The 71,525-nt window shown below is 35.6% G+C and overlaps 5 protein-coding genes across 14 annotated transcripts; 4 read left to right on the top strand and 1 right to left on the bottom strand.

Moving 5' to 3' along the window:
* Nucleotides 1–41,222: 41,222 nt before the first annotated feature.
* On the top strand, nucleotides 41,223–44,780 carry LOC148550710 (serine/threonine-protein phosphatase 7 long form homolog). The gene is made up of 5 exons (XM_088494138.1): nucleotides 41,223–41,398; nucleotides 42,429–43,144; nucleotides 43,229–43,319; nucleotides 43,439–44,462; nucleotides 44,623–44,780. The coding sequence occupies exons 1-5, from the start codon at nucleotides 41,321–41,323 to the stop codon at nucleotides 44,778–44,780; spliced, it is 2,067 nt and encodes a 688-aa protein (XP_088350264.1). The 5' UTR covers nucleotides 41,223–41,320.
* An 847-nt stretch (nucleotides 44,781–45,627) lies between these two features.
* LOC107647238 (uncharacterized) lies at nucleotides 45,628–49,031 on the bottom strand. The gene is made up of 5 exons (XM_088494588.1): nucleotides 48,758–49,031; nucleotides 48,293–48,507; nucleotides 47,914–48,196; nucleotides 46,540–47,532; nucleotides 45,628–46,451 (listed from the first exon to the last, which is right to left on the bottom strand). The coding sequence occupies exons 1-5, from the start codon at nucleotides 49,029–49,031 to the stop codon at nucleotides 45,628–45,630; spliced, it is 2,589 nt and encodes an 862-aa protein (XP_088350714.1).
* A 1,513-nt stretch (nucleotides 49,032–50,544) lies between these two features.
* LOC107609221 (zinc finger protein CONSTANS-LIKE 9) lies at nucleotides 50,545–56,045 on the top strand. 8 transcript variants are annotated; one of them, XM_016311094.3, is made up of 6 exons: nucleotides 50,545–50,715; nucleotides 51,761–52,489; nucleotides 53,114–53,350; nucleotides 54,148–54,458; nucleotides 55,077–55,208; nucleotides 55,365–56,045. In XM_016311094.3, exons 2-5 carry the CDS (start codon nucleotides 51,920–51,922, stop codon nucleotides 55,204–55,206), a joined length of 1,248 nt encoding a protein of 415 aa, XP_016166580.1. In that variant the 5' UTR covers nucleotides 50,545–50,715; nucleotides 51,761–51,919; the 3' UTR covers nucleotides 55,207–55,208; nucleotides 55,365–56,045. The 8 variants fall into 8 exon arrangements, with proteins under 8 accessions (XP_016166580.1, XP_088349376.1, XP_088349377.1 ...); XM_016311095.3 differs by having other exon boundaries at nucleotides 50,547–50,715; nucleotides 51,758–52,489; XM_016311096.3 differs by having other exon boundaries at nucleotides 50,664–50,891; nucleotides 51,758–52,489.
* A 2,896-nt stretch (nucleotides 56,046–58,941) lies between these two features.
* LOC107609861 (uncharacterized) lies at nucleotides 58,942–63,846 on the top strand. 3 transcript variants are annotated; one of them, XR_002351304.2, is made up of 6 exons: nucleotides 58,942–59,108; nucleotides 59,697–60,375; nucleotides 60,573–61,824; nucleotides 61,901–62,706; nucleotides 62,994–63,274; nucleotides 63,542–63,846. XR_002351304.2 is itself a non-coding variant. In XM_016311911.3 (5 exons), exons 2-4 carry the CDS (start codon nucleotides 59,815–59,817, stop codon nucleotides 62,704–62,706), a joined length of 2,619 nt encoding a protein of 872 aa, XP_016167397.1. In that variant the 5' UTR covers nucleotides 58,942–59,108; nucleotides 59,697–59,814; the 3' UTR covers nucleotides 63,542–63,846. The 3 variants fall into 3 exon arrangements, 1 of the variants encoding a protein (XP_016167397.1); XR_015892306.1 differs by having other exon boundaries at nucleotides 61,901–63,274; XM_016311911.3 differs by lacking the exon at nucleotides 62,994–63,274.
* A 4,878-nt stretch (nucleotides 63,847–68,724) lies between these two features.
* XERICO (RING/U-box superfamily protein) lies at nucleotides 68,725–70,527 on the top strand. Its single transcript, XM_088494027.1, has 2 exons — nucleotides 68,725–68,825; nucleotides 69,540–70,527. The coding sequence occupies exon 2, from the start codon at nucleotides 69,682–69,684 to the stop codon at nucleotides 70,171–70,173; it is 492 nt and encodes a 163-aa protein (XP_088350153.1). The 5' UTR covers nucleotides 68,725–68,825; nucleotides 69,540–69,681; the 3' UTR covers nucleotides 70,174–70,527.
* The last annotated feature ends 998 nt before the right edge of the window (nucleotides 70,528–71,525 follow it).

Below are 71,525 nucleotides of genomic sequence, written 5' to 3'. Positions count from 1 at the left end.
CGTCATCACCAATCAATATAGAAGATCTCGTCCGAGATCGACTTACAGTTTCAGGTAACCCTAGGAACAGTGCCCACGTAAACAATCCTCCAGTGATATTAAATCGAAGGGAAGACCCTAATAGGATATCACACGAAGCCAGAGTTAATCATGCTGCTTAGGCTTATGGGCAAAATATTACTCAGGCTACCGAACAAATATGAAATAAAGCTGGTCTTAACATAGGAATAACTAATCAGCCCTACTTTATATCTCCTTTTTCTGATTATGTTTTAAAAGCTGAATTACCAAGGGGTAGAAAAGCTCCTAGATCTCTTACAAAGTTTTCAGGAGAAAGTAAAGAATCGACCGTCGAGCATATTGCTCGCTATACTGTCGAGATAGGGGAGTTAGCCAGTAATGAGTATTTGAAAATGAGATACTTCCCTTCATCTTTAACCAAAAATATTTTTACTTGGTTTTCAAATTTACAACCTAATTTGATACATAGTTGGGTATAATTAGAAAAAGGATTTCATAATCAATTCTTTAGAGGGAAAATAAAAGTTACCTTATTTGATCTATTCACTGTCAAGAGAGAAAAGTCAGATTAGATTGACGATTATTTAATACATTTCAAGAAAATGAGGAACAAATGTTTCACTCCGATTTCTGAACTATAAGTAGTCAAAATGGCTATTAATGGTCTTGGTTTTTCTATTCCAAAGAAATTGGTTAATTAGTAGTTTCTCGATTTAGCTCAATTAGCTGGCAAGGTTCAGCAAATCGAGAAGTTAAACATAGAAAAGATGAATTTGAGTTGAACAGGAAAAATCCTTTTTCAATAAAAAAAGTTACTTTTGTAGAATGTCTGACGGAAGAAGAATCAAGTAATGAAACTGCGTTTGCAGTTGAATTAAAGAGGGAACTCCTTATGTGTATCGATCTCTTAATCCAGCAAAAAAATAAATCTCTTTTATAAGGAGAAAGAAGTTATTCTTTTGACCTGACGAAGGCAGAACAGATATTCGACATGTTACTAAAGTTAAACAACTTGTTCTTCCCGAAGGCAAACGAATGCCTTCTGTGTCTGAGCTAAAAAATTTTTTTGTAAATTTCATCAAACTCTTGGACATTACACTAATAATTGTGTATATTTCAGGGATTTAATTCAAAATGCAATTGAGGATGGTTGACTCAAATTCGGTGAGAAACCAGAATAAAGGTGGATTCTGATCTATTCCAATCAAATACCCTCAAACTTTGCTGAAATTAAAGAAATGGTCGTTCTAATTAATATGGATGCTGTTGACATAGTTGACGAAAAGAGTCATTTTGAGATTGACATGTTTGAAGATAAAAGGCCAATCTATCCCAAAGTTGAGGAGGATTTGCTCGATTTCTTGCTAACACAAAGAGAGGAAGAAGGAAATGTGACAGTCTGACCACGATTCAGTGCTCTTTTTTATGCCTCCACAGAAAAAGCGTTCAACTCATATAAAAAAAAGTAAAGAAACAGTGTGTCAAGAAGAGCAAAAGCAAGCTCGACTGAAGTAGAAAACAGTCAAAACGAGAAACATAGAATTGGCTACTATTTCAATGAATCAGTAGATGTGCACAGTAGTCACAATCGATGGTAAACCTCAAGGTATTTCGATACATACCAGGCTGCCACTTTCTAATGTGACTAATAATAGGTGGGTGCAAAATAACACCCCTAACTATCCGAGAAATTATAACTTCCACAGGTCAAGAGCTAAACACGGCCATTGGGTAGGAAGTTATAAAAGGGGAGGTGCACCCAGAAGAAGATCGATCAGGAGAGGCAATCGAGGTCACTCTCGATGCAATACAAACAGAGCCCCCTTCATTCCAAGGTTTTTAGTAAGAACAAAGGAGGTACAGATCAAACAAGAGCCATACTCGGAATTAAATATGGGAAAAGAATCGACAAACATACATAGAGAGGTAAAGACTTTATCGCTTGTGTCATGAGAAAAAGACGTGATTGGTAACTCGAAACATAAAGAAGTGGAAATGGGTCAGCAGGAAAAGGCACATGTCGAAACAATTGCTAAGGTTGAAGATAAGGAAGCTGCAATCGACGCATTCGAGTCAGGATTTGATGATGATATAGATGTGATGTTGAGGGAGACTGGCTTTGGTTATGTTGCAACGGTTTTAGTATTGCCATTTGACTTCTAGGGAGGGCCTGACGATCCTTGGGGTTGTCTGGAAGGAGATTTTGATGATATCATTCCAGGAGACGACACTATAAGAAAAATGCTGAGAACTGTCGGATTTATCTTCAGATTTAGTAGCGATGATTACAGTCAAATTCAGCCTCAGATTTAGCGACGGGTTTGATGAGAAATTCGTCATGTCAAATGTTTACTGGCGGATAAACGCTTCCGACCATAAATTCACCGGTAACTGTTGGCAGAAAACTACAACAAATTGGCGTCAAACTTTAGCGATGGATAGATCCGACGGTAGAGATGTTTAATAAAATGTTGCGTTTTGGTAATTCACACCGCGTTGCCATCGGAAATATCCGTCAGTAAATCCGATGGTAACCATGCCCTAAATTGCAACCGCGAACCCCTTCCCCTTCATTTCGAATCCAGTCTCTTTCTCTAACTTCTCACCTTCGTCTCTCTCTTTCCTCTCACCCTCCCACTCTCTCTCTAACCTTCTCATCTCTCCTCTCTATCAACCTTTTCTGCTACCGACACTGCCGCTGCTGAAGACGCTGCCACCATTGCTGAAATGCCCCTACCGCTGCTGCAACGCCCCTGCCTCCACTGCACCTCCACCCTTCTTCAAGATTTTTTGTTTGAACTCTGGTTATTTGAAATTCTATTATATCAAGTTAATTAATTAGTTAGTAGAGGTTAGTTTGTTTAATTTTCTGTTTTAGTGGATTTAGGTGGTTAGGATAGGTTAGAATATGTTAGATTAGACTCTAAGATTGCTGAAAAATGTTGGATTATTGAGCTGTTTGCTGATTCCTGCTGCTGAAATTGTTAGAAAAATGCTTGATTGTATTAATAGTGATTGAGTTGTTTGTATGTTACCTTAATAATGATTGAAAAAATTAACTGGTTGAGAAGGGTTCATGGATATTTGGTTTGAATGGAACCCTTAGATGGTGGAGAAATCCAAATGTTAGGGGAGACACTGTAGAAATGTTTATAAAATTTTCAGTGAAATCGAAAAAAATAAAATTATGTTTTCAAAATTGTTATAATTAATTGTTGGGTTGCTGTATTTTTGTGTAATTATTAATTTAAATAATTATTTTGATCTTAGTTTATATTTTTAATTTTGTTAAATTAGTGTTGTGATAAATATTTATGGGATTTACAAGAGAACTATATATGTATATATTTATTTTGGTTCTTATGAAAGAAAATTTTTTCCTTTGCAATTAGTGTTTTAGTACTCTATAGGCACTTGTTAGTTTGCTAAACTAACAAAAATACTTATTCATTCTAATTTAATTGTTTTAAAACTAAAATACTATGTAATTTCCCCTTTTTTAATTTACTAAACTAAAACACTTTTAGATTATTTGTTATTTCTTGAGTTTCTTCTTATGTTATTATTTATTAGTGTTTATTACGTTATTAATATGTTACTAACATATTCGCTGTACAGACATGACGACAGGTAGCAGAGGTAGGTCAACTGGGTCACGTGGTTGTGGTAAAGGGCGGGCTTCCACCGAATCCCCCAGGGCTGCCCAGCCATTGCCGTCTATCCCGGCTACCCCGCGACCCCTGTGACGTCACACGCGGGTCCATTAGACTAGCAATTCATCATGGTCCCAAAGCCAAACTGGGTGCCTCATTCTGATACGCCCACTGCAGATGTAGCGACGACGTTGACAGAAATCACAGAGGGTGATTCCTCCAATGCCCCCTAGCGGAAGCCCCTTCACCACCGTCCGTCATCCGACTGAAGATTTGGCCCGATGGCATGCAGTCGTGAGTTTAATTTTTTAATATTAAGTTTGTTTATCTTAAGTCTGTTTATGTTAAGTTTGTTTATCTTATGTGTTTGTTAATATGAGGTTCTTTCTCTGACAGGTTTGCACCAAATCCTAATGCTTGCACACAAGACATATCCGGGGTCATTAAGTCCATGTACGATTACCTGTGGCCGACCTACATGAAGATCCCGACTAATGTGAGAGAGGCTTGGTTTCAAACGTGGGCGGTAAGAACCCAATTTTGTTGAACTAATTAACTGCATATGAAATGTATTTTATTCCGGCTAACTAATTTTGGTGAATCGCTTTATGTAGTTGAAATTTATATGGGATGCAGAACACAATGTCATGATCAGGAAGATCTATTACCACCGTACAGCCAAACGACTTCAGCAGATGATGAGCGACGTTCATCGGGGAAAAGCCCACCTGACATCGTGGATCTGTTCAAACATCAAGTGTGAATTGGAGGTCTATTTTAAAGATAATGATCAGTTCAAGTGTCACCGTCTGACGAATGTCAGTAATAGGGCTTCGCCCAAGTCATCGAGGTATACAGGTGGGTCGGCGACCTTCATGAAGACGAAGACTAGACTAGTAAGAATTTTTGGCATTGTTTAATGTTTTAGTACTTGAATTAGTTTTTTAGTTTCCTTTTCTATTATCAAGTTAATTAATTAGTCAGTAGAATAAATGTTAGTTTAATTTTCTGTTTTAGTGGATTTAGGTGGTTAGGATAGGTTAGAATCGATTAGATTAGGCTCTGAGATTACGGAAAAATGTTGGATGGAACCCTTCAAGGGTGGCTAAATACAAATTTTATAGGAGAGTCTATTGAAACTTTCATAAGATTTTCAGTGAAATTGAAAAACTTAAAATTATGTTTTCAAAATTAGAATTAAGATTTTCTATATTTTGGTTCATACTTATATTTTTCTGTCATTGTTTAATTTATTCGTTTATTTTATTTCTTGGTTTTAATATTAATTTATAGTCTAAGTCGTTGGATCGTGAGGCGACGCTGACAGAAACTTTCAAGTATACCCATACTTTGAAGGCAAACAATGAGAGATTTGCTGACGAGCGGTCTGCGGCCTATTATGTGAGTTTAAATTAATCCTAAGTTTCAATTTTATTTAGTTTAAAGTCAATTATTTAACTATTATGCTAATCACAACTAACATATGTGACGCAAGAGAAGTAGACACAGAGGTTGGAGGCCGCGACCCAACAATCTCAGCCGCCTAGTGGGGCTGTGGTGTGGGAAATCGTGATTCACACTTTTTACAACTCCGTACAACTAACCAGCAAGTGCACTGGGTCGTCCAAGTAATACCTTACGTGAGTAAGGGTCGATCCCACGGAGATTGTCGGCTTGAAGCAAGCTATGGTCATCTTGTAAATCTCAGTCAGGCGGATTCAAATGGTTATGAAGTTTTGATAATTAAAAGATAAATAAAACATAAAATAAAGATAGAGATACTTATGTAATTCATTGGTGAGAATTTTAGATAAGCGTTTGGAGAAGCTTTGTTGATTCTGAACTTCTGCTTTTCTATTTCCTTCTTCCAACCATGCGTGCTCCCTTCCATGGCAAGCTGTATGATCCTCTCGGATGAAAAATACCAGGTCCAATCTCTGTACGACTAATCAACTGTCAAATTTCTCGTCTCGAATGAAAAATACCATGTACAGCTACCGCACGGCTAATCATATGTCGGTTCCTGCTAGCGTCGGAATAGGACCCTTATCCTTTTGCACACTGTCACTACGCCCAACATTCGCAGGTTTGAAGCTCTTCACAGCCATCCCTTCCCAGATCCTACTCGAAATACCACAGACAAGGTTTAGACTTTCCGGATCTCAGGAATGCTGCCAAGAGAATATACTCCAGCTGTCGTCCAATGACTACGTTGAACATCATGTAGACCGCTTGTGGTTGTCAGGCACGCAGATCTTGGCTAAGCGAGTAACGAAGATAGTGGGTGATTGTCACGGGTCACCCCTTCATTCTGACTTAACTGAATTAAGTACAAGAGTATATCTTGGAGAAGAAGTAGGCGTGAATTGAGAGAAAAACAATAGTACTTGCATTAATTCATGAAGAACAGCTGAGCTCCACACCTTAATCTATGGGGTGTAGAAACTCCATCGTAGAAAATACATAAGTGAAAGAAGGTCTAGGCATGGCTGTGAGGCCAGCCTCCCAAAAAGATTCCAAGGATCACATGTTACATATGATAAAAGATCGCCACGAATACAATAGTAAAAGTGCTATTTATACTAAACTAGTTACTAGGGTTTACAGAAATTCAGTAACTAAGTGCAGATAGTGCAAAAATCCACTTCTGGGGCCCACTTGGTGTGTGCTTGGGTTGAGCATTGAAGCTTTCACGTGCATAGGCTGTTCTTGGAGTTAAATGCCAACTTGGGTGCCAGTTTGGGCATTTTACGCCAGTTTTGGTGCTATTTCTGGCGTTTTACGCCAGAAATCTTTGGTGCACGTTTGAACGCCAGTTTAGACCATCCAATCTCAGAAAAAGTATAGAATATTATATATTGCTGGAAAGCCAGGATGTCCACTTTTCAACGCAATTGAGATTGTGCCAATTGGGCTTCTGTAGCTCCAGAAAATTCACTTCGAGTGCAGGAGGGTCAGAATCCAACAGCATCTGCAGTCCTTTTTCAGCCTCTGAATCAGATTTTTGCTTAGGTCCCTCAATTTCAACCAGAAAATACCTAAAATCATAGAAAAACACACAAACTCATAGTAAAGTCTAGAAATATGATTTTTGAATAAAAACTAATAAAAATATAATAAAAAGTAGCTAAAATATACTAAAAACTATGTAAAAATAATGCCAAAAATGGTATAAATTATCCGCTCATCACAATACCAAACATAAATTGTTGCTTGTCCCCAAGCAACTAAAAAACAAAATAGGATAAAAATAATAGAGAATACAATAAATCCCAAAATTATCAATGAAGATTAGTCTCAATCAGATGAGCGGAACTTGTGCCTTTTTGCTTCTGAACAGTTTTGCCATCTCACTTTATCCTTTAAAGTTCAGAATGATTGGCATCCATAGGAACTCAGAATTCAGATAGTGTTATTGATACTCCTAGTTCAGTATGTTGATTCTTGAACACAGCTACTTTATGAGTCTTGGCCGTGACCCTAAGCATTTTGTTTTCCAGTATTACCACCGGATACATAAATGCCACAGACACATAACTGGGTGAACCTTTTCAGATTGTGACTCAGCTTTGCTAGAGTCCCCAATTAGAGGTGCCCAGAGCTCTTAAGCACACTCTTTTTGCTTTGGACCACGACTTTAACTGCTCAGTCTCAAGCTTTTCACTTGACACCTTCACGCCACAAGCACATGGTTAGAGACAGCTTGATTTAGCCGCTTAGGCCAGGATTTTATTCCTTTGGGCCCTCCTATCCATTAATGCTCAAAGCCTTGGACCTTTTTACCCTTGCCTTTTGATTTAAAGGGTTATTGGCTTTTTCTGCTTGCTTTTTTTTTCTTTCTCTTCTTTTTTTTTCTTTTTTTTTTCTTTTTTGCAAGCTTTGCTTTTCACTGCTTTTTCTTGCTTCAAGAATCAATTTTATGATTTTTCAGATTATCAATAACATTTCTCTTTTTTCATTATTCTTTCAAAAGCCAACAATTTTAACATTCATAAACTTCACTATCAAAAATATGCACTGTTCAAGCATTCATTCAGAAAACAAAAAGTATTGCCACCACATCAAAATAATTAAGCTAATTTCAAGATAAATTTCGAAATCTATGTACTTCTTTTTCTTTTTCAGAAAACATTTTTCATTTTAAGAAAGGTGAAGGATTCATAGGACATTCATAGCTTTAAGACATAGACACTAAACACTAATGATCATGTAATAAAGACACAAACATGGATAAAACAATAAGCATAAAAATCGAAAAATAGAAAAATAAGAACAAGGTTATTAAAGAACGGGTCCACCTTAGTGATGGCGACTAGTTCTTCCTCTTGAAGATCCTATGGAGTGCCTTAGCTCCTCTATGTGTCTTCCTTGCCTTTGTTGCTCCTCTCTCATGGCCTTTTGGTCCTCTCTAATTTCATGGAGGATGATGGAGTGCTCTTGGTGCTCCACTCTTAGTTGCTCTATGTTAGAACTCAATTCTCCTAGAGAAGTGTTGAGTTGCTCCCAATAGTTGTGTAGAGGAAAGTGCATCCCTTGAGGCATCTCAGGAATTTCATGATGAAGAATTTCCTCATGCTCTTGTTGAGGTCCATGAGTGGCTCTCTTGTTTGCTCCATCCTCTTCTTAGTGATGGGCTTGTCTTCTTCAATGAGGGTGTCTTCCTCTATGACAACTCCAGCTGAATTGCATAGGTGACAGATAAGATGAGGGAAGGTTAACCTTGCCAAAGTGGAAGGCTTGTCAGCCACTTTGTATAGTTCTAGAGATATGATCTCATGAACTTCTACTTCCTCTCCAATCATGATACTATGGATCATGATAACCCGGTCCACAGTTACTTCGGACCAGTTACTAGTAGGAATGATAGAGCGTTGGATGAACTCCAACCATCCCCTAGCCACGGGTTTGAGGTCAGGCCTTCTCAATTGAACCGGCTTGCCTCTTGAGTCTCTCTTCCATTGAGCTCCTTCCACACAGATGTCAATGAGGACTTGGTCCAACCTTTGATCAGAGTTGACTCTTCTAGTGAAAGGATGAGGATTTCCTCTCATGATTGGCAAGTTGAATGCCAACCTTACAGTTTCTGGACTGAAATCCAAGTATTTCCCCCAAACCATTGTAAGCCAATTCTTTGGGTTCAGGTTCACACTTTGATCATGGTTCTTAGTGATCCATGCATTAGTATAGAACTCTTGAACCATTAAGATCCTGACTTGTTGGATGGGGTTGGTGAGAGTTTCCCAACTTCTTCTTCGAATCTCACGTTGGATCTCCGGATATTCACTCTTTTTGAGCATGAAGGGGACCTCGGGGATCACCTTTTTCTTGGCCACAACTTCATAGAAGTGGTCTTGATGGACCTTTGAGATGAATCTCTCCATCTCCCATGACTCGGAGGTAGAAGCAATTGCCTTTCCTTTCCTCTTTCTAGAGGTTTCTCCAGCCTTAGGTGCCATTAGTGGTTATGGAAAAACAAAAAGCAGAGCTTTTTCCACACCAAACTTAAAATATTTTCTCGTTCTCGAGCAAAAGAAGAAAGAAATAAGGAGAAGAAGAAGAAATGGAGGAGATGGAGGGGAAGAGTGGATTCAGCCAAGGGGGTTTAAGTGTGTAAGATGTGTGAAACTGAAGGTGGTAAGGAGGGGTATTTATAGGGTAAGAGAGAGAGAATTCAGTTATGAAGGGGTGGGTTTGGGAGGGAAATAGTTTGAATTTGAATGGTGAGGTAGGTGGGATTTTATGATGGATGGATGTGAGTGGTGAAGAGAGTATGGAGAAGAGGGTAGGATTTGATTGGTGAATGGTGTTTGGGGAAGAGGTATTGATTGGATTGGTCAAGGGTATTTGGGGAAGAGTGTTATAGAAAGGTGTGAAGAGGAGAGAAGAAAGGTGGGGTAGGTGGAGATCCTGTAGGGTCCACAGATCCTGAGGTGTCAAGGAATTCTGCTCCCTGCACCATTCTGGCATTAAACGCATGTCTACTGCCCCTTTCTGGCGTTTAACGCCAGCCATACACCCTTTTCTGGCGTTTAACGCCCAGAATGCTGCCAGAATAGACGTTAAACGCCCATTCTGCTATCCTTACTGGCGTTTAAATCTAGTAAGCATGTCCTCCAGGGTGTGCTATTTTTTATGCTGTTTTTGATTCCACTTTAATTCTGTAGTTATTTTTATGACTTCACATGATCATCAACCTAAAGGAAACATAAAATAACAATGGAAAACGAATAAATATAATATTAAATAACATTGGGTTGCCTCCCAATAAGTGCTTCTTTAGTGTCAATAGCTTGACAGTGAGCTCTTAGAGAGCCTCACAGAGATTTAGAGCTTAATGGTGGCCTCCCAACACCAAACTTAGAAGTTGAGTGTGGGGGCTCTGTTTGACTCTGTATTGAGAGAAGCTTTTCAAGCTTCCTCTCCATGGTTACAGAAGAAGATCCTTGAGCCTTAAACACAAGGTAGTCCTCATTCAATTGAAGGACTAACTCTCCTTTGTCCACATCAATTACAGCTTTTGCTGTGGCTAGGAAGGGTCTTCCAAGGATGATGGATTCATCTTCATCCTTCCCAGTGTCTAGGATTATGAAGTCAGCAGGGATGTAAAGGCCTTCAACCTTCACTAAGACATCCTCTACAAGTCCATAAGCCTGTTTCCTTGATTTGTCTGCCAATTCTAGTGAGAATCTTGCAGCTTGTACCTCAAAGATCCCTAGTTTTTTCATTATAGAGAGTGGCATGAGGTTTATTCCTGACCCCAGGTCACACAGAGCCTTCTCAAAGGTCATGGTGCCTATGGTACAAGGTATTAAGAACTTTCCAGGATCTGGTTTCTTCTGAGGTAATTTCTGTTGAGCCCAAGCATTCAGTTCATTGATGAGCAATGGAGGTTCATCCTCCCAAGTCTTATTACCAAATAGCTTGGCATTCAGCTTCATGATTTCTCCAAGATACTGAGCAACTTGCTCTTCAACAATATCTTCATCCTCTTCAGAGGAAGAATACTTATTAGAGCTCATGAATGACAACAGTAAGTTCAGTGGAATCTCTATAGTCTCTGTATGAGCCTCAGATTCCTTTGGTTCCTCATTAGGGAACTCCTTAGTGGTCAGTGGACGTCCGTTGAGGTCTCTCTTACTGGAAATCACTGCCTTTCCCTCCTCTATAGGTTCGGCCATGTTGGACGTGTTGATGGCCTTGCACTCTCTTTTTGGATTCTCTTCTGTATTGCTTGGGAGAGTACTTGGAGGGAGTTCAGTAACTCTTTTACCCAACTGACCCACTTGTGCCTCTAAATTTCTAATGGAGGATCTTGTTTCAGTCATGAAACTGTGAGTGGTCTTACTTAGATCAGAGATTATTGTTGCTAAATCAGAGAGGCTCTACTTAAAATTCTCTGTCTATTGCTGAGAAGATGATGGAAAAGGTTTGCTATTTCCAAACCTATTTCTTCCACCATTATTATTTTTATTGAAGCCTTGTTGAGGCTTCTGTTGATCCTTCCATGAGAGATTAGGATGATTCCTCCATGAAGGATTGTAAGTGTTTCCATAGGATTCTCCCATGTAATTCACTTCTTCCATTCCAGGATTCTCTGGGTCATAAGCTTCCCCTTCAGAGGAGGCTTCTTTAGTACTGCCGGATGCAGCTTGCATTCCAGTTAGACTCTGAGAAATCATATTGACTTGCTGAGTCAATATTTTATTCTGAGCCAATATGGCATTCAGAGTATCAATCTCAAGAACTCTTTTCTTCTGAGTCACCCCATTATTCACAGGATTTCTTTCAGAAGTGTACATGAACTGGTTATTTGTAACTATTTCAATGAGTTCCTGGGCTTTTTCAGGCGTCTTCTTCAGATGAAGAGATCCACCAGCAGAGTGGTCCAATGACATCTTGGACAATTCAGACAGACCATCATAGAATATACATAAGATGCTCCATTCTGAAAGCATGTCAGAAAGACACTTTCTGATCAGTTGCTTGTATCTTTCCCAATGGAAGTCCATTAAACTTGTAATTCTGCTATATTAGAGAAACTAATTGAGACTTAAGCTCAAAGTTGTTTGCTCCAATTGCAGGAATTGAGATGCTTCTTCCATAGAAGTCAGAAGATGGTGCAGTAAAGTCACGAAGCATCTTCCTTGCATCTCTACCATTGTTATTGGGTTTGGCCATGTCTTCTTCTTTTTCAAAAATTTCTGTAAGGTCTTCTCCAGAGAGTTGTGCTTTAGCTTCTCTTAGCTTCCTCTTCAGAGTCCTTTCAGGTTCAGGATCAGCTTCAACAAGAATATCTTTATCCTTGTTCTTGCTTATGTGAAAAAGAAGAGAACAGAAAAGAAGAGGAATCCTCTATGTCACAGTATAGAGATTCCTTCATGTGAGTAAAAGAATAGAAGAATGAGGTAGAGATAAAATAAGAAGAATTCGAACACAGAGACAGGGAGAGGGTTCGAATTTTAAGAAGAAGAGAAGTGTTAGTAATTAAATAAAATAAATAGAAAGAGATGAGAGGGAGAAGAAATTCAAATATTAGTTTAAAAGAAAAGGAAAATATTTTTCTTTTTATTTTAATTAAAAGTCAGAATTCGAATTTATTAAAAGAAATAAGATAAATTAGAATTTAAAATAATTAGTTAATTAAAAAGAAATTTTGAAAAAGATGTTAATTATTTTCGAAAATTAGAGAGAGAAATAGTTAGGTTGTTTTGAAAAAGATAAGAAATAGTAAACTTTTAAAATTAAAAAGTCAAGTAGTTAATTGAAAAAGATTTGAAAATAAATTTTGAAAAGATAAGAGTGAGAAAAAGATTTTGAAATTAAGTTTTGAAAAAGATATGATTTGAAATTTATTTTGAAAAAGATTGAAAAGAAAATTAAAAAGACTTGATTTTTGAAATTAAAGTTGATGACTTGACTAACAAGAAACTAAAAGATATGATTCTATAATTTAAAGATTGAACCTTTCTTAATAGACAAGCAACAACTTGAAATTTTTTACTCAAAACATTAATTGTTAGTAATAAATTCGAAAATATGAAATAAAAATAAGAAAAAGATTTTGAAAATCAATTTTAAAGTTTTTGAAAATATTAAGAAAAAATGAAAAAGATTTGATTTTGAAAAAGATTTGGAAAGATAGGATTTTTAAATTAAAATTTTGACTTAACTTATAAGAAACAACTAAATTTTAAAATTTTTGACCAAGTCAACTCAAAACTTTCAAAATTTATGAGACAAATAAGGGAAAGATAATTTTTTTATTTTTGAATTTTTTTTAATGAGGAGAGAGAAAAACAACAAAATAACACAAAACATAAAAATGTAAGATCAAAACAAAGAATGCATGCAAGAACACTTTGAATGTCAAGATGAACACCAAGAACATAGTTTTGAAATTTTTTTTAAGAAAAGAAAGACATGCAAGACACAAAACTTTGAAATTTTTAATGCTTAGACACTATGAATTTGAAAATGCATATGAAAAATAAGAATAGATACAAAACAAGAAAATTTAAAGATCAAACAAGGAAAATCATCAAGAACAACTTGAAGATCAATGAAGAACACAATGCAGATATTTTTTAAAATTTAAGAAAGATTAAAACATGCAATTGACACCAAACTTAAAATTTGACACTAGACTTAAATAAGAAACACAAAATTTTTGGTTTTTATGGTTTTATTAATTTTTTTTGTATTTTTCGAAAATTATGTTTGGAAAAAGAAATAAAGAAATTCAAAATTTTTAATCAGAATTCCAGGATTCATGTAAAGTTAGTCTAAAGCTCCAGTCCAAAAGAATTAGACATGGCCAATGGCCAGCCAAGCTTTAGCATAGAATTATAAATGAGAATCCCAAAGCTGATGCAATGTTATTCTAAAGCTTGGGTCCAACAGAGTTAGACATGGCCAGATGGCCAGCCAAGCTTTAGCATAACAAATACATACAACAATCCAATGAACATGATAAGTTAAAGCTCCGGTCCAAAAGATTAGACAAGGCTTAATAGCCAGCCAAGCTTTAACATACCATCATGAAGCTCGAAGGTGGAATTCATTCTTAAAAATTTTGATAAATTTTTCGAAAACTAAATATATTTTTTTATTTTTTTTCGAAAATAAAAAATATAAAAAGCTTAAACATAAAATAACATTACCCAATCTAAGCAACAAGATGAACCATCAGTTGTTCAAACTTGAACAATCCCCAGCAACGGCGCCAAAAACTTGGTGTGGGAAATCGTGATTCACACTTTTCACAACTCGGCACAACTAACCAGCAAGTGCACTGGGTCGTCCAAGTAATACCTTACGTGAGTAAGGGTCGATCCCACGGAGATTTTCAGCTTGAAGCAAGCTTTGGTCATCTTGTAAATCTCAGTCAGGCAGATTCAAATGGTTATGAGGTTTTGATAATTAAAAGATAAATAAAACATAAAATAAAGATAGAGATACTTATGTAATTCATTGGTGGGAATTTCAGATAAGCGTTTGGAGATGCTTTGTTGCTTCTGAACTTCTGCTTTCCTATTGCCTTCTTCCAACCATGCGTGCTCCCTTCCATGGCAAGCTGTATGATCCTCTCGGATGAAAAATACCAGGTACGATCTCTGTACGGCTAATCAACTATCGAATTTCTCGTCTCGGATGAAAAATACCATGTACAGCTACCGCACGGCTAATCATCTGTCGGTTCCCGCTAGCGTCGGAATAGGACCCTTATCCTTTTGCCACTGTTACTGTGCCCAACATTTGCAGGTTTGAAGCTCTTCACAGTCATCCATTCCCAGATCCTACTCGGAATACCACAGACAAGGTTTAGACTTTTCGGATCTCAGGAATGCTGCCAATGGTTCTAGCCTATACCACGAAGATACTAATCTCACGGACTCGGTCTGTGTATTAGATACCCAAGAGAATATACTTCGGCTGTCGTTCAATGACTACGTTGAACATCATGTAGACCGCTTGTGGTTGTCAGGCACGCGGATCTTGGCTAAGCGAGTAACGAAGATAGTGGGTGATTGTCACGGGTCACCCCTTCATTCTAACTTAACTGAGTTAAGTACAAGAGTATATCTTGGAGAAGAAGTAGGCGTGAATTGAGAGAAAAACAATAGTACTTGCATTAATACATGAAGAACAGCAGAGCTTCACACCTTAATCTATGGGGTGTAGAAACTCCACCGTAGAAAATACATAAGTGAAAGAAGGTCTTGGCTTGGCGATGAGGCCAGCCTCCCAAAGAGGTTCCAAGGATCACACGTTACATATGATCAAAAGATCGCCACGAATACAATAGTAAAAGTGCTATTTATACTAAACTAGTTACTAGGGTTTACAGAAATTAAGTAACTAAGTGCAGATAGTGCAGAAATCCACTTTTGGGGCCCACTTGGTGTGTGCTTGGGCTGAGCATTGAAGCTTTTACGTGCATAGGCTGTTCTTGGAGTTAAACGCCAACTTGGGTGCCAGTTTGGGCATTTTACGCCAGTTTTGGTGCCATTTCTGGCATTTTACGCTAGAAAACTCTGGTGGACGTTTGAACGCCAGTTTGGGCCATCAAATCTCGAGCAAAGTATGGACTATTATATATTTCTAGAAATCCCAGGATGTCTACTTTCCAACGCTTTTAAGAGCGTGCTAATTGGGCTTCTGTAGCTCAAGAAAATCTACTTCGAGTGCAGAAAGGTCAGAATCCAACAACATCTACAGTTCTTTTTCAACCTCTGAATCAGAGTTTTGCTCAGGTCCCTCAATTTCAGCCAGAAAATACCTGAAATCACAAAAAAATACACAAACTCGTAGTAAAGTCCAGAAATGTGATTTTTGAATAAAAACTAATAAAAATATAATAAAAAGTAGCTAAAATATACTAAAAACTATGTAAAAACAATGCCAAAAATGGTATAAATTATCTGCTCATCAGGCCGACGAAGCTGGCTCCTAGATTTCAAGAATGGATCCCGATAGTATTGGCGCGAGACCACCTCTGAACCGCACAAAAATCGCCATTTTGGGTTGGGGTCGTTCTTCGCCAGTGGCCTCTACTCTTTTGCATTGGCGGCTTCCTCTGCCTCTATCTCTGCCACCAACCCTGCTGATCCCCAAGAAGTTGTCGACTTGAGGAAGGAGATGCAGAAGCTAACACAGGAGCTTCACCAACAGGCGAAGTAGTCTGAGCAGAGGTATCGAGAGATTCATGCATGCGTTGTCGTGAGCTCGAACTTGACGGAGAAGCTGGAACAATTCGATCGGTTGCGACAGCAGATAGAGGAGTACAACCAGCAGATACGCGCTGGAGGCAGCGGCGCTGTTGGTTCCAACGGGACTGCTAGTTCCAGCGGCGACGCTCCTGGTAGGGCACCAATGGCAGCACCTCCTCCGGCGCCTTAGCAGGGGGACCACAACGCCGCTGCTGTTGACGATGACGAAGCTTACATGGATCTGTAGGGTTTAAGGTTTTTCACATATTTGTTTGTCTACTTTATTGTATTCTACATTTGTGACATTTTATTTCATTCAGACCATTTATTTTTTGTATAAAATAATTTCTTAATTTCTGGAAACATTAAATTTCTACTAACAATTTTGTTAACAAGAGTCTACTAATTGTGGCTTAACTGTGCCAAAAAAATTTTAAAAATAAAATTAACATTACCTAGGATTTACCATCGGATTGGCGCTTAAACACGTGAAACGGCACCAAAATTAGCGTCAGATGTATCTGACAGTAACCATCAACACAATCTCGCAATATCCATTGAAAAGACTGACAAAAAATCCGCCCGTAATTAGCGTCGGACAAAATAAATCCGCTGTTACGCAATTTTTTGTGACATTTATACCGTCAACCCAAGGACGACTGATGAGCGGATAATTTATACCCTTTTTGGTATTGTTTTTACATAGTTTTTAGTATGTTTTAGTTACTTTTTATCATATTTTTATTATTTTTCATTCAAAAATCATATTTCTAGACTTTACTATGAGTTTGTGTATTTTTCTATGATTTCAGGTATTTTCTGGTTGAAATTGAGGGACCTGAGCAAAAATCTGATTCAGAGGCTGAAAAAGGACTGCAGATGCTATTGGATTCTGACCCTCTTGCACTCGAAGTGGATTTTATGGAGCTACAAAATCCCAATTGGCACGATCTCAATTGCGTTAAAAAGTAGACATTTTGGGCTTTCCAGCAATATATAATAGTTTATACTTTGCCCGAGATTTGATGGCCCAAATTGGCGTTCAAATGTCCACCAAAGATTTCTAGCGTAAAACTCCAGAACTGGCACCAAAACTGGCGTAAAAACGCCCAAACTGGCACCCAAGCTGGCGTTTAACTCCAAGAACAGCCTATGCACGTGAAAGCTTTAATGCTCAGCCCAAGCACACACCAAGTGGGCCCCGAAAGTGGATTTCTGCACTATCTGCACTTAGCTACTCATTCTCTGTAAACCCTAGTAACTAGTTTAGTATAAAAACTACTTTTGGCGATCTTTGATCAGATGTAACGTGTGATCCTTGGAACCTCTTTGGGAGGCTGGTCTCACGGCCATGCCGAGACCTTCTTTCACTTATGTATTTTCTACGGTGGAGTTTCTACACCCCATAGATTAAGGTGTGGAGCTCTGTTGTTCTTCATGAATTAATGCAAGTACTATTGTTTTTCTTTCAATTCACACCTACTTCTTCTCCAAGATATACTCTTGTACTTAATTCAGTTAAGTCAGAATGAAGGGGTGACCCGTGACAATCACTCACTATCTTCGTTACTCGCTTAGCCAAGATCCGCGTGCATGACAACCACAAGCGGTCTACATGATGTTCAACGTAGTCATTGGACGACAGCCGAAGTATATTTTCTTGGGTATCTAATACACTGACCGAGTCCGTGAGATTAGTATCTTTGTGGTATAGGCTAGAACCATTGACAGCATTCCTGAGATCCGGAAAGTCTAAACCTTGTCTGTGGTATTCCGAGTAGGATCTGGGAAGGGATGACTATGAAGAGCTTCAAACCTACGAATGTTGGGCACGGTGACAGTGTGCAAAAGGATAAGGGTCCTATTCCGACGCTAGCAGGAACCGACAGATGATTAGCCGTGCGGTAGCTGTACATGGTATTTTTCATCCGAGACGAGAAATTCGACAGTTGATTAGCCATACAGAGATCGTACCTGGTATTTTTCATCCGAGAGGATCATACAACTTGCCATGGAAGGGAGCACGCATGGTTGGAAGAAGGCAATAGGAAAGCAGAAGTTCAGAACCAACAAAGCATCTCCAAACGCTTATCTGAAATTCCCACCAATGAATTACATAAGTATCTCTATCTTTATTTTATGTTTTATTTATCTTTTAATTATCAAAACTTCATAACCATTTGAATCCGCCTGACTGAGATTAACAAGATGACCATAGCTTGCTTCAAGCCAACAATCTCCGTGGGATTGACCCTTACTCACGTAAGGTATTACTTGGACGACCCAGTGCACTTGCTGGTTAGTTGTGCGGAGTTGTGAAAAGTGTGAATCACGATTTTCCACACCAAGTTTTTGGCGCCGTTGCTGGGGATTGTTCAAGTTTGAACAACTGATGGTTCATCTTGTTGCTTAGATTGGGTAATTTTATTTTATGTTTAAGATTTTTATATATTTTATTTTTGAAAAAAAATCAAAAATAAAATATATTTAGTTTTCGAAAAATTTATCAAAATTTTTAAGAATGAATTCCACCTTCGAGCTTCATGATGGTATGTTAAAGCTTGGCTGGCTATTAAGCCATGTCTAATCTTTTGGACCGGAGCTTTAACTTATCATGTTCATTGGATTGTTGTATGTATTTGTTATGTTAAAGCTTGGCTGGCCATCTGGCCATGTCTAACTCTGTTGAACCGAAGCTTTAGAATAACATTGCATCAGCTTTGGGATTCTCATTTATAATTCTATGCTAAACCTTGGCTAGCCATTAGCCATGTCTAATTCTTTTGGACTAGAGCTTTAGACTAACATTACATGAATCCTGGAATTCTGATTAAAAATTTTGAATTTCTTTATTTTCTTTTTCCAAACATAATTTTTGAAAAATACAAGAAAATTTAATAAAACCATAAAAACCAAAAATTTTGTGTTTCTTATTTGAGTCTAGTGTCAAATTTTAAGTTTGGTGTCAATTGCATGTTTTAATCTTTCTTAAATTTTCGAAAATATATGCATTGTGTTCTTCATTGATCTTCAAGTTGTTCTTGATTATTTTCCTTATTTGATCTTTAAATTTTCTTGTTTTGTGTCTTTTCTTATTTTTCATATGCATTTTCAAATTCATAGTGTCTAAGCTTTAAAAATTTCTAAGTTTGGTGTCTTGCATGTCTTTCTTTTCTTAAAAAAAAATTTCAAAACTATGTTCTTGATGTTCATCTTGACATTCAAAGTGTTCTTGCATGCATTCTTTGTTTTGATCTTACATTTTTATGTTTTGTGTCATTTTGTTATTTTTCTCTCTTCTCATTAAAAAAATTCAAAAATAAAAAAATATTTTTCCCTTATTTGTCTCATAAATTTCGAAAGTTTTGAGTTGACTTGGTCAAAAATTTTAAAATTTAGTTGTTTCTTATAAGTCAAGTCAAAATTTTAATTTAAAAATCCTATCTTTCCAAATCTTTTTCAAAATCAAATCTTTTTCATTTTTTCTTAATATTTTCGAAAACTTTAAAATTGATTTTCAAAATCTTTTTCTTATTTTTATTTCATATTTTCGAATTCATTACTAACAATTAATGTTTTGAGTCAAAAATTTCAAGTTGTTGCTTGCCTATTAAGAAAGGTTCAATCTTTAAATTATAGAATCATATCTTTTAGTTTCTTGTTAGTCAAGCCATCAACTTTAATTTCAAAAATCAAATCTTTTTTAATTTCCTTTTCAATCTTTTTCAAAATAAATTTCAAATCATATCTTTTTCAAAACTTAAGTTCAAAATCTTTTTCTCATTCTTATCTTTACAAAATTTATTTTCAAATCTTTTTCAAAACAACCTAACTATTTCTCTCTCTAATTTTCGAAAATAATTAACATCTTTTTCAAAATTCCTTTTTAATTAACTAATTGTTTTAAATTCTAATTTATCTTGTTTCTTTTAATAAATTCGAATTCTAACTTTATTGCACCATCTTCTGACTTCTATAGAAGAAGCATCTCAATTCTTACAATTGGAGCAAACAACTTTGAGCTTAAGCCTCAATTAGTTTCTCTAATGCAGCAGAATTGCAAGTTTCATGGACTTCCATTAGAAGATCCTCATCAGTTCTTAGCTGAATTTTTGCAAATCTGTGACACTGTTAAGACCAATGGGGTTAATCCCGAAGTCTACAGACTTATGCTTTTCCCCTTTGTTGTAAGAGACAGAGCTAGGACATGGTTAGACTCACAACCTAAAGAAAGCCTGAACTCTTGGGAAAAGTTGGTCAATGCTTTCTTGGCCAAATTCTTTCCACCTCAAAAGTTTAGTAAGCTTAGAGTGGAAGTACAAACCTTCAGACAAAAGGAAGGTGAATCCCTCTATGAAGCTTGGAAAAGATACAAGCAACTGAGCAGAAGGTGTCCTTCTGACATGCTTTCAGAATAGAGCATCTTATGTATATTCTATGATGGTCTGTCTGAATTGTCCAAGATGTCATTGGACCACTCTGCTGATTAATTTCTTCATCTGAAGAAGACGCCAGAAGAAGCCCAGGAACTCATTGAAATGGTTACAAATAACCAGTTCATGTACACTTCTGAAAGAAATCCTGTGAATAATGGGATGACTCAGAAGAAAGGAGTTCTAGAGGTTGATACTCTGAATGCCATATTGGCTCAGAATAAAATATTGACTCAGAAAGTCAATATGCTTTCTCAGAGTCTAACTGGAATGCAAGCTGCATCCAGCAGTACTAAAGAAGCCTCCTCTGAAGGGGAAGCTTATGACCCTGAGAATCCTAGAATGGAAGAAGTGAATTACATGGGAGAATCCTATGGAAACACTTACAATCCTTCATGGAGGAATCATCCTAATGTCTCATGGAAGGATCAACAGAAGCCTCAACAAGGCTTCAATAATAATAATGGTGGAAGAAATACGTTTGGCAATAGCAAACCTTTTCCATCATCTTCTCAGCAACAGACAGAGAATTCTAAGCAGAGCCTCTCTGACTTAGCAACCATAATCTCTGATCTAAGTAAGACCACTCACAGTTTCATAACTGAAACAAGGTCCTCCATTAGAAATTTAGAGGCACAACTGAGTCAGCTGAGTAAAAGAGTTACTGAACTCCTTCTAAGTACTCTCCCAAGCAATACAAAAGAGAATCCAAAAAGATAGTACAAGGCCATCAACACGTCCAACATGGCTGAACCTATAGAAGAGAGAAAGGCAGTAATTTCCAGTGAGGAAGACCTCAATGGACGTCTACTGACCACTAAGGAGTTCCCTAATGAAGAACCAAATGAATCTGAGACTCATACAGAGACTATAGAGATTCCACTGAACTTACTATTATCATTCATGAGCTCTAATGAGTATTCTTCCTCTGAAGAGGATGAAGATATTGTTGAAGAGTAAGTTGCTCAATATCTTGGAGCAATCATGAAGCTGAATACCAAGCTATTTGGTAATGAGACTTGGGAGGATGAACCTCCATTGCTCATCAATGAACTGAATGCTTGGGCTCAACAGAAATTACCTCAGAAGAAACCGAATCCCAGAAAGTTCTTAATACTTTGTACCATAGGTACCATGACCTTTGAGAAGGCTCTGTGTGACCTGGGGTCAGGAATAAACCTCATGCCACTCTCTGTAATGGAGAAACTAGGGATCTTTGAGGTACAAGCTACAAGATTCTCACTAGAATTGGCAGACAAATCAAGAAAACAGGCTTATAGACTTGTAGAGGATGTCTTAGTGAAAGTTGAAGGCCTTTACATCCCTGCTGACTTCATAATCCTAGACACTGGGAAGGATGAAGATGAATCCATCATCCTTGGAAGACCCTTCCTAGCCACAGTAAAAGTTGTGATTGATGTGGACAAAGGAGAGTTAGTCCTTCAATTGAATGAGGACTACCTTGTGTTTAAGGCTCAAGGATCTTCTTCTGTAACCATGGAGAGGAAGCATGAAAAGCTTCTCTCAATACAGAGTCAAACAGAGCCCCCACACTCAACTTCTAAGTTTGGTGTTGGGAGGCCACCATTAAGCTCTAAATCTCTGTGAGGCTCTCTAAGAGCTCATTGTCAAGCTATTAACACTAAAGAAGCGCTTATTGGGAGGCAACCCAATGTTATTTAACATTATATTTATTTGTTTTCCATTATTATTTTATGTTTCCTTTAGGTTGATGATCATGTGAAGTCATAAAAACAACTACAGAATTAAAGCGGAATAAAAAATAGCATAAAAAATAATACACCCTGGAGGACAGGCTTACTGGCGTTTAAACGCTAGTAAGGATAGCAAAATGGGCGTTTAATGCCCAGTCTGGCAGCATTCTGGGCGTTAAACGCCAGAATGGGCATCATTCTGGGCGTTTAACACCAGAAAAGGGTGTCTGGCATCTGGCTGGCGTTAAATGCCATAATAGGCAGACAGATTGGCGTTTAACGCCAGAAAAGGGTGTCTGGCTGGCGTTAAATGCCAGAAAGGGGCAGTAGACTGGCATTTAATGCCAGGAAAGGTAGCAGAGCTGGCGTTAAACACCAGAGTTGTCACACAGTGGGCGTTTAAATGCCAGAATGGTGTAGGGAGCAGAATTCATTGACACCTCAGGATCTGTGGACTCCACAGGATCTCCACCTACCCCACCTTTCTTCTCTCCTCTTCACACCTTTCCATAACACTCTTCCCCAAATACCCTTGACCAATCCAATCAATACCTCTTCCCCAAACACCATTCACCTATCAAATCCTACACTCTTCTCCATACTCTCTTCACCACTCACATCCATCCATCATAAAATCCCACCTACCACACCATTCAAATTCAAACCATTTCCCTCCCAAACCCACCTTTTCTTAACCGAATTCTCTCTCTCTCTTACCCTATAAATACCCCCTCCTTACCACCTTTAATTCCACACATCTTACACACTTAAAATCCTTTGGCCGAATCCACTCATCCCCTCCATCTCCTCCATTTCTTCTTCTTCTCCTCATTTCTTTCTTCTTTTGCTTGAGGACGAGCAAACATTTTAAGTTTGGTGTGGAAAAAGCTCTGCTTTTTATTTTTCCATAACCTCTAATGGCACCTAAGGCCGGAGAAACCTCTAGAAAGAGGAAAGAGAAGGCAATTGCTTCCACATCCGAGTCATGGAAGATGGAGAGATTCATCTCAAAGGTCCATCAAGACCACTTCTATGAAGTTGTGGCCAAGAAAAAAGTGATCCCCGAGGTCCCTTTTATGCTTAAAAAGAGTGAATATCCAGAGATCCGACGTGGGATTCAAAAAAGAGGTTGGGAAACTCTCACCAACCCCATCCAACAAGTCGGGATCTTAATGGTTCAAGAGTTCTATGCTAATGCATAGATCACTAAGAACCATGATCAAAGTGTGAACCCAAACCCAAAGAATTGGCTCACAATGGTTCGGGAGAAATACTTGGATTTCAGTCCGAAAACTGTAAGGTTGGCATTCAACTTGCCAATCATGAGAGGAGATCCTCATCCTTTCACTAGAAGAGTCAACTTTGATCAAAGATTGGACCAAGTCCTCATAGACATCTATGTGGAAGAAGCTCAATAGAAGAGAGACTCAAGAGGCAAGCCGGTTCAATTGAGAAGGCCTGACCTCAAACCCGTGGCTAGGGGATGGTTGGAGTTCATCCAACGCTCTATCATTCCTACTAGGAACTGGTCTGAAGTTACTGTGGACCAGGCTATCATGATCCATAGTATCATTATTGGAGAGGAAGTAGAAGTTCATGAGATCATATCTCTAGAACTATACAAAGTAGCTGACAAGCCTTCCACTTTGGCAAGGTTAGCCTTCCCTCATCTCATCTGTCACCTATGCAATTCAGCTGGAGTTGTCATAGAAGAAGACACCCTCATTGAAGAAGACAAGCCCATCACTAAAAAGAGGATGGAGCAAACAAGAGAGCCCACTCATAGACCTCAACAAGAGCATGAGGAAATTCCTCATCATGAAATTCCTGAGATGCCTCAAGGGATGCACTTTTCTCTACACAACTATTGGGAGCAACTCAACACTTCTTTAGAAGATTTGAGTTCTAACATGGAGCAACTAAGAGTGGAGCACCAAGAGCACTCCATCATCCTCCATGAAATTAGAGAGGACCAAAAGGCCATGAGACAGGAGCAACAAAGGCAAGAAAGAGACATAGAGGAGCTAAAGCACTCGATAGGATCTTCAAGAGGAAGAACTAGCCACCGTCACTAAGGTGGACCCGTTCTTTAATTTTTTTGTTCTTATTTTTCTGTTTTTTTATTTTTATGCTTATTGTTTTATCCATGTGTGTGTCTTTATTACATGATCATTAGTATTTAGTGTCTATGTCTTAAAGCTATGAATGTCCTATGAATCCTTCACCTTTCTTAAAATGAAAAATGTTTTCAAAAAAAGAAAAAGAAGTACATGAATTTCAAAATTTATCTTGAAATTAGCTTAATTATTTTGATGTGGTGGCAATACTTTTTGTTTTCTAAATGAATGATTGAACAGTGCATATTTTTATAGTGAAGTTTATGAATGTTAAAATTGTTGGCTCTTGAAAGAATAATAAAAAAAGAGAAATGTTATTGATAATCTGAAAAATCATAAAATTGATTCTTGAAGCAAGAAAAAGCAGTGAAAAGCAAAGCTTGCGAAAAAAAAGAAAAAAAAGCAAGCAGAAAAAGTCAATGACCCTTTAAACCAAAAGGCAAGGGTAAAAAGGATCCAAGGCTTTGAGCATTAATGGATAGGAGGGCCCAAAGGAATAAAATCCTGGCCTAAGCGGCTAAATCAAGCTGTCCCTAACCATGTGCTTGTGGCGTGAAGGTGTCAAGTGAAAATCTTGAGACTGAGCAGTTAAAGTTGTGGTCCAAAGCAAAAAGAGTGTGCTTAAGAGCTCTGGGCACCTCTAACTGGGGACTCTAGCAAAGCTGAGTCACAATCCGAAAAGGTTCACCCAGTTATGTGTTTGTGGCATTTATGTATTCGGTGGTAATACTGGAAAACAAAATGCTTAGGGTCACGGCCAAGACTCATAAAGTAGTTGTGTTCAAGAATCAACATACTGAATTAGGAGAATCAATAACACTATCTGAATTCTGAGTTCCTATGGATGCCAATCATTCTGAACTTCAAAGGATAAAGTGAGATGCCAAAATTGTTCAGAAGCAAAAAGCCACAAGTCCCGCTCATCTGATTGAGACTAATCTTCATTGATAATTTTGGGATTTATTGTATTCTCTCTTCTTTTTATCCTATTTTGTTTTTAGTTGCTTGGGGACAAGCAACAATCTAAGTTTGGTGTTGTGATGAGCAAATAATTTATACCCTTTTTGGCATTGTTTTTACATAGTTTTTAGTATGTTTTAGTTACTTTTTATTATATTTTTATTAGTTTTCATTCAAAAATCATATTTCTGGACTTTACTATGAGTTTTGGTGTTTTTCTGTGATTTCAGGTATTTTCTGGCTGAAATTGAGGGACCTGAGCAAAAATCTGATTCAGAGGCTGAAAAAGGACTGCAGATGCTATTGGATTCTGACCCTCCTGCACGCGAAGTGGATTTTCTGGAGCTACAGAAGCCTAATTGCGCGCTCTTAATTGCGTTGGAAAGTAGACATCTTGGGCTTTCCAGCAATATATAATAGTCCATACTTTGCCCGAGATTTGATGGCCCAAACTGGCGTTCAAATGTCCACCAAAGATTTCTGGCGTAAAACGCCAAAACTGGCCCCAAAACTGGCGTAAAACACCCAAACTGGCACCCAAGCTGGCATTTAACTTCAAGAACAGCCTATGCACGTGAAAGTTTCAATGCTCAGCCGAAGCACACACCAAGGGGGCCCCGGAAGTGGATTTCTGCACTATCTGCACTTAGTTACTCATTCTCTGTAAACCCTAGTAACTAGTTTAGCATAAAAACTACTTTTGGCGATATTTAATCAGATGTAACGTGTGATCCTTGGAACCTCTTTGGGAGGCTGGCCTCACGGCCATGCCGAGACCTTCTTTCACTTATGTATTTTCTACGGTGGAGTTTCTACACCCCATAGATTAAGGTGTGGAGTTCTGCTGTTCTTCATGAGTTAATGCAAGTACTGTTGTTTTTCTTTCAATTCACGCCTACTTCTTCTCCAAGATATACTCTTGTACTTAATTCAGTTAAGTCAGAATGAAGGGGTGACCCGTGACAATCACCCACTATCTTCGTTACTCGCTTTGCCAAGAGTATATTCTCTTGGGTATTCAACGTAGTCATTGGACGACAGCCGAAGTATATTCTCTTGGGTATCTAATACACGGACCGAGTCCGTGAGATTAGTATCTTCGTGGTATAGGCTAGAACCATTGGTAGCATTCCTGAGATCCGGAAAGTCTAAATCTTGTCTGTGGTATTCCGAGTAGGATCTGGGACGGGATGACTGTGAAGAGCTTCAAACCTGTGAATGTTGGGCGCAGTGACAGTGTGCAAAAGGATAAGGGTCCTATTCTGACGCTAGTGGGAACCGACAGATGATTAGCCGTGCGGTAGCTGTACATGGTATTTTTCATCCGAAACAAGAAATTCGACAGTTGATTAGCCGTACAGAGATCGTACCTGGTATTTTTCATCCGAGAGGATCATACAGCTTGCCATGGAAGGGAGCACACATGGTTGGAAGAAGGCAATAGGAAAGTAGAAGTTCAGAAGCAACAAAGCATCTCCAAACGCTTATCTGAAATTCCCACCAATAAATTACATAAGTATCTCTATCTTTATTTTATGTTTTATTTATCTTTTAATTATCAAAACCTCATAACCATTTAAATCTGCCTGACTGAGATTTACAAGATGACCATAGCTTGCTTCAAGCCGACAATCTTTGTGGGATCGACCTTTACTCACGTAAGGTATTACTTGACGACCCAATGCACTTGCTGGTTAGTTGTGTGGAGTTGTGAAAAGTGTGAATCACGATTTCCTACACCAACGATGAAAATCTATTTAGCAACGAATTTATTTGATTAATCCGATGGTAATCAATATTTTTTATGTTGTGCGAATGCAGATTCGTCAAAAATGGCATAGTCAAAGAAGGGTTGTTTGAAAAGCCTGATGAAATCACTAAGGGGCATCTTTGACACCCTCACATCAAGACAAAAGTAGAAGGTTTGTTAATTAATCGAATTCTGGTCGATGGAAGAGCAGCGATCAACCTTTTGCTAGAAAGTATGCTACCTTTATCCCAAAGGACAGTCGAAGATCTGAATAAAACCAAACTGACTAAAATTGGATTCAACAGAAAGTCGACCACTGCTCTGGGAATGATCCCTTTGAGGGTCAAGGTTGGAAGTGTCGAAAGACCTACAGTATTCATTGTAGTACCCACTAAAGCCACTTTCAACATGTTGTTGGGAAGAGGATGGATTCATGTAGTCGGGGCTATTCCTTCGATCCTGCATCAGAAGTTGGTGTTTTGGGACGAAAACGGGAGAATTAAGGAAATTGAAACTAATGATAGCCCATACTATGTCGAGCAGATGAATGTCAGCTTCAAAGAATATCATGCTGGTGTCCGTCCACTAGACATCGATATGAGCACCTTTGACCCATCACTCATCAAAGATTGCTATGTGGGGACTCATGGGATGAGATTAGTCCCTAAGGCCAAGGAGGGCTTGGCCAATAAGAAAACTTCCTAATAGAAGTATTGAGCCATTGGGTTCGACTCTCAGCCTATATGGCTGAGAGGAAAGAGTGAACAGGGGAATGTGCACTAGATTGTATATATGATCTTGATCCCTTGAGATTTGAGAAGTCTAATTTATTTTTTGAAGATTTGTATAATAAAAAAAGTCAAAGTTCAAGATCCATTAGAAAAATTCGAGATTAGCGGACTAGGAAGAATAACTTATATTAGTCGATGGTTGGAATCCCATTCAAAGCAAAACTCATAGAGGTGTTGAAGAAGTATCATGATTGTTTTGCTTGGGATTACGATGAGATGCCCGGTCTAGGCAAGGCATTAGTCAAGCATAAAATACCATTATATCCTAATGCTTAACCCATTAAACAAGCCCCTTGACGTTTTGCACAAGAAGTAATGATTAAGATCAAGGAAGAAGTCGAACGAATGCTTTAAGCCGAGTTCATAAGAATAGCCAGGTATGTTGATTGGATTTCTAATATTGTACCTGTAATTAAGAAAATGGCAAACTTAGAGTTTGCATTGATTTCAGCGATTTGAATAAAGCGATTCTTAAGGATGAGTACCACATGCCAATAGCAAAGATGTTGATCGACTTTGCATCAGAAAGAGAACTTATAAGCTTCATGTGCAGACAGATGTGTCAAAAATAACCTTTCGATGTCCGGGAGCAATCGGAACTCATGAATGGTTAGTAATGTCCTTTAAATTGAAGAATACTGGTGCCACATACCAAAGGGACATGAATTCCATTTTTCACGATTTTATTGGTAATTTTATGAAAAATTATATTGATGATGTGGTTGTGAAATCGGAGTTGGTTAATTCTCACTTAAAAAACCTAGAAACTGCCTTTCGTCGAATAAAGAAACATCAACTTAAATGAATCCACTGAAATGTACTTTTGATATATCTACAGAAAGCTTTCTTGGATTCATTGTGCAAAAGAAAGGGATAGCAATCGATAGTAACAAGTGCAAAGCCATTCTTGATGCTTCCCCACCTAAGAATAAAAAAGATTTGCAATCATTCTTAGATAAGGTTAACTTTCTTCGACGATTTATTTCGAATTTATCTAGCAAAATTAAACATTTACTCGTTTGTTAAAATTGAAACATGGAGAAAAGTTTGAATGGAATGAAGAACATCAAATGACTTTTGACCAGATAAAGAAATACTTGATTTCACCGCCAATCCTAGCACCAATTCGACGAGGGAAATGAATATTACCTTACTCGAACCTTGACTGATGTAGAAATTTGATATAGTCCTGTTGAGAAGCTTTGTTTGACCTTGTATTTATCTTGTACAAAACTTAGAAGTTATTTAATTGGTAGAGATGTTTATGTCGCGTCGAAATTTGATATTATTAAATACATGCTCTCTTATCCAATTCTAAGGGGTAGAATCGAAAAATGGATGCTAAGACTGATTGAATTCTCACTGTTACATGTTCCTGTTAAAGTAGTCAAGGGACAAGTGATAGCCAATTTTTTGGCTAATCATCCAGGTGTTGAGATTGATGTCAAGAGCATCAAGCATTTAATTGGATATTTAGAGCTTAACCCTTGGAAGTTGTTTTTTAACGGCTCAAGGCATCAACACAGAGTAGGGGTCGAAGTCGTTATCATCACTCCTACCGGTGTCTCAACTAAATTTTTATGTTTCGACTTGAATCTGACCTGTAAAACAATGAAGCTGAATACGAAACTTTAATTATTAGTTTAAAATTGTTGATAGAAAGAAGGGCTCAAACAGTTGAAATAATGGGAGTTTCGCAATTAGTAATTCAACAATTAGCTGAAAATTATAGAGTTATTAATAAAAATCTAGCCAAATATTTTATTTTTGTAGTTCGACTCTTGGCTGAATTTGATTCTGTCTCAATAATACATGTTTTTAGGGAGTCAAATCAAGAAGCTAATGAGTTGGCACAAATGGCGTCAGGCATAGAATCTCCCAAAATTTGCTGAAAGAATTTACTGAAACCAAAATAAATTTAACCCCTTAAGACATAAAGGGAGTTTGTTGTGTTTGTCCCATCGACACGAACGATTGGAGACATGAGCTTATTGAATTCTTGAAAAATCCTAATCAAAGAGTGGATCGAAAATTGAAATTTTTAGCATTGAGCTTTGTATTAATTTGTAAAGATTTATTCAAGAAAGTGTTGATGAAACTTTACTTCAATGCCTGGGAGCTCAAAAAGCTTATTTAGCCATGGCTGAAGTCCATGAGGATATTTGTGGGACTCACCAGGCAGGTCAAAAATTGAGCTATTACATCAGCAATCATTATATTGGCGAATAATGATTTAAAATTGCATCGAGTTCTTTCCAAATTGTGATTGATGTCAAAGGCATGCTCCTATTCAGCATGTACCTGCATCGAACTTACATGCTATTATTAAACCTTGGCCATTTTGAGGATGGGCATTAGATTTGATAGGATTAATACATCCTCCGTCGACCAAGGGGCACAAATTCACTTTAGTTGTTGTCGACTATTTCACTAAATGGGTGGAAGCTGTGCCATGAAGGAGGTTACACAATCTAAAATAATTGATTTTATTGAAGAGTTGATCATTCATAAATTTGGTATTTCGCAAACCTTGACTACAGACCAAGGGACTATGTTTATTGGTCGACAAATGAAATGATATGCTGAATCACGAAGTATTAAAATCAAATATTTGACTCCTTATTATGCCCAAGCTAATGGTCAAGTCGAGGCAGTCAACAAAATCTATAATAAATTTAATTAAGAAACACATAGGGAAGCAGCCTCGGAATTGGCACAATACATTGAGCCAGGTGTTATGTGTTTATAGATGTTCTCCAAGAGAATCAATTAAATCAACGCCTTACAAGTTAGTCTATAGGCATAAGGTTGTACTACCATTGGAAATAAATTTGCAAACTATAAGGGTAGCAAAACAAAATGACTTGCCAGTCGAACAATATTGGTCAAGTATGATCGATAAACTAAACAAATTGGACCAAGTTCGACTAATAGCACTGGATAAAATGATCAAACAAAAATAAATGATAGCTAAGTCATATAATCAAAGGGTAAAGAGCAAAAAATTTACAATTGATGACTTAGTCTTGAAATTGGTACTTTTAACTGAGTAGGTAAAAGGAAAATGGTCACTTTTATGGGAAGGACCTTTCAAAATAGAAAAAGTGTTTGATGGCAATGCGTACGAAATACGAGATATAACCAGTAATTGAAGCATACATATAAATGGGAAATATCTCAAAAAATACCATGGTAATCACTAATACAAAAGGCAGTCGAAAGTCACATCTTAAGTTCAAAATATAGAACATAAATAAATTAGAACAATGTCTGAAACATCAGTTTCAAATCCTCTTGATGCTGACCCAAGTTTGTGGTTTCCTGAGCTGTTGTATCCCTGGCACTGGTAGCTCGAGTGACTACTTTAACATAGCTTGTCAACCATTAACAATAGTAGTATGAACTTGCTCGATCTTTTGAAGTCGGAGGGAAAGAGTAGCATTAGTTGCTAAAACCTTGTTTTTACTAGATTTCAAGTCAGCCAACTCTTTTTCTAAAGTTGTAATCTTTAACGCCAATTGTTGCTCTCTTGTTCGGCCTTCTGACAAAACTTCAAAAACCTAGGACCTATCCTTCTCACATTTCTTCAATTGTATGTCATGTTTAGCTAAGGCCTCAATTGACTGATTCATCTCATCATCATCATCTTGAATTTTTGATAGATGAACATAAACATCTTTGATAAAGGAACTTAGAGCTGAATGAGTGTCAGAAGGAATATGGGGACTAAGGTAAGCAAGAGCATTAATAAGTCGAACCTTTAAATTGGCATCATTATTAATATCCTCTAGAGGGTGATTCAGACTATCAAGGATGATATTGACTTGTTCAATGATCTAAGGGTTGGAGCCTGTAGGAGCAGGAAAAGTGACTTCCTTTGTGATTTCCTTTTCCTGAAGCAGTTTCTCAGGGATCGATTCTTTAACATGTGGAATAGCAGTACTTAGTTCTGGACCTGAAGATACCATTTTAGTCCCCTCAGAAGAATATGCCTGTCGAGCCTCTGATAAGATGTTCTCCAAATCAAAGTCAACGTCGTCGAAATTTAAATCCCCAGCTTCTGGAGGAGGAACAATAAAGGGTGCCTCTAAACCCTGATCAACAGATTTTTGTATCGATGGTTGAATACGAGAAACCACAGTTGTCGCAGCAGTCGATCCTGACCCATTGGTAGAACCAGACTCTTGGGGAGTTTCGACACCACTTAGAATAGGGTTATAACTTACCTGAAAAGAAAGAGAAGTCAAATATCAAAAAAGGAGTAATTCGACGAATTTGATTAATAAAGAACCTACCAAAGGAGAAGTCGTCGAAGTATGTGAAGTAGCAGTCGAGGGTGGATTCTAAGCAAGAGTCGTAATAGGGACCGATGGAGGCTAAAGAATTTCTGTTTTGGCACGAACAAGTTGATTGACTTCTGGGTCAGAAGGGTTGTCAACATCAGAAATTTGAGAAGTCCCTTTCTGGGATTGCTTCCACTGAGATTGCCTCGACTGCAAAATGACTATTATATGAAATACAAGTACATGATAAAGGAAGTTCTAAGATCCATGACTAAAGCATGTACCTTGGAGGAAGTGATAGGTCGACTCTTCTTTGGTGGCTCAATGTTTAGTAAGATGTCAATGGGCCACGTTTTTTGGAAGCAAGGATCACACCTTCCGACTGACCTCTGCCTCGGCTACCTCGACCAAATTTGGCCCTTGGTGGAGCGGTATCTTTGTCTGAATCCTAGACTTCTTCAACTTGGGGAGGGTCAATAGCAACTCCGGTAATGATGGTTGGTCGAGCACCTACGTTGAAAGAAGTTATAATAAGAGACTTTGAGGAAAACAATCAATCCAAAAAGTATGAAGTACGTGGAGGATATCTAAGGATTCTTGTATGACCACTCACCACATGATGAGTGTCTCGACCATACTTGAGATTGGTCGAAGTTACTCCACACGTCCTTGGATCATTTTTTTTAGAGTTTATAAGGGGAATTGGAAAAATAAGGAGATTTGAAAGGACACATAAAGATTCTCTTTGGCCAAATGATTTTTAGCGCGAGCTTTGAAAAAACGGTTGAGACACCTGTTAAAGTATGCCTCCCGCTTCTTTTTCCATACCTCTAAAGCCTCGTTAAAAACCCATTTCACCTTCCTAAAGTGCCATTTATAGTATTTCTCAAACTTCATGATTTCAGCAATGTGTTTACCTCTGGTCTTCTTCGATGCTGGTGCAGTCTGCACAATAGTAGGAAAGACCAAATTAGCAAAAGCCTGGTCGACAGAGGCACTGAGAATAAAAGTACTTTGACAACCAATCATGAAAACTTGGGATCGACAGGAAGCAGCAGGTGACATCTAAATGCCGATATCAGATCGACATCCTTTGATAGTTCAGGTCCAACATCTTGGTCATATCCTCCACTACTGAGGGAAGTAGATGACAAGTTTCTTTTTAAGGGATCAGGTTGATTCTTGAGGTAGACCGATAGGAAAAGACTAGCGTTAGTGGAAACAAAACCAACTAACAATCCTAAATTATCAATCAATATTAGACATTAATTACTCAAGGTCACCCAAGTTACCAACCCAAGCTAAGAGTTGAAAATTCTACTCCATAACTAGTCCAAGTATTTTATCAAACACTTGGAAGGCATAAAAGTGAAACATTATAAATTGCAAGAATGATAAAATCAAGAAAGTAACATCAACAACTTAAACAAGTAAATATAAAACTTAAAACATCAACTTCATTAATGAAAATCAAGAATTCACAAGTTCATCAAATAACAAAATAGAAAAAAGCAAACTAACACCAAAGTCTAAGAGAATTATAATGCAAGATAAGAAAACAAAACTAAAACTACAATTAAACAAGACTAAAATCTAAAACTAACAAGAAAATTAAGTAAAACCCTAGAGATTCTAGAGAGAAGTTAGAGCTTCTCTCTCTAGAATCCCCCTAAAACCTAAGAAAACAATGTGTAAAAATGTAAGTGTCTGAGTGTCTCCCCTCCCTCTATTATCTTGGCACTTAAAATGCTTTAAATATCGCAATTGGAGGCCTTTTGGAAGCCCAAAATGAGAAAGCACGTGTTTCATTAATCCAAGCACTTGGAGGTTTTTCGCTCATGCAGAAAAGTCTCGCGCACGCGAGAATCATGCGCACGCAAAGTTAAGGTGCTCACAGGATAACTCACAAGTGCGACAAAAGCTCACCTACGCAAAGAACTCGCATGCATGATAGAAGCTCGCCGACGCGAGGACTTCAGCAACTTCCACTCCAAATTGCTTTCCGAATTTGCTTCTTTGCTCCGTTCTTTTTTATCCCTTGAAGCCACTAAAGTGCCTTAACTCTGAAACACTTAAACAAAATTTATCACAATATTGAATGGCATTAAAACGGATTAAGAAATCAATGATTAAGAGCATAAAAAACATATTTTTTACTCATGAGTTCATTGGAAGTAATAATTGAAAAACTCCATGAATTAAGCCAAAATTGTGTGATTTAGTTGATAAACTCCATACTTTTCAAATATGAGATCATTTTAAATGACTTATGGATGATTTTTTATTTGCATACGGACAAAATTATACATGTAGTAATATATATTGCTAGATGTTTGTGAAGTTAGAATGTGCACTTACCTCTTTTGTTTTATTTGATTTCAACGAATAATGTATTTCTTTAACTAAGTTTAACGTAGTTTATTTTGATTAAGCATTTTGAATGATGTTGTGAATATGTTTAGCACATTTTTATTGGTATGCTCTTTGTAGTCATGACGACAAGTAGAGGTATTGCAGATCAGTCTAGTCGTCATGGTCGTGGTAGAAGTAGAGTTTCTGTCGGTACCCCTGGAAATTCTGGATCCTCTCCCTCTACTTCGACTACCCCGATGATGTCACAGGTTGTGGGTGCATCAGACGAGCCGTTGATCATGGTCCCTAACCTCAACTATGGCCCTGTGTCTACAGCGACGATGCCGCCTCCATCTGCTCAGCAGCCCATTGTCTCGATGATGCCACCTTCAGTGACGAACACCGTGGCGCTGAAATCCTCTCACAGGAGCTAGCCAGCTGATGCCCGTCCACCACCTCCAATCGTACAGATGCCTATTTGGCCTGATGGCAAAATGACGTAAATGCTACTTCAAGTTTTTTATATGTTGAAAGTGTTTGATAACTCGTGATTAGTGATTAGTGATTCTTGATTATTGATTCTAGTTTTAGTGGATTTAAGGTCGTAGGTTTAAACTGCTAAAAGTGTTTGATATATCGTGATTAGTGATTCTTGATAGTTGATTCTAGTTTTAGTAGATTTAGGGTTGTAGGTTTGAATTGCTGAAAGTATTTGATATATTCTGATTATTGATTCTAGTTTACTGGATTTAGTGGATTTATGGATGTTGCTTCTTGACTATTGATTGTTGTTCATTGATTGTTGACAATTGGTGTTGTTTAAGTTAATTATTGACGGATAGAGTTTGTGGCGTATTCTAGTTATAGATGAAACTCTGCCGAAATTTCTAAAAAATCTCTATATATTATGGTTATTTGCTTTTGAAGTTTTAATTTATATTGCCATATTAGTTTGTTTGTGAATTGTTGATAGGTTTGTGCCAAACAACAATGTATGTACTCAAGAGATGACCAATAACATCAAACTAATGTACGACCATCCATAGCCGAGCTACAAGAGGATCTCCTCTAAGACCAGAGAGCGATGGTTTCAGCAAATGGCAATGTACTAGGCTCAGATACGTGCCGGTGGCAGCAGCCCGGGTGGTGGCACCAGTGCTGTTGGTGCCAGTAGTGCCGCTGGTGGAACACAAACATCAGCGCCTTCTCGACCGCCTCAGCAGGACCGTGAGAATGACGACGACGACTACCAAGATCTTTAGTGATTAGGGCTTTGTCTTACTGTTTCATTGTATTTATTTGATTTATTTGACTTTTAATTTATTTGAATATTTAATATTTTATATAATTGGTTTCTATTATTTATAATTTGACCACTGATTGTGAGAAAAATAAATATAAATAAAAAATTAAAATTAAAAAGGAAAATTTTTAAAAAAATTACGTCACAATAATTTTTTAAAAAAATTAGCATTACCGTCAGATTTACCGAGGGCATAATCCGACGGTAATAGTGCAGGAAAAAAGATATTGTGGTGCCAACATTACTGTCGAAAAAAATTCGCCGATAACTAAATAGTTTTTTGGGCAAGTAATCCGTCACAAAATCTAACGGGAACTGTTTATCAGCGAGGTTTATACCGTTGAATTCTTTTCTATGGTAAATTCGTCAGTAATTAACTTACCATCATATTTTATTCATTTTTATGGTAATTTCAATGCTACTCAGTGTTTTTCTTAGAGTGAATATTCTTCTGAATTAAAATTCTACCCTGAGTTTTCTTCCACATGCTCCATCTACCTTGCTGGTAGCACGAATTCCCACACTTTGCACTATTGAACCAGCAAGTGCACTGGGTCGTCCAAGTAATACCTGAGCGAGTCAGGGTTGATCCCACGAGGATTGTAGTTTGAAGCAAGCTATGGTTATCTTGTAGATCTTAGTCAGGCAAATAGAAGAGGTAGGTTTGTTGTTTTAAACGCATGAAAGAAAATAAAGAGAACTTAACTAGGTTGATATGTTTGCAATGATAAGAAGATGGTTAAGGCTTGGAGATGCTTTGTTCTTCTGGATAACTCTGGTTTTACTGCCTTCTTCAATTGTGAATGATTTCTTCTATGGCAGGCTGTATGTGATTAATGCCGGTTGAGAGGTCGCCAATGCTCCTCCAGATCTGAAGCTCCTACAGTTCATTCTCCTTAACGATCCTACTCAAAATGCCACAGACAAGGTCGAATCTTTCGGATCAGAGAATGCTGCGCCTTTGGGTTCTAGCCTCTACCACAAAGACTCTAATCTCCCCATAACTCGGCTAAACTGATGTTTCGAGAAGTCCCCAACGAAGTCGTGTATTAGCCGGCTAAGAGATGTATAATCAAGCTAGTGGTTCATCATTGTCTGATGAAAGATTCACTCTGAACCCATGTAGAATGAGATAACATTGTTCCAGTTCAACGTGTTCATAATGATGAAGAACGAAGATACATCTTAGAATAGAGAATCAAACACGGATTAAAATAGAACAGTAATACTTTTATTAATCTATAAAACTCAACAGAGCTCCTCCCCTCAACCTAGGAGGTTTAGAAACTCATACTGATAGACAATACAATGTAAAATTCGAAATATGCTGGAAGAGATCTTAAACAAGTGTGATCTTCTCCTTTTTATACTAAACTAATGACTAAGGATTACATAAAAAGGGTAAAACAATCTTTTAGTGCTAAAATCCACTTTCGAGACCCACTTGGTGAGTGTTTGGGCTGAGCTTTGATGAGATCTATATGCTAGCATAGGAGGCCTCTAGGGTGTTGAACGCTGGATAGGGGGTCCTTTATGGGCTTTGGACGCTGGTCTCTTCTCCTTTGGGAGTTGGATGCCAGAATAGGACAGGAGACTGGCGTTGGACGCCAGTTTTAGGCCTTCAATTCTGAAGCAAAGTATAAACTATTATATATTGCTGGAAATATCTGGATGTTAGATTTCCATAGCCGTTGAGAACGCTCCATTTGGACTTCTGTATCTCCAAAAAATCTCTTTCGAGTGCAAGGAGGTCAGATCCAGACAGCATCTGTAGTGCTTTCTCTGCCTCTGAATCAGACTTTTTCTCCAGCTCCTCAATTTCAGCCAAAAAATACCTGATATTGCCTAAAAACATACAAACTCAAAGTGGAATCCAAAAATATGAATTTTACACTAAAACCTATGAAAACTTAATAAAACTTCAACAAGACATACTAAAAACTATATAAAAATGATGCCAAAAAGTGTATAAAATATCCGCTCATCACTTGCCTTATCAAAATTATGTAGCTCTCCCTAAAATGGATAATTAGCAAGAATCAGAGTTCTCCCTTCTCCTTCCTCGTATCACTCTCCACTTCATTACCTTCCTCACCCTTTTGTGCGGTAGTCTCACGAACCGAGAGACTAGCAAAACTCTTGATCAAACTTAAGGGAGTTGGATGTCTGTCTCACCAATTCTTTTTCTCTAATTACTGATCAAAATTTGGGTTTCGATTCTCCTTTTGCGTGTTGACCCTCCTTCCAAATTGCTCAGCTTGGATCTAAGGTCCCTATTTCTCCTCTACGGCCTCCCTGACACCAAATCTTCAATGAACTTACTGCATCCTCACACTTCATGCCCTAAAAATTCACAGTAGTGATAGAAATTTCCTATTCTTTTATATTTGATCTGTAGTTCTATGACCTTTTTATCACCTCTTGCAATCTTCATTGATCTCTTCAATGGTTTCGTGACATCTAGTCTAATATGAACTTTCACTATTTGCTTTTCTATTCCCCTCAAGGAAAACAAATCAACATCTAGAACCTCTTCATCACCTTTTCAACCTTTCTGCCTAATGCCTTCATTTTACAATGCTCCGGTAACCCCCACAAGTGAATCCATATAGGCACTTGCAAGAATTTTTTCTCTTAAATTGACTCTTCTCCTTTTCACCTCTTTAGATTGAGAATATAATTTTTGAATAGCCATGGAGCATCATTCTCAATCCTAATCATCCCAATCTCCTTTCCAAAGAAGAATTGAAACACATTGCCGCCATGATTAAGAACTTTGAAGCCTTTAGGCTATTTCTAAATCAAGTACAGAGTAGCCTCTACTTGTGATCTACCATCAATTTTTCTACTAAACTTCTAGCACACTTTTTCCAATCCTTTCCTTATATCCTCCTCACCAAGTTCAACAATTTGATCTTTTTCTCACACCCTTGATTCACCTTCTAACCCCTGAGAAGCAACAGGTGCTGCAATTGTTGATTAGTGGTGAGAATTATTTATAGAAAATTTAATAACAATTTTTCACACAAAATCTTAGTAGAGCACCTTTATTTAAAATCCTAGCGCAATAGGGCACTTTTTTTATTTATGGTTACTTAGTTAGGGTTTTTAATTTTTACTTTTTAATATATATATTCAAGGCTAGGAGAGGTGGGATGTTTAATACCCATACCGCCTCCATAACCAAAGTGAAACAAAAGGATTTTATGCAAATTCCGCCCGAATCTGGTTGGCGATTGAAAAAATCGTTTCCATTCAGGATGGGATGGGAGAAGACGAGTTAGTTTAAATAATTATATCCATTTTCTATAACTTTGCAAGCAAGTAATTATTTATATGCATGTTGTTTTTTTGTAATTATCTTTTGCTTTTGATTTTTGAGTGTTTTTTAATTCTATCGCTGATGATGATGATGATAGTAGTAGCTAATCTTAATTATTAATTAGCTTGAGTTTCTAACATGAAAAAAAAGGAAAAAAATATGACTACAAATTTAATATAAGAGTAATACCCTAAATAGGTTCCCAAAAAATTTACGATCAGACAGATTTGTCCCCAAAAAAAATTTAACTAAGATTTTGGGCCTGATTTTTTTCATTATACACCAGATACGTCCTTAACCTAGTTTGAAACAGTTAAGGCTAATGACGACGTCCTATGTGTCAGTTGACTAACTGACGTGTCATGCATGGGACAATTTGGTCCCTGGCCATATGGACAAAACGACATCGTATCATATGAGAACAGAATGATGTCGTTTCGAAGTGCATAAATTAGTCTTTAGTTTAGAAGCCCATCATGACAGCGAGAAAGATGAAAACCACTATAGAGAGCTTAGCTCTAAAGGGGCGGTTGGTGCCAAGTTCATTTCCCATCCGAGTGGAGACTGCGAATCCTAAGGAGGAAAGGAACACGTAGATGAAGGAAGTGGATTGGATGAGAACGTGGGGTGGTGGAGGCCGGAGAGCCAGACACGTCTGATGAGGGAGAGGAAAATGGAGAGGTTAGAGGCGGCAGAGGCAGCGACAACACTGATGACGCTGAGGCGGAAGCACGTGATGAGAATGTAGTTGAAAGGGAGGTGGAGGAGGGTGCCAACGAGGGAGGCTTGCGTGAGAGGGTGGGTGATGCCCTGCGCGCGAAGGTAAAAGTGGATTGGATGGAGGAATGAGTTTGTTACGAGGTCTAGGAGGGAGAAGATGAGATAGGTACGTGCCATGGTGGCGATGTCAAAGTGCTGGTGGAGGCGCGGAGAATGGCATAGATGTTGAGCCAGACGAGGGAGATTGGTAGCGAGGAGAAGAGGAGGAAGATGATGCAACGATGGAGTGTTGGCCACTCTAGGGACTAATTTGTCCACTTCGAAATGGCCAAAGACTAAACTGTCATGCACGTGACATGTCTCACTTAACCGGACACGTCAGCTAGTTATAACGGACATGTAGAATATCACAATTAATCTTAACCGGTTCAAATTGGGTTGGAGACGTATCTAGCGTATAATGAAAAAGTCAGGTCCAAAATTCTAATTAAACTTTTTTTTGGGATAAAGTTATTGGATCATAAATTTTTTAAAAACCTATTTGAGATATTACTCTTAATATAATAAATTGAGTATATAAACTAAATTGAAAATAAAAATATTTTAACATGTTTTCGAACTCTAAACGGAATAATTTTTTTAAAAAAAAAATGATCTTATAAAATAAAATAATTTTATGCTTAAATGTACACCTTTTTTAGTTGTTAAGTAGTTGAGTATTTAATTTCCACTTGAATTACTAACCTCTCGATTAGACTAAATAAGTATATCCTTAAAGATATAACTAAGCTGACATAAACAACTTGCAATATAAAAATAACAAAACGATATTCAAAATCATATGAAACACGCAGCACATGTTATGCAATATTAGCTACTCTCTATTTTTAAATTTATTAAATAATTAAAATGTATTAGAATAATAAAATTAAAAAATAATTATTTATTTAATTATTTTACTATTTTTATTCGCTAATAAGAGAATAAAGAAATTAGGAAATGGATAAGTCAAATAAGTAGTTGCATTAGCGAAAGCAGACAGCAGTTAGTTATAGCATAACTATGGTCTATGGTTATAATATTTTTTGTTTTAAAGTATTATTTTGTATACACATTATTAAAATCAATAAATTAAGACAAATATCATCATATACATAATTTCTTTACACACTTCAAATAAGATTTTTTTATTTTTTAATATTAAAAACATACGATAAATTTTTCTTTATAAAGTTGTCTATTAACATATATAACACACACATATATACGCTTTTTAATTTTCATATTGGACCGGGGCTGGGGTATCGCACGGATATGGGGGTGGCTTGTGTGTAACCAGGTTGTGGTGTCAGGGGGAGTGGGACTCGGACCCTCCGAGTTCAAGCAACAAAACGCACGGTCCGAGTCCAGTGCATGGTGATGAAGTTGGTGAGGGACTCGGACCCTCCGAGTTGGCCTGCGTCACGGACCGTCCGATTTCGGTCTGGGTAGTCGCACGGTCCGACTCCAGTGCTGCAGTGTACACGCGGCGCTTCCCCCTTGAGTCCCTATTCGGTGGGCATCACACACTTAGTAAAGGAGAACCCTGCTCCCTTACCATCCGAATCCCTCCTTCACTCTCACCAACCTTTCTCCCCCAAAACCTTCATCTTCATTTCTCTGAAAGCTTGCATGGTGGAGGAGCATCATTGATGGGGAAAAAATTAAAAATTAAAGATGTTGATCGATCTGAGCTTCATATTATTCACTATCTCAGTGATCCTGATTATGTAAGTATTTTTTGAATTTCTTTTGAATTTTTTTAATTTTTTTATAGTTATAGTTATTAAAAAATAGAATTTCAATATTATGATTGTTGTTAGGATACACAGTTGAAGAATATAAATAGAATGATTACGACTGATTTGTTAGTATTAGTTAGATTATTTTAAATTATGTTGAACAGATTAATAATTATGTTTATGATGATTAAAATTTATTTTATGATTATATTATTGTTGTTAGTTAGACATGCATTTGAAAAACATAAATGGAATGATTATGACTTGTTTAAAATTATTTTACAGATTAATAATTATATAAATCATGATTAGAAAATTTGTTATGATTATGTAGTTGTTAGAGATTTATGTAGTTGAAGAATATAAATAGATAGAATGGTTATGACTAATTTTGAAATATTTGTTAGGTTGTATTTAAATATTTTTTTAAGTATTATTAACTATAAATATCATGATAAGAAAATTTGTTATGGTTATGTTGTTGTTCTTCTTTAGTTTTGTGTTTTTGGCTGTAGTAGTAAGTAGAACATAATGTAAATTTTTAATAAATTTATTTAATTGTAGTATAATTATTATTTGTAAGCCAATGGTATTTGAATGAATGTGTTTTTAAGAAATTAAGTGTAACTGTTATCGATTTTGGTTAGATGTTATTATTATTGTGGTGAAGTGTTAATGCTGAGTTGATTAGAAAGGTTTTTTTAATTAATCCATGTTAGATATTTCTTTATGGAAAAATTTAAATAATTTTAAATGTAGTAATTATTATTAGCAAGTTAATTATTAGCGTTGTTAGAATATGAATGATGGCATATATAGATTTATTCAAATTTTTGTATTGTATTGCAGGGGAAAAATTTTTTAACAAAAGTGTAATTAATTAATTAATTAATGTTCGATATTATTGTGGATGTTGTAAATATTGTTGAGATTTATGATTAGGAATATATGTATTTGTAATGAGTTTCATTAGCAATTCTTAATAATTTGATTAGTAATTTGTTATGTTTTTTTGTAGAAATCAAGAATGTTGACATGTAACCATCCACTTCCTCCGGATCGGTACAACGAAAGGGTGGAGGATCATCTGCGAATTACCGGGTTCTATCATGCATCTCAGATTGGGATAGTGCAGTGTCAGAAAGCATTGGTAAATGCTCTAATTGAACGTTGGCACCCAGAGACACATACGTTCCACCTTCCCATTGGTGAATGTGCTGTGACACTTGAAGATGTAGCTATGATTCTTGGTCTTCCCACAGATGGTCTTCCGGTCACAGGGATGACAATGAGCAGTTATGAAGCGTTGGAGGCGGAGTGTTTGCTTCAATTTGGAGTTGCACCGCGTATGTCTGACTGTAGATCTAGTTGCATAAAACTTACCTGGCTGCGTGATTTAAAAGAAAATTTACAGTTGATTGATGATATCAGTATACAGAGGTATGTGAGGTGCCATATTATGTTGTTGATCGGGACGATCTTGTTTGGGGATAAGTCTGGGGCAGGAGTGCATTGGAAATTTCTACCCTTGCTACGTGATTTTGGTAGTATTGGTCAGTATAGTTGGGGAGCGGCATGCCTGGCACATCTCTACAGGGCATTATGCCGTGCATCCCGTTTTAACTGCAAGGAAATAGATGGTCCACTAACACTTCTACTCTGTTGGGCTTGGATCAGGATGCCATACCTATCGCCGCTACCTAGGGAACCTCGAAGTTTTCCACTAGCAAACAGGTAATAATTTGTTAGAATGTACCCGTATGTTGATATTTATGATTCATTTAATGGTAGCTGAGGTAATTGAATATATCATAATAGGTGGCGGAACTGGGAGCGTGGTGACCGACGATTTAGATACTTGAAGTTAGCTCACTTTAGGAAGTCATTTGATGAACTTCAGGAAGGGCAGGTATGTTTCAATGAAAGTTGTATTAGTTTTATGTTTAGGGTCTAAGACATAAGTATACAGCATTGTCTTTGTAATTGGCTTTGTGGACTGTTATGTTGAGGTTCCTTTATTTTTTCCAGTTTGTTTGGGTTGCTTATGCTGTGGATCGGGTGGATCCGAACATCATTCCTCCTGAAATCTACATGCAGTCGGTGGTTTGGAGTGCTACAGTTCCGTTGGTATCATTTGAATGTGTCGAGTGGCATGCTACCGATAGATTTAGGCGACAGTTTGGTTTGGTTCAGGGACTACCTAGTCAGGAGCGGAATCTAGAGAAGGCCCATGGAGAAACCCTGAAGGGGCCCAAGAATCTTAATTGGGCCACGGAAGCGAGTCATTCAAAATGGGTAATGCATTGGTCAAACAGGTATAACTACATTCTATCTGAGCTTCCGATGCCTTCACATGATCTACTAGATAGATACATGCATTGGTACCGATCAAAATATGGGAACCACTTGAACATGTCAAATCTTGTGGGTCATGATAATGATGAAGGTGATCAGGATATGGAGGAAGGTGATCAGGATTTGGATGAGGATAATCAGGATACCGATGAGGGTAGTCAGGATATGGATGCTGACAATGAAGTAGAAGAGCCACATTCGCCGCATATATTACCTCCAACACCGATTCCAGAAGAACAACCTCAGTCCTCAAGCCATTATGTACCTCAGACACAGTTCCCCCCATCAGTTCCAATCAGTCAACAATATTGGGGTACCTCACAATTTGAAACAGGAGAAGGAGGTTCCTTTAGCCAGTTGCTTGGGTTGATGTCTGCAGATCCTGGACTACCACAATATGGCCAACAACCTGACTTCATGGCTGGTAGGTATTCATTGGATGCTAGGTATCCGGGCCATACATCATCGGTTGCTTCTGGGGGGTTTGTGTCGGTTGACTCTAGTAGGAGTAATGACGGACGCGGAGCTTTTTTTAGTCAGAATCCTAACCGTGTATCCATGGGACTCATTGAAGAAGATGCTAACACACCCGAGAGGGAGACAGATGCGTATCTAGTAGATGACCCGGATGACGAGGAGGATCATGATGACGATGAAATAGAGGAGTTTGACGAGGATGAAGAATCTCGTAATGATGGTATTATGTTTTGTATTCTACTTTACATGTTCCATTACTTTTTTATTTTATGTTCATAACTGGCATCTATTTTTTACTTTTAGTAAATCTTATGTGGTTTATGTCTTGCTGTGATTACCTGCTGCGCATAATTTAATTATTTTTTATAATTTCTATACAGGTCATGCACGCACTCCGGATGAAACCTCCAAAGGTTACAATCTGAGGATTGATCCACCACGTCGCAGTGCTAGTCGCTACACTCCATCTGTCTTCAAAAAGGCGGCCAAGAAATGCAAGAATTTAGTCAAGGATGTGAAGTGGGCCATGAGAAAGTAGTTGCCTTGTAACTTATTTGTTTAAGTAGTAATCACGTGGACCATGTTGTATTTATGTAGTATGTTTAGAGTATGTACGCACTACATTTATGTTGTATGTTTAGAGTATGTACGCACTACATTTATGTTGTATGTTTAGAGTATTTACGCACTACGGACACTATTCAGGTATTGCTAACCTTTAGTACGCAGTAAGGTACAGGTGCTGTATATGTACCCATTATTGTTGTTCAGTCATACAAGCAGATTGGACCGGAACCTGCTGGTTCATTTATACATTCAGAAGGGACCGGAAAGGCCGGTTCAATCGTAAAATCAGATTGCACAGGCCAGGCCGGTTCATTACGAAAAACAGATTGAACCGGACCGACCGGTTCAGTTATACAATCAGAGTTAACCGGACCGGCCGGTTCATTCATAAAATTAGCTTGACCCGGACAGGCCGTTTGATTCATAAAATCAGATTGCACCGGACCGAACGGTTCATTTTGAATAATAGATTGAACCGGACCGGCCGGTTCATGTATACAACCCAATTGGACCGGACCGGCCGGTTCATTTATACAATCAGATTGCACCGAAAAGGCCAATTCGTTCAAAAAATCAGATTGAAGCGGACCGGCTGGTTTTTTCAAAAAATCAGATTGAACCGGACCAGACGGGTCATTCATAAAATCCGGTTGAACCGGACCGGCCGGTTCTACAAGGAACACATTGCAATACATAAACCGTTTTAACATAAAAACATCAGAAAAACATTACATAATGTTCCACATATCAGGTCAAGTTCTATCAAAATGACAACCCATGACATAATAGTGACGTGCCACACCAACCACAATGTGAACCTACTGAGCATCTCCGTCGGCAGTTCTACCAGCTGACTGACGGCATCTACTACGACTGTGTCCCTCAGCTCCACATAGCGTACATCGCCTAGGACGACGTAACATTCGCGTGTCCATCTCATTCAAGAAACGCGTCATCCTGGGGCGCCCTTTCGAGACACGTCTCAGATACGGATTCGGTACGTAGCGAGGACCGTTGTACGCAGGCCACGTCGTCGGGTTACCTAGTGGCCTAAATCTTGCTCGGTACACCCGCCGAACTTGGTCCATCTTATACACATCATGCACATATAGCTTCCAATCCAGTCGCTGGTTTGCGCAACATGCGAACACATGTCTGCAGGGGATCCGGTCCACCTGGAACTCACCACAATCACATCGAAGGGCGCGTAGATCGACTGCAAACTCCAGTCCGCTTGGCATCTCACGCACCTCGAAGACCTCATTCTGCCGGTCAAAGCAACTGACCTGTATGTTTCCTGATGCAAGTTGGTTTGCATGCAACTTCGAGGTCACGACTTCGGAGAACACATGGCCAGCATTAATCCGCGCTTCTGCCTCGGCTCTTTTTCTGGTGAAAAGCTCGTTTAGCCTGTAGAATGTTGCCTTGACAAGAGCAGTAATAGGAAGATTGCGTGCACCCTTCAACACTGAATTGATGCATTCCACTAGATTCGTTGTCATGTGACCCCATCGGTATCCACCATCAAACGCCAATGCGTACTGTTCGCGAGGAATTCGGTTTAACCAGTTGGTATACGCTTCCCCCCGTTCCCGTAATCGCTGGTAACGCACTTCATACTCCCGCACCGTCCTGGAATATCCTAGAGGAAACCAAAGAAAAAAAAATCATAAAAGTCGAAAACAAATATTAATATTTAACTACTGTTAATAAGTTACTTAAATTATTACCAATGTTGACGACCAATTTTTGGAGGTACGGTGCCTTGAATTTCCGCAGAAAATTCGACTCTATATGCCTGATGCAGAACATATGAAAAGCTCTAGGAGGTGACCATGCTCCGTTACTCCGTTCCACAGCTGCATTGATGGATTCGTGTCGGTCCGATATCAGTCCCACACCATCCCGAGTGACAACATGTTGACGCAAGTTACTAAGGAAAAAGTGCCACGCATCAGAAGTCTCTCCCTCGACAATAGCAAACGCAATTGGAACGATGTTGTTGTTGCCATCCTGTGAGACTGCGACTAGGAGACAACCCTTATACTTTCCGTACAAGTGAGTCCCATCCACCTGGACAACTGGCTTACAATGTCTGAATGCCCTGATACAGGGGTAATAACTCCAAAATACTCTATGCAGTACCCGAATATGACCAACCAAGTCATCGCCTTGGTATGCAGGCATAGTCTCAAAATGGACAACAGCTGATGGCTCCTTATGACACATGGCCTGAAACCATATAGGCAACGCTTCGTACGATGCCTCCCAACCTCCAAATATTTTTTCTACTGCCCTTTGCTTAGCCAACCATGCTTTCCGATAGCTAACAGTATAGTTAAACTTCGATTGCACTTTTGCTATAACGGACTTTACCTTTAAGGAGGGATCAGCCTCAACCAATGGCTTTATTGCTTCTGCAATTGTGATGGAGTCCAGCTTCGCATGATCCTGTGAAATGGTGGCTCTGGTACAAGTGTGACTACCATTATACCTCCTTATAACCCAACAATACTTCCTGCTGATCAGACTAACCCTGATAAGCCAATCACACCCTGACCCATACTGTGTACACTTGGCATAAAATGTCAAAGGCTCAGACTCATAAACCCGGTAATCTACGCTTCGTCGTATGGTATACTCTTTTATTGCCTTAATAACAGCTTCCCGGGAACTAAACTCCATCCCAACAGCAAATTCACCATCTGCGACAATAGGAACTTCTGCCAGGACAACAAGCATGGGAAAAATTTCAATAAATACATATATATTTCAAAACCATACTAAATCAATATTAACTGCATCAAGTATGACATAAATCAGACCCTAACGTAAATAATAATAAAATATAAAATTCTATGTTCTATATTCGTTTAAAATAACGTGATATGTTTCAAACATTACTTAACACATATGTTGACTTTTATTTTTTTAACTTCCTACTATTTTTAAATTTTTTTTTACATAGGATCAGGTCAACCGGTTCAATGTCTAACACATACATGACATCCACGCATGCTTAAATAATGGGTAATAAATAATAATTCATTCATAAATAATTCAATAAATAAATAAAAAAGACAATAATTTAAATATTAACGTACCTGCAGTCATATATTCCGGAAACTCCGGAACATGCATGGCTTCCAAGTCCAGAACTCGCATGAATGAAGGCTCCCCAAACGGCATATCGTTGGCGAGTGCATCTGCCACCTCTGTCACATCCGGATCCATATTTCCCTCACCATGATCGTCATCTCCATCTGCACCAACACATTCGTAGTTGCTTTCGAACTCTTCTTCACTGTCACTATTATAATCTTCCCGTAGAATGTTTCGGTCTGCCTCAGATTGTTCAAACTCAACATACAACTCGATAAACGAGATCTACGCCCGGTTTTCAATATACATTGAAAACATCTCCTGCATGCTCGCTTCGTCCGTGACATATCTTGTTTGAAATTGGACAAACCCACCAAATACCGGTACGGGATATCTGTATAGAACACAGGATATTTTTCTTGCCCCCTCAGAATCAATCTTTTCACAGATCAAACCTTTCAGTTCTTCAAAGGAAATGATAAAAGGAATAACAACATCTATTGGATTTTCACAAATAAATTTTACCCCTTCAGATGTTTCTAATAAAATTTGACCAAAATAATACACCTTTATTAGTACTCTATCACTCATTTCTCCTACTCACAAAAAAAAAAAACATAACACTAACTACACACTCCTTTGATTTTGAACAAGCATATAAGAGATCCAGAAGAAGGAAACAGAGGAACGAAGCGGCGCATAAGAAGGGGAAGAAGAAGGGTCCCCAAACGCTAACTCGTTGCACACTTTTATATACACTCTATACTCAATTCGGACCATCCGACTAGGTTAACTTCATTCAAAAATATACTAGGCAACCAAATCGGACCATACGTGTTCATAAACCGGTTCTGCCATCCCCAGCCAAAACGGACGGTCCGAATCCACTCAACAAACACGCAACTCGGACCTTGCGTGTTGTGCCTCCCCTATGCCATCTCGCAGGGTCCGATTCCCCCCCCCCCAACTCGGACCGTGCGTCTTCCGGTTTACCATAGCCACGAACAGAGAACTCGGACCGTCCGAGTCCTCCTCCCAAAACCTGCCAAAATTCTGCCCCACATCCATGTCTAACCCACCTTAACTCCATATCCATGAAAAGCTCACATACGAGCTCCATATCCAAAAAATTGAGCCCACATATATATAACATATATATGTGTGTGTGTATAAAACTTTCATCAAGTCACCAAAAAAATATAAAGGGTATAAAAGAGTGGTACAAGTTAAAAGCAAAATAATATCTCAAATAAATTTTTAAAGAATTTTTAGTCAAATAATTTAATTTTTAATAAATTTTAATGATTAAATTAGTCCGTATATTTTATTTTATTAGATATATTAATTTTTTATATTATTTAATAAAATTAGATAAATTAATTTTTATTATTGAAATGAAAAAATTTAAAAATTTTAAATTATTTTTATGTAAATAAATAATTTAATATAAAAATTAATTAAAATATATTTTAAATTAAAATATCTGACTAAAAAATTTTCAAAAATTTATTTGAAATACTATTTTCCGTAAACTAAGTAACAAGTGATTGCGGTGAGGACACGAAACTGACAAGAAGCCCATAAAATGGAACACCTAAGACCGAAGCGTGAAAAAGCCAACCGAAAATGGAAAACCAGATTGTGAAAAAGTTCACTAAATAAATCCCTATTTGTCCACCTCACCCATCATGTGATGCACTTTTTGGGGGGGAAAAAAGAGGTTCAACCTTCCTATGACCATTAACAGTACACCCTTTTATTATTTATAATTTTTTTTATTATTTAAACACAATAAACAATCCCAACAACAACATTCACACGGACACAGATAAGAAAAAGTGCAAGGAGAGAGAAAGGGTGCAGAGGGGAAAAAGTCATGTTATTCAATATCAAAAAGTCTTGGATGCTTTTGGGACAAAAAATAAACGCTAGATCTGCTCAACTCAAATAATAGCTCAACAACATCCTAGTTAATATATTAAAAAATTCAATTAAAAAATGAATAAATATACTAATAGTAACAATAACATTATAAAATATTGCAGCACTTTTCTTTTATATATTATAATAGTAAAACATGGTAGAATAAAATGAATATATATATTTTGGTGATGCTTGTAATCAAATTAATTAAGTGGGTTTAATAATTTATTAACACAATAAAATTAATTAAAAAAGATTTTGCTAAAATATAGTTATAAAAATAATTTACTTATATAATATTTTTTATATTTAATTTTTTAATCAATTTGGATAAGTCAAATGATTAGTTTACTTATTCGTTTAAATAAATATAAAAAAATTTAAATTTTATTTTATATATATAATATTTTATTAATTAATAATAAATTTTTAAATAAAATTTTAATTCATAGCAAATTAATTCTTAATCAACAATTTCATGAGAAATCAAAATAATATATATATATATATATATATATATATATATATATATATTTGACCCTTTTTCTTTTTGGTTTTTGGGTGATGGGGAGGGACCAAGAAATAGAAAAGGGAAAAGGCTTAGTAAGCTTTTGCTTTCACTATGAAAAAGACATGGCCCCACATGCATTATATGTTTTTTACTCTTTTGTTTTGCACTTTTTATCAGCTTAGCTTATGTCACAATACCTACATACCCCATTGCATTATTCTCAATTTCAATTTCTCATCTTACACCTAACCCCCCCCCCCCCTCTTTCTCTCTCTCCCTTCCATATCTAATCTACAATCTAACCTATTCCTCCTATCTATCTGCACAGAGCAGAAGAGAGAGAACAAGAAAGAAAGAAAGAAAAAAGGGGGTCAGTGTTTGTTCTCTTCAATAGTCCTGCTTCTACCCCTCTCTAGGGTTTCCTTTGCTTTCAGTTTTTGCTTCTTAATATTTTATTCTGAAAAAGCAAAAAAGAAAATTTTCCTTTTTTATTTTTATTTTTTGGTTTTCCTTACCGATCTTGTCCTCTGTCTTTCTTTCCGTATGGTAATTTCTTGCTTTCTGATCTCTTTCTCCTTTCTGTTCTTCTCTGTTAAAAGTTCATGCTGATTCCCCTGTGTGTGTTTTAGTTCATGTTTTTCTGTGAAGCTTGAGATAAGGAAAAGTAGGGAATCTTATGTGAAGAGTACTTCCTTTTTTTTTTTCTTTTTTACTTTTTGTGGTATATTTGTGTTTTGATTGGATTTGATTTGATTTGTTGTTCTTGTTGTTTCTGTATTCTTCTTCATATCCCCCCGCCCCCTTTTTTTCTGTTTTGTTTTTACTTTCTGACCTTTATGTATTGTTAATAATGATCTGCTACTTTTAGTCATTCCATGGAAGATGATATCTTTTAAGGATTCTGGAAAACTAAGTTTAACTTTTATTTGGTTTATTTTCTAGTTCTACTGGAATTCTTTCATGGAGGAAATTCACTTTTTTTTTTTGGTGGAAATCAAAACGGAATTTTGGTTCCTTAACTCCAAAAGGATATTTCAACTGTATTAGAACTTTGGTTGATTATAAATTTATAATTTATCATTCTTATTGAGAAAGTGGTTTAGTTTCTTTGCTGCTGTGACAATATCTATGGAGTTTCCATTTCAAGTATTATTTACCTTTTCTGATACTTGATTCATTGCTTTGAACTTTCCTTTTAGTCTTTATGTCTGCTATTGGCTGCAACTTTCCATAATTTACTAGCCATAATCCATGGCATCTATGCATAATTCTGAATTTGTAGTGGAATTTCCATTTTGTTATTTATTTCTCTGTATATTAGCAAGTTTATTTCTGTTAGCATGGAAATGCTTACTTATTTGTCTTCTGGCCACAACTGAACTAAAACTTCCCTCCTTCGTTGCATTGTTTAGCAGCTTGTAGGTTGTACAACTGAGATCAGCTTCGACGTCTGAAAATAAGAAAAGGATTTTGTTTTTAAGTTGATGTTGCAGCTTCAGTAGACAATTACTAATTGGAGAATTGTTATTCTAGATCAAGGAGCAAGCTAAAAGGTAAAAAAGTCAGTTTAAGAGATGGGTTATTTATGTGACTTTTGTGGAGAGCAAAGGTCCTTGGTATACTGCCGCTCAGATGCTGCATCCTTATGTTTGTCGTGCGATCGGAATGTTCATTCTGCTAATGCCCTTTCTAAGCGCCATTCCAGAACCCTTGTATGTGAGAGATGTAACTCACAACCTGCTTTTATAAGATGTGCTGAGGAGAAAATTTCACTCTGTCAGAACTGTGACTGGCTCGGTCATGGTACCACTGCGTCTACTTCGGGGCATAAGAGGCAAACAATCAATTTATATTCTGGCTGCCCTTCAGCTGCAGAATTTTCTTCAATATGGTCCTTTTTCTCAGATATACCTGCTATGGGTGAAACATGTGAGCAGGAACTTGGTTTAATGAGCATTAGTGAGAACAGTGAAAAGAGTGCTTGGGTTCCTCCAGAAAACCAGAATGCTTCTAGTTCTGCTCAAGCGACCAATCTACCCGGCAAGGATAAATCTTGGGTTGGCACATCTACAATGCCTGAGTCAAGCTCAGAACCTCGTATCATGGACCAGCCACCTGGACCTTCCAATGCATGCGTGCCTAAGGTAGAGCCTATTACATTTTTGCCGCTGAAATGTTATAAACTTGATGGACATGTTAACAACTGTTAATGAATGCAATTTCAAGCTTGTTGGGAGTTGGTTCTGCATCTAACTTTGTTAGTGATTTATATCGGTCCGTTATAGAAGCTCTCCAGTAATAGTAAAACTACAGGGAAAGTCCTAACCATGCTAAGTGATGGACTTTTTAACGACTGAACATGCTAAAAGAAGTTTCAACTCCAAGGGTGAGCTCTTATGGTTTCGGGATTTACATTGGTTAGATTTGGCTACTGCAGTAGTTGTGTAGCCAGAGTCTAATTAAAATATGCATTTAAATTTACTAAGATGTTCTCTTTCACAGAGTGTTGAAATTGTTATGCCAAAATTTGTTCTATGGATTCCGATGATAGGTGACATACTGACTTGGATAATTGCATGTTGATACAAGGCAATTGGGTATCAATATATTAGCATAATGATACATGTTGTGGACATAAAATTGCTCCGTATCTTGTATGCAATTGAATGCCATTTAATGGGATTTTACTAATTCTTTACTGAAATGAGTGACGTAATGTTTAGCTTTTCATCAAATCATTTGTTTAATCCGTCTTGATGAATCTGCAGTTATATTGTCCTGTGAAAACAACTCCTGCACTCTGTGAAGATGATGATAATCTATATGACGATTTCAACATGGATGAAGTGGATCTGGATCTTGAGAACTATGAGGAACTTTTTGGTGTGGCTCTCAGTCATTCTGAAGAGCTTTTTGAAAATGGTGGAATTGATAGCTTATTTGGGACAAAGGAAATGTCTGCCAGTGCTGGGGACTCCAATTGTCAGGGCGCGGTTGCTGCTGAGGTACTCAAATCTTGTCATCCTTTGTTTCTGATGAGCTTGATTATTCTATTATCGCTATCTGTTATTTAGTCATGTATATTAACTAAAAATTTATTGTGTGACCAGTTTCTTTATGCAATTCAAGGCTGTGTTCATCAGGAAATTTTTGTGTGATTTAGTTCTAAAATCACGTTGTTTGTTCACATGCGTATCTATCTTTTCGAGTTAGCGCCTTTACTCAATCCCAATAGGATTTGTCCATGTGTTTCCACCATCTTGATTTGTTTGAGTTCTTGGTCAAGTACCTGATTTGGTTAACCATTAGCATTTGTCTCATTTAATTAAACAATGTAATGCAATATCCAGTGGTTTAAAATTGGTAAGTGTGCTAAGCTTGCTGGTTTTTTCAGCACAAATGTTCACTTTCTCAATGTTGTAAACCATACAATATATAATTTATAATTAATCCGGGGTATAGCCAAACTGGTAATTTAAATGATCATAGTGCTGATTTTGATGTCAATTGTCTGGAAGTTCTGAAGTAGCATAAAATTGAGCATGTTCCCTTTGTTTTTTTGGAGAAGAATGGATCACATTTCTTTTATTTGAACTTTTACTTATATTTTGTTGAATCACATAAGCTGAATGCATTTAAGTGGAGTAAATGAGATTTTCGCTGTTCAGTATTTGTATGCCTGCAATATGGAAATCATTTTATATAGTAGACAGTAGCTAGTTTCCTTTATACTATCCGAGTTAAATGGTTTTGCATTGCTTTGTGCTAATACTTATTATCATATCTGTACTTATGGTTTCAGGGCTCAACTGGATTAATCAATGCAACACAACCAGCATGCAGCAATGCTGCATCTGCAGATTCAATGATGAGCACTAAAACTGAACCAATTATTTGTTTTACTGGAAGGCAATCCCAATCGAACATTTCTTTTTCTGGTGCAACTAAAGATGGTGGTGGTGGTGGTGGTGGTGACTATCAAGACTGTGGGGCTTCTTCAATGCTTCTCATGGGAGAACCTCCCTGGTGTCCTCCTTGCCCTGAGAGCTCTATGCAATCTGCTAACCGCAGCACCGCTGTCATGCGTTATAAGGAAAAGAAAAAGACACGAAAGTAAGTTTTTTACTCATACTGTCATTACTTATACCAATCCCAACAGTGTTGCTGCAATATTGCTGGCATAGTTGATGTGAAAATAATCGACCCATCATCTAGCAGTGCATTGTTCTGGTGTCGACATGTGATTTTTAACGTCACTAGTTACCTGTCATTAATTTACAACAACAATAGCAACCAAAGATATCCTAGTTGTTGGAATTGAGATGAATTTCATCATTGTTGTTGTGCTCGGCCAAAAACAATTCTTAATAAAACCTTTTGGAACTTGGTCATCTTTTATGCTTCCTCCTTTTTGTTTTTCTTTTGGAAAATTCTACACCTTGTCATCATATTATCTTCTAAGTACAGTTTATTGATCTTTAGAAACCAAGCTTTCTTTTCTTGGCTGAATACGCAGTCAAATTATTGATACGCGTCTACCTTGCATTTTACCTTTCTTAACCCCCCCCCCCCCTTTTCTTTTCTTTTCTTTCAATACCCAGCATTCATCGGCCAAATTTGTAAGCCAAGCTATCATCCCCATTGACCAATTTGTTCAATTTGATTTATGTTTAAACTTATTAGCTTTGTAGCTCTATTGGTGAGTAACATCTTGTTTGGTAATCTTTCTAGGTTTGAAAAGCGAGTAAGGTATGCCTCTCGTAAGGCTAGGGCTGATGTCAGAAGGCGCGTGAAGGGCCGGTTTGTCAAAGCCGGTGATATTTATGACTATGACCCGATGAGCCAAACCAGAAGTTACTGAGTGTACAGCTTTTAACCGTGATCCTATAAAAGAAAAAAAAGACTCATATAGTTGCAAAAGAAAACAGTAACTGTTTCCTGGAAAAACAAAAAATGGATGAAAAAATTGATGCAATTTTTCTCTCCACAAAAATGACAAGCTGTCTGGTTTTATCACAGGGCCCTAAATTTTCTTCAAGGGGGAAGAAGGTTGTAACAATGCCATGTCACCAGGATCTTAGTTCTGGAGCAGATTGTGTCCTTTTACCTTGAAGGATAGATATTTCGCTGCGATATCAGCCAAAAATGACACAATATCAATCACAATGTGCCCTGCCTCCTCCTTCTGGCAAATGGGTTTTGAATTTTGATTGCCTCTGTTGGCACATGCTGCCTCTTTATTCTTGTGCTCTTAAGAATGCAGAATTCTTTAGTCTTCTGACCCTTGATTATATATGCTGCACCCTCCCTCTCTCAATCTCATACTCCCTCCCATTCTGATCTTAGTCACATGTACAAGTGGCTAATTTGATACTTGTTTTTATGTTCATAATGTTGTAATATTTTGCCTCTTGCACTTTGAGATGTATAGCATAAAGCAGTACATAAAATATGCAGTTAGAGGTGTAATTGCCCAACAGATATATCAGGCATCACAAATTGTAAATTGTAAGGTATTTATTATTATTATTATTATTATTATTATAGGTTAGAACTCTATTTAGCTGATCACAGGAAACAGTTTAATTGGACATGTATCATGTATCAATACAAGTTTTGTTTGTATTTTATTTTGGTGCCATTGATAGACTTCAATTAATGGCCTAGTTAAATTTTATACCATCTGGATAAAAATTTATATTATCTGCATTTGAGTTTTAATTCTTTTCATTCGAAATACTCAATTTGTCGAGTATGCAAATTTGTTCACTTTCTGGTGATTTATATCTCAGTTTTGTGGAGGGAAAATGATCTTGTCCCATTGTTTCCAGAAGTTGAAGTAATCAGATTTATATAACAATCGAGTCTGAATATCAAACTGTTGAGACATTTTTTATGTTTTATGGAGTAAATTTTTTATCTGGAGAGATTTTCTTCATCATTTCAATGAATTTTAATGAAGAAAGAAAGAAAACAGGAGAGAAAACAATAAACTACAAATCAATATAATAAAGAAAAATTGATTTATATCATAGAATAAATAAAAATTTTTCAACAGCCAACGACAAACTTTTAGAAGACTTTTTTAATATACTATTTGAAGAACCTTTTTCTTTATATGTAGCGGTATCAAACATTCAAACTATCAATGTATCATTCTGCTTGGATATCGAGATTTTAATTTTATTTATATTTTGTTTCTTTTAGTTATAAAAACTATTTTAGATAAATTTTTATATAAATAATATATATATAATTACAATCCAATAAAAAAATTTAAAGAAAGGAAGGAAAGTCCAAAACAATAATAATAAATTAACTAAAAGTTATTTATCTAATAATCTAGAAATTAGAGAATAAATTATTTTTTTCATATATTAGTGTGATTTAAGGAATTATTTTTGTTCAAATTTTAAATATGTATTAGATTTGATTAAATGCCTGGTTATTTTATCTGTTAGAACTTAGAAGTATATAAAACAATCTTATCACATAATAATTAACAAAGAGAATAATTTATCATTTAACTTTTAAAAAATACCACAGCAATTACTAATGAATTAAACTCTAATTGAAACCTTACCCCTTAGGGGAAAAAGACAAAGTAGAAAAATAGAAATAAATAAATAAAAAATGTTGGAACCAACTTTTTTTTGTTAATTTTATTTCCTTCTTAAATTTCTTCTATCTGTCTTTAATATTTATTTGTTCACTATTTTGGTGGTAACTGATACTTGGTTAATGAAAAATTATTTCTTAACAAAACCAATTAAATAAAAAATAAGGTAAAGTATATAAATGTCCTAAACTGAATTTGGTTATATAAATGTCCTAAACTGAATTTGGTTATATGTATGTCTCGTTTGATCTTTTATGTAAATTAAATCAATTAAATTCGATTTACACTTTTTCAATGTAAGAATTCGATTTACTAGCCATAAGCTTTTGACAACGCGCAACAATGGTAAATCGAATCAAATGAGTTCGATTTATAGAAGAAGGTAGCCAGTGATAAATCGATACAACTTGTTTCGATTTATTAAACTTGTTGCTTCAAGATAAGTCGAATCTAATTAATTCGAATTACTAGCTAGGATTTCGAAATCAATATTTTGAATTTACTTAATTCGATTTAGCTACAAGTATGACCTATATAAATACAACTAGAAAGTTTGCTCTTCATAAGAGTGGCACTCACAATGGCTAATAATGATAATTTTTTAGTTCTTGTGCACTACAGAGGAACGATTAAAAAAAAATACGAGAGAGAATAAAATTTACTGATAAAGATCCATTCAGAGTGTTTCTACAAATTTTGCTTAGATTTAGAATACTATAATCCAAAAACTGAGAGTTAGACATTCTCTAACATAGTCTCTGTTGATCGGGAGGCAAACTGGTACGCTACATCTTGTAGCGTAATTGTACACTCACTGAATGACATATGAAAAGTATGCGTCTCCAAACACTATCTCTCTACGAAAGCAGTAACTAGCGGTTCATCGAACCTAAGCCAGTCGTTGAGTCTCACATGATGGTATAACCCAGCCATTTGCAAGTACGTATGATCCGGTCGTTCAGAGACATACCATGAAGCCTCCTCATGTTGGTAATACATCGGGTATGATACATAATGATTAAAAAAATTACTAAGAACCATAATAAACTTTGCATAATTAACAAAAAAATACATTAAACGAATTATAGATTATGCATGCCCTTTTGGAAAAAATACTAATAGCTAAAATTATAATCTTACAATATATTAATCTTATTCATAAAAATCAAATCGCCGCTGAATCAAAATTCACCTAACACGAACATTTCTAATAAAAAAAATTTTAACATACAATCCTAAATCACTATTATTCCCCACATTTTTAATTTAAAAATTCTAACAAAATTTCTAAACACCACTCTAACTAACATTTCTAATTTAAAAATTTTAACAAAGTTCTAACATATACTCCAATTAACATTTCTAATCAAATACTCTATGACACTTATTGCTAACATTTCTAATCTATTTTGAAGGAAAAAAAAAAATTCATTTGCTAACTTCTTCATTGATGCTACCAGCAATATAGACAACTCCATCCAATCAGTATATACGACTCGGATCGTTTTCTATATTCCCATTTTTGAACCTTGTCGTTTGAAAATCTAAGATTTTTCTCTCGCATGGGATTATGAAAGGAGTAAAATAAAGATGTAAATCGTATCAAGCTAATTCGAGTTCTTATATAGAATATGCCAATACTAAATCAAATTAATTGATTTCGATTTATATAGTCAGCGTTTCCTATTAATTCGTATCTATTTGATTTGATTTACTTTAAATTTCTCTCTTGTAAATCAAATTCAATAGGTTCGATTTACCATATACTACATAAATCGAGTTTAACTATTTCAATTTACTATGTGCTTTTAACTTGTACTAAATTCAATTTATATTAAAAAAATATATAAAATTCAATTTACATAAAAAATCAAACAAAATATATTAGTAACCAAATTTAATTTATAACATATGTCTAATTTTAATCCTCATTCAATTTATCTATATAAATTACTCAAAAAACATCATCATCTCAGTAGGTGCATCAGCTTCCACGCCATTTGCGCTATAACGGTTAGCAAGTAGCAACGAAGCTTCGAGAGAGAGAAAGAAAGAGTTGGGTTTTCAGTTCAGTAGGGTTTCGCTATCTACATAGTACATACCAGAGACACACACAGCGAAGAACCATCATCGCTTCTGACTCCGTAATCTACTAACCCTTTTCTATTTACAATATTTGAAAACCTTGTAATTTCTTTTCCCTCAATTTTTCCATCTGGAATTTTCGGTGACGCATTGCATGCTACTTGTGATATTTCAAACTGTTTTCTTATTAATAGCATTCTGAATTTCTTTTTCCCCTATTAATTTATCTTTCAAAACACGAGTTGCATGTTGTACTTTTCGTTGTTGTTTCTTACAGTGCAAGCTCATGGAGTTTCTGGCTTTAGCCGAAATGTTTCCTAGTAGCTATTCTTTCCTTGGAAGAAAGAAACAACTACCTACATTATTGGTTTCATGCAATTTGTTATACAGTACTTTTTCATATTGATTTTAATTTTGATGACAACTTGTTCAATCATATGTTATATAACTTGTGCAAATTTTTTCTGTCCCAAAGATAGAAGGCTCTTGTATTTTCCTGCTTTCTGAAAGTAGGGACAAAAAAAAATGTCTCTCCAAGGCAACCTTAAGAAGCCTTAGAAAACAGCTATATGATCAGGATTTAATCCCATTTGTGTGTTATTTCGTTGACCTTTTTGTGTTCTAATATTTTCGTGATGTGTTTGCAGCACTGGTTGATAAATAGCAGTTGGTTGGAACAATAAGAGAGACAATCCAAGTAACAGAAGGTTGGAAGAGGGATGAAAAGATATAGAATAGTTTACAAGTAAAAAAGAAGAGGAAAGAATGGATACTAGCAACAATATTGTTGCTATTGTGTATTTTGATGGTTCCATTAGTACAGCCACAAATGAAGGTGTGACATTTATATGTGATGAACCAACATTTTTCACAATTTCCCAAACCATGTCCTTCGTGGAACTAAACGCTGGTCTTTGTCAAGATATAAATGGCGGCAGTAAAAGGGAAGTGGTGAAAATAAAATACAGGTGTCCAATATCAATTGTTAATGGAAATATAAAATATCAAGCAGTTAAAATAAGCAGTGACAATGATATGAGACTACTGTGTATGACATATAGACAGTTTCAACCACACATTACTGTCATTGAGCTATATGTAGAGTTTGAAGATGTTGCTAAAGCCAATGACGATGGAGCTGGTCCCAGTTCATGTCCGGTCAAAGAGCAGTGCGATGAAGAAGTTCCGACACCATGTCCAGCTAATCAGCAGTGCAATGAAACAGTTTTGAGATCATGTTCAGCTAACAAGCAGTGCGATGAAACAGTTCCGTGTTTATCTCCAGCTAACCATCAGTGTGATGAAACAGTTCCTAGTTCATATCCAGTGAGTTATAGTTTATTTTGTCTTATTAATGTTTTGATGTTCTTGTGGAATGTTACTTTTATGTTTTCTTTTTTGGGTACAGAATTCTATAATTTTTTTATTCTTGTGAATAATGATATCTGTTGTTTAAATTTTATTTTTATTTACACTAATATATTACTTTTTTTGTTTTTAATTAATATTTTCCTACAAGCCAGCAACTTGAAGAAGTTAAGCCAAGCCCATTTCCAATAAGAGGTACAGAGTGTGAAATTAACAATAGTGAAAGTGATACTTTCTTAGAACAAGAACATAGAAGTGGTGGCAATGGTGCAGATGATACTGATGGTTGTGAAGATGAGGAGAATGTACCAAATAGAGTGGCTATTGAGCATCCATTCGAGCCTGTACCATTCATGCGTACTTTAGATCTTGAAGCTATGCATGCCCCTGAGTTTCCACAGTATGTAAATGTGAGTAAGAATTATGCTGCAAATGGTGAATTGTGTGTTGGAATGCTATTCAAGAATAAAGAGGGTGTAGTACAAGCAATTAAAAATTACAGTTTATCTAAATCAGTGGATTACAAAGTTCACGAGTCAGAACCAGCAACTTTTTATTGCAAGTGCAAGTACTTTGGTTCAGGGTGCAAATGGCTTGTTAGGGTCAGTTTCATAAAGAATAAGGATGTTTGGGAAATCAGGAGATACAATGGACCACACACCTGTAACTTGGAGATGGCCTCTCAAGACCATACAAAGTTGGATTCTGACATGATTGCACAACATATAGGGCCTATGGTCCGAGATGATCCATCTTTCAATGTAAATCATGTGATTTCAGAGATTCAATCTTGGTATGGATACACAACAACATACCGTAAAGCATATCTGGCAAAACAAAAGGCAATTGAAAATATTTATGGTAGTTGGGAGGGCTCATTTGAAATTCTGCCGAAATGGTTGGAAGCATTGTCTCTTATTGTTCACGGTTCAATTGTTGAACTTGAAACACTACCAGCCTACCATGGCACTGAGCTGTTGCCGAATGTTCGATTATTCCATCGATTGTTTTGGACATTTGGGCCTTGCATTAAAGCGTTTGAACATTGCAAACCAATAGTCCAGGTAGATGGGACACATTTGCATGGAAAATATGAAGGGACTTTATTGGTTGCAGTTGCACAAGATGGCAATAAAAGTCTATTGCCAATCGCTTTTGCAATTGTTGATGATGAGACCGTAGATGCATGGTATTTTTTTCTATATAACCTACGTAAGCATGTAGTGATGAAGGATGGGGTTACCATCATTTCTGATGACCACGAGTCAATTAAAACAGCAATAAAACGATGCCATGATATGTGGGCACCACCGAAAGCATTTCACATGTATTGCATTCGACACATAGCTTCTAATTTCTTGAGGAAATTTGAGAAGCCCTACTTGCATCGACTTGTTGTGAGCATAGGTAACATACATTTTGTTTTTGTTTGTGACTTATGATCTTTTCAAAATATCTCAACCAACTACATCTTGTTTTGCAGGGTATTCAAGGACTGAGCGTGAATATAATTACCACTACAAGCAAATGCGTCAACATGGCGATGCATATATCAAGTGGCTTGATGAAATTCCACGAGAAAAGTGGGTTCAAGCCTTTGATGGTGGACACCGATATGGACATATGACGACGAATCTTGTTGAATGTATAAGTTCTGTGTTAAAAGGGGTTCGTAATCTTCCCATTGCAGCCTTGGTTAGAGCAACATACCTTCGGTTGTGTGAGTTGTTTGCTTCCAAAAGTAGAGAGGTATATGCCCGAAAAGATACGGGAAACGTTTTCTCAGAAATGCTCATGACACGCCTACAAGAAAACCAGCTTGCAGCTGAAAGTGTACTTGTTACTACATTTGTAAGTGAAAATGAGATATTTTATGTTCAAGAACCATCAAGCAAGGAAGAACTAAAAGTTGATTTAAGGCATGGATACTGTGACTGTGGTGATTTTCAAACTGATCGATATCCATGCCCTCATGTAATTGCGTGCTGCTCCAATCAAAACATCAATTGGGAAGTTTATGTTAATGATATTTATAGGATTGATAAAGTTTGCAAGGTGTATGAGAAAGAGTTTGAGGTGGTGGGGCATCAAAATACATGGCCAGTATATAATGGCCCAAGAATTCAGCCGAACTCCTTGTCAAAGCGCAATATGAAAGGTCGGCCCAAATCAACTAGTTTTCTAAACGAAATGGATGAGCGTGAAATACACCAACTCAAGCGTCGCCGTCGTGAAGGACTTAGAGGCAAACGAGTTCGACGCAGAGTTAAGTCAAGTTTGCAGTTATGAGTAAGTTCTTGATGATCTTTGTATGTATTGATTAATGCAAAATGGACTTTCATTTATTACTTTTTCAATCTTGATGCGATGATTTATTAAATAGATATATTAATATAAGGGATTGCTCTTTAAATAACAGTAGTGTTGCTTTTAATCTTTTAAGGACCGTTCTGACTATTAATCCAAAATATTAGTTTTTTTTTTCCCTCACGATGATGGCTTTTACCTTAGCTATGATGCGCTTTTGTACGGCTTTGGTTATTATGTGTCTGTGGATAACTACTTGGTACTTGTAGCTTGGAATGAGAGAACTAAGGAAACCGGCTTGATTTCTTTACCTTGAGAACCATGATGGATAAATCTTGATGCTTTACTTCCCAAAACCTTGGAATGGTATCACTGGCGAACTGATTGTATTACTTTGATCTGGGAGAGAGGAGTTTCTCCATGACGCCCACCTGCGCCACGGTCATGACTCACCGTTAAGTCTTCACCCCAATCTCGTTCTACTAGGAGGGTGCTAGCCTTGTATTTCTATGATAATGTTAAAAATAAAATATGCAGAAGATGAAAAAGGGTATGTTACATGTGCTTTGCACCATGTTATTTTTGTTAATTTTGCTCATGTCATGATTTATGCTTGGTATGCATTATGCATAAACTTGCAACCAAATGTGATCTTTGACTATTGATGGTGAATTTGAATTTATGAGTGCTTAGGGAATCAATTAATTAATCCATGTCTTGCTTCTTATGTTAAACTCTGGCTGAGGTTTTAGGTTAAATTCTTTTCTGATGTCTAATGTGGTGAGTTTTACTGCTTGATCTTCACTAATCACTGCAGATCAAATTCTTCACCAAGAATGTTTTGAACAACTAGAATGTTGCTACAGATCAGAATCATAGAAGGATTAAACAACGAAAGAAAACCAGGAGCGAAATAATTCAACAAGTTAGACATGTGACTCGGTGCTAAGTAAGGTGTATGGTTCACAAGTTGAGCTAGAAGCAGCTTGAAGAAACTTTGGTGTTAATTTGCCTTAAAGTATGGTTTTCATCCTAATATGAATGTGAAAGAAACTCGAGAACATTTGAAAGTGCAAATGGAGTTTATCGTGCTACTCAAATCCAATTTCTCTTTTGACTAAATCTAGTAGTAATGTTTCTTTAATTTTATGCTTTTCCTTTTTATGTTTCATTTTTAGGCCAACATTAATACTTTGACCTTGAGTGAACACCCAATTCGATCTCTCTTCATTATTTCGAAGGACAGGACGAAGTCTTCCCTAACAGAGAAAGACTCATTTCAGTTCTAGTCCCTTAATAACATGATTTTTCCGTCATTTTTTACTGTTAATTCGCAATGAAAATTGCTTAGGTGACAGGTTTAGGTGATAAGTGTCATATACTCATATTATCATTGTCAGGATTTATTTATTTTTAAATTTAAATTAGTCAGGAATTTATTTATTTTTATTCACTCATACAAAATATCAATATTGTTTTGATGTTAAATTGGTTAGAGGTTTATTTGTCATGAATTTATTCATCCTAAAAAAATTTGATTCAATATTTTTTTAAAATTAATTTTTCATTATTATGGAATTTATTATATTAATATTTTTTAGTAAATTCTTGAATATATAGTATAATAAATATTAATTAATTGATAAATTATTTAAATTTAAAAATATTATTTATTAGAAATCTAAATAGATAATTCTTAGTGTAATTTTTAAATATATAAATAAAAAAGAATACAATTAAAAACAAAGAATATTAGTGAAAATTGACAATTTATAAACTGGCGAACACATTGTTTGATATATGTGGAATATATAATAATAATAATTATAATATTTATACTAAACTTTGATATGTACAAAATTTTTTGAGTAATAGAAAATTTAATTTGTCATCTCTTTAAATTAAATTAATAATTGCATTTGACTAACTTTTATAAAGAATCTGCTAGTCATCCTTATTGACTTGATGTCACTTCTTGTGGTTACTTATCATGAGATTTTGGCAATTGTTTTAAGTAGGTTTAAGTGTTTTTACATAAACAATTATAATATAAAAAAAATTACTATTTTTTGTACATTAAGGATGTTATTATTTATTGTCTAATAATTCTCTCATATATCAAATAGTAATATATTAGACAGTTACTTTTTTAAAAAAATTATATTACTAATTTATTAATTGTATTTTAATTTTTATTAATATTCTTTTTTTAATTGCAAATTTTTTATTTATATATTTAAAAATTATACTAAGAATTATTTACTTAGTTTTATAATAAATAATATTTTTTAATTTGAATAATTTATTAATTTATATTTATTATATCATACATTTAAGAATTTATTAAAAAAATATTAATATAATGAATACCATAAAAATAAAAAATTAATTAACAAAATATTCTATCAATTTTTTTTAAGACAAACAGATTTTTGACTAATTTGACGTCAAAATGACGTCATTTTATCTGAATAAATAAAAACAAATAAGTCCGTGACTAATTTGAATTTAGAGACATATATATCCTTAACTAATTTGACAGTAACAATATAACACTTAACATACTAGCTCATCATCTAAACATGACATCTAAATAATTTCCGTTATGAATTAATGGTAGAAATAAAGGAAAATCCAATTGTCCCCAAAATGTTAAGGGCTGAATTGAGTTTCATTCCTTTGACCTTTTAAGCAATGGTCGAGAGTATTTAATATTTGATTAATGATTGAAAGTTTTAATTGATTTTCTTAATTATTTTTATAATTCTAAATTAGTAAAAATTGACATATATATTTTATTTTTTAAAAAATTAAAAAGTTAAAATTAAAATTTGTTTAAAAATAAAAATAATTAAAAAAAGAATTCAAATTTTGAATTATTTAGTGTTATTTAGAGATTGAATTTGTTACTGTTTTAGGATTTAACTATTTTCTACGCTAAACTTTAATGTATTAGCTTAATAATAGAACATTTTCAAATTTATTTATATATTTAATGTAGGTTTAATTACTCTGTTGATCCTTATAGTTTCACCAAATTTTTAATTAGGTCCCTATACTTTTTTTCCTTTCAATTGGGTCCCTACACTATTTTTAATTTTGTAATTACATCTTTTTCATGTTAAAAATGTTAAAATTAACATAATATTTTTACAAAAATACATGCGGTCAAAGATTTAATTAAGTTTTTAATTATAAATACCTTCAATTTGCAAAGAAATGTTCAGTTAACTCTAATATTTTTTACACTAGGAAGGACTTAATTACAAAATTAAAACAGTGTAGGGACCCAATTGAAAAAAAAAAAGTATAGGGACCTAATTAAAAATTTGGTGAAAGTATAGGGACCAACAGAGTAATTAAACCTTTAATGTATTGAAAATATAAACAAATTATCTTTTAAATAATTTTTAGTAAATTTTTACTTCATGATATTCTTAAAATATATCCTTTATGCTAGTAAAATCCTAATTTTATTAGATGGTTATAGATTTTGATTACTGAATCATCATTTTGAGAGGACTTTTTTACTTATGCAAGTATGTAACAGATGCTGGTCCAAAATTACTTCAATAACACCCTAAGACAAAAATATCACGAGGATCCTCATCCACAGTTTTGTATGTATTCATAGAATATTTGTATTGTAGTATATATGTCACTATATCAAAACCAGTGATGTGTGCCTTGTCCATATTTTCATTTTCCAGACTGGAGATTAGAAAATGAGTATGAACATACAGATTTGGAAACATTCGTGATGTCATAAAAGAAAAAGAGAAAAAAAAAAAGAGCAAGGCAAAAATATTTTTATAAAAAAAAAAAAAAAAAAAAAACAACATTGATACATGCTTAATGTTTTAGAAATACAAAAATGTTATTTGATGAACATAATTCTTTAGATATACAATCCTCGTTATATTTAATAAAGATAAAGACAATGACGGTTGTTTCCTACAGATAAACATTAGCATTTTTCTATATTTAAATGATAGATAAAGATAAAATTAAAATAAAAATAAAAAACTCTTTTGTGTTTTTTTTTTTTGCATTTTATTTTCAGATAATAATGTTGTTAAAAATATATTTAGCTATTTATTTTTATTTTTTTTCATAATTCTATACGCAGAGACGGATTTAGAGGGGGTGAGTAGTGGCCCCAGCCCCCCAAAATTTTTAGAAACTATATTTATATATATGAGATATGTGTTTAAAAAAATAAAAAATATTATGTAATTTAGTAATTTTATATGTATTATTTTTTTATTATGTGATAGATTTATGTCTTAATTGTTTAATTTATTAATAATTTTTACTTAATTAATTTAATATCATACTCTCAAGTCTTTGTATCTTTTAATTTAGTTTTTATATAATAATTTTTATATTTATTATATTAATAATGACTTGCGTAGTTATTTTGGTAATCACATTATATACTTTAGATATTTTTCTTGTAAAAAATATTTCTTTTTCTTCTAAATTTACGTTGTAAAAAAATTTTTTTATAAAGATATCTTGTATTCTATAAGGGTATTGTGTCTTTCAAATAATTAATAATTTATAATTTATTTTCAAATTTTTTAAAATTTTTGAAAGAATTAATTTTAATTAATAAGATATGTGATAATTTTTAACTAAACACGCTATAAATTATTGGTATTTTATAATTTTATTTATAGTGTACTATTGATATTGTTATATTGCTTTTATATAATTATTATATTAAAAATAAAATTATAAAAAAATTTATATATATATATATATATATTGATAAATCTTTTAAAAAATTAATTCTAATAATTATATATTAATTATTTTTATAAAATAAAAAAATTATCTAATTCAACTCCATATTAAACTTTCTGGATCCGTCCCTGTCTACACGTAGAAATAAAAAAATGCTTGTAAATATTTGCAAAGCATATATTAAATATGTTATAATATGTATCCAATATTTTTTCTATTATGATAATAATATATTTTATGGAAGAAAAAGTATAAGCTAAAGTGATACTTAAAAGGAGGATAGTGAGTATATTTCTATTTTAGGATTAAAGTATACTTTTTATTTATAATTTTTTTTATAAATTTTAAAAAAATTCATAAATTTTATTTTATTTTAATTTTGTTCTAAATATTTTTAATTTATATAAAATATACCCCTCCAGCTTAATTTGAATAAATTTAGAATCAATTAATTCTTCGATAATTAGCTTCTAATTGTATCTGACTTATTTGTATAAAAAATTATTCTCGTAAAATTATTATTAAATTAGTTCTAATTTTTAAAAAATTAATTATCAATGATACATTTAATGTAAATTAAAAATTTACAAAGACAAAATAAAAATAAAATAAATTTTTGTAATATTTTTAAAATTTTTAATAAATTTTAAAAATAAAAAATATACTTTAAGTATTGAATTTAGCTAAGAATATATTTAAAAATTATTTTTAATACAAGATTTTTAAATTTTTATTTTAATAACTGCATAATAAATATATTAAAAAATTTAAATGTTATATTTTTTTTATAAAATTATTTTTCATTAATAATCTATAAAAGATATATATTGACTAAATTTTTAAATATTTTAAAATAGCAACGGATCAACTTCTATTGTATATAATTATATAACTAAGATTTGAAAATTTTCATTTCTACATTACAATTGTATTTAATTGTTTATGAATTAATAATAAAGTAAGAATTTGTATATAATTATTTTTATATAAAATTATAATTAAAAATTATTAAATAATAATTTAATTAAATCTGTGAAATTATCTAATAATTTTTAAATATTAATTTAACACAAAATAAATTTTCACTTAATAATAATTATACCTTGCATTAGTACAAAAGGGAAAAAATAATAAAAAAAGGTTAACCATGGTTAGGAACACGTTTCGAGGAATAAAAGGGGTGTCTAACTAACCATGGTTAAAGGAGTGTGGTTAGTTGGCCCAAAATGCCAATTATCAGTGTTTGGAAGGTGGTGGGGTTCCTCTATCTATAAAGCAAAGAGAGAAATTCAGAGTTTCATTCATCAAAAACCCAGAAAACCCGTAATCTTCAAAATCCTATCTTCCAACTTGTAAGTCTCAAAAGCGCAATCTTTTTCTTCTGGGGTTTTGGTTTTCTCTTCTGGGTCATCTCTGAAATCAATCATGATTCATATTGAATTGTTTTTAGAAAAAATATAAAAATGCTAGATCGTGTGAATTATGTGTGTGTTCTTGTTCTGTTGATATGTGAAGTTTTGATTTTTATTGCTCCTGTAGTATTTATTATGTGCAATTTTAATGAATATTCTATTACATGAATGCTTCTTTTAGTTGGTTTCTGTTAGATCTCGCTGATGAAGAAGCTACCCTGAAATGCTTGTTACTTATTTTCCTCAATTTTTGCAATCTGGATTTTTTGACACAAAATTACATGCTACTTAGGATTTTGTTTTTTTAATTTGTTGCATCATTCTCATATCTTAATTTCCTGGTCTTTTGAAACACAGAATTTGTGTTTTCATTGATTTTTCCTTCTAATTCAAGCTCATGGCATGTGTGTGAATTTTTATTGTTCTTCTAATTGCTATCTTGTTTTTCTTTCATATTGCTTTAGAAATTAACTAGTGAAATCAGATACTATGTATAGAACTAAATAAGGAACCATAGAAAATAGCTATAATATATTCAGGATTTAACCCCAATTTGTATGCTATTTCAATCTATAATTTTTATTATTCATCATCTTATTCAACTTGTTTTAGTTTATTTTAAGTTCTCTAATAATTTCATTAATATGATTACAGGTCAAAGCTGTTTTACCTTCCTCTGTGGTTGAACAAGTTTTCATATCAATTTGGTTCACTCTTTCCATGTTTATTGATCCTTCTTGATTCAGAAACAATCTGTTGTTCTAAATTGGTGTTCGAATCAGCATTGATAAAGAAAATGGGCCTCTCAAGTCTGCCATCGCCATCCGAAGGAGTGCTATGTGCACTTCTTGTTAACACTGTGCTCTCAGTCTCCATATTTAAAGGCATTGTTAGGACAATCCTTCACATTGTTGGCATCCACCTTTCATCATCCTCGGTTTCGCCATCGTCCTCTTCGCCAAATGCCACCTCCCAGAGCCATCAACCATCCGAGTCATTCGAGTTCCTCCTTAGCCCCTCAGAAACATTCATCGAAGAGTTTAGGAGCCGGACGCCTACAATCCGCTTCGACAGCATGTTCTCCTGTGGAAAACCTGAACATGACTGCTGTGTGTGCCTCTCTCAATTTGAGCCGGAATCTGAGATAAACCGCTTGCCCTGCGGCCATCTCTTCCACAAAGTGTGCTTGGAGAAGTGGTTGGATTATTGGAACATCACATGCCCACTTTGCAGGAACCCTTTGATGCCTGAAGACAATGATCCATGGCTCTTAGTAAGCAATGAATGAGTGAAATCATGCTTTTGCTAAAGGAATGAGTGTGAATGTTTCATTATCATTGTACAGTTTTTAGTGTACATATCCTTTTTTTTTTTTTTTTGATGTTGATGCATCTTGATACCCTTTGCCACTTTATATGATCTTAGTTTGGAGTTTGGGGCGGGGTTTGTTTTCCCTTTATCTATGTTTTGTTTGTGCTCTTCAAGCACAGACTGAGGGATACATACTTTTTTGCTTGAAACTTGAAAGTTATATCTATGTTTGCTCATAATGGCCCTCCTCTTGTTCTGAGCCTTAAATTCCATATTGGGAATTTGATCCTGTATGAAACCCAAAAAAAAAATTTATTCCTTTTTTGGAGCACTTTGATGAGTTTGGTCACCATGTATGTATAGTATAGTAGCTTGTAAATTAAATGTGGGTGGCAATAAGTTTGCATAACAACTAAACTAGGTGATTTTGCCGTGTTAATGTTGATCAATAATTATGTTATTAGATATAGTGGGTTCCTTAGTACATGGTATATATAAGGTACTAGCTTCCACTTTTTATTTTTAATATGGAGGAGGGATTGGGATATACAAGCATTATGGAGAATAGGGGTGTTTTTCTTGGATGTGGTGTCAGGAGGCTGAAATCGGACCGAACGATTTAGAACAAGGAACTCGGACGGTCCGATTAGAGAAGATCTACAAAAAAATAATTTTTTTATAAAACTCGGACGGTCCGTTTTGATTTTTAAAAAAAAAAAAAAAAAAAAAAAACTAAAAACGGAGGGTCCGTTTTGTTTTAAAGGAAAATTAAAAAAAAAAAACAAAAATTCTTAACGGATGGTCCGTTTTCAATTTAAAAAAAAAAAAAACAAAAAATGTAAACGGAGGGTCCGATTTCATGTTAAATAAATAAAAATAAATAAAAACTAATCGGACGGTCCGATTTGTGATCAACGAATTTCTTAACAAAGAACTCGGACGGTCCGATATCTCCCTGTCCCACACCTGTATTTAACACCTGTATACACCATAACCAAACATAACTCACACTCACACACTCTTCCAATATAAAAAAAATTAGCCACTAGCTTCACTAGCTTGTAAATTAATGTGGTTTGTAATTACTTGTAAAGTTATTATAAAATAGGATTGGATTTTTTTTATGGGCGATTAGTGTAAAATTTAGGTCTAAATATATTTAATTTTATATTGGTGGAATCTATTATGCTTATAGTTACAGAACTTATATAAGTGTTGTTAAATTAAAAAATATTGTTAAATGATAAAATTTATTTAATTTAATTTAATTATACACAGAAGGTTTTCTTATAATGGTTATGGAGGAATTGAGAAGTTTAAGAGATGTAC

The sequence above is a fragment of the Arachis ipaensis genome, chromosome B7 (assembly GCF_059453495.1).
Source record: "Arachis ipaensis isolate K30076 ecotype BB chromosome B7, ASM5945349v1, whole genome shotgun sequence".
Classification (NCBI taxonomy): Eukaryota; Viridiplantae; Streptophyta; class Magnoliopsida; order Fabales; family Fabaceae; genus Arachis; species Arachis ipaensis.
The sequence above is the reverse complement of the archived record's forward strand: the minus strand, read 5'-3'. Positions and strand labels throughout refer to the sequence as shown.

What these genes read in the sequence shown, in the direction of transcription:
- LOC148550710 (XM_088494138.1), top strand. Translation starts at nt 41,321, where the DNA reads ATGGGGAAAAAATTAAAAATTAAAGATGTTGATCGATCTGAGCTTCAT. An exon ending in ATCTCAGTGATCCTGATTAT is followed by an intron (nt 41,399 to 42,428) that starts GTAAGTATTTTT and finishes GTTTTTTTGTAG; the next exon opens with AAATCAAGAATGTTGACATG. An exon ending in ATGAACTTCAGGAAGGGCAG is followed by an intron (nt 43,320 to 43,438) that starts GTATGTTTCAAT and finishes TATTTTTTCCAG; the next exon opens with TTTGTTTGGGTTGCTTATGC.
- LOC107647238 (XM_088494588.1), bottom strand. Translation starts at nt 49,031, where the DNA reads ATGGAGCTCGTATGTGAGCTTTTCATGGATATGGAGTTAAGGTGGGTT. An exon ending in TATACAGATATCCCGTACCG is followed by an intron (nt 48,197 to 48,292) that starts GTATTTGGTGGG and finishes AACCGGGCGTAG; the next exon opens with ATCTCGTTTATCGAGTTGTA. An exon ending in TCCGGAATATATGACTGCAG is followed by an intron (nt 47,533 to 47,913) that starts GTACGTTAATAT and finishes TTGTCCTGGCAG; the next exon opens with AAGTTCCTATTGTCGCAGAT.
- LOC107609221 (XM_016311094.3), top strand. Translation starts at nt 51,920, where the DNA reads ATGGGTTATTTATGTGACTTTTGTGGAGAGCAAAGGTCCTTGGTATAC. An exon ending in AGGGCGCGGTTGCTGCTGAG is followed by an intron (nt 53,351 to 54,147) that starts GTACTCAAATCT and finishes TTATGGTTTCAG; the next exon opens with GGCTCAACTGGATTAATCAA. An exon ending in GAAAAGAAAAAGACACGAAA is followed by an intron (nt 54,459 to 55,076) that starts GTAAGTTTTTTA and finishes TAATCTTTCTAG; the next exon opens with GTTTGAAAAGCGAGTAAGGT.
- LOC107609861 (XM_016311911.3), top strand. Translation starts at nt 59,815, where the DNA reads ATGGATACTAGCAACAATATTGTTGCTATTGTGTATTTTGATGGTTCC. An exon ending in CAGTTCCTAGTTCATATCCA is followed by an intron (nt 60,376 to 60,572) that starts GTGAGTTATAGT and finishes CCTACAAGCCAG; the next exon opens with CAACTTGAAGAAGTTAAGCC. An exon ending in TCGACTTGTTGTGAGCATAG is followed by an intron (nt 61,825 to 61,900) that starts GTAACATACATT and finishes CTTGTTTTGCAG; the next exon opens with GGTATTCAAGGACTGAGCGT.
- XERICO (XM_088494027.1), top strand. Translation starts at nt 69,682, where the DNA reads ATGGGCCTCTCAAGTCTGCCATCGCCATCCGAAGGAGTGCTATGTGCA.